This window comes from Mytilus edulis, chromosome 14, assembly GCF_963676685.1.
Source record: "Mytilus edulis chromosome 14, xbMytEdul2.2, whole genome shotgun sequence".
NCBI classification, from domain to species: domain Eukaryota; kingdom Metazoa; phylum Mollusca; class Bivalvia; order Mytilida; family Mytilidae; genus Mytilus; species Mytilus edulis.
This window is the reverse complement of record NC_092357.1, coordinates 28780675-28852763: the sequence shown is the minus strand read 5'-3', so window position 1 is coordinate 28852763 and position 72089 is coordinate 28780675. Positions and strand designations below refer to the sequence as shown.

Below are 72089 nucleotides of genomic sequence, written 5' to 3'. Positions count from 1 at the left end.
TAAATCACCAAAATGTAAATTGCGTGTGTATATGCACTAGGTATTTCTGTAACATGTGTAATCAGTAATTGTTCACCGAATTTCATATTTTTTCAGAGTTATTCGTTAAATTTGTTTGAACTCTTTTCTTTATTGTTTTGCTTATTTTTCTCTATCTTGATACTTTTTTTTAGAAAGTGTTGCTGTTATATGCACCTTGGAATAGTTGTTAGATATAGGTTGATACTCAACTGTCGTCATTGACAAAAAATACAAGCCCCCAAACAAATGTCCCACCACTTATATAACATTAAACAATCTCTGTATCGATATTTATAAATTCACGTGCCACCTTAGCTACGGGTTACTTCAGTTTTGCTTATTCAGCTAATTATTTGTCTATAATCTGTGTCAACCAGCATTTAGTTCAATGAACTTCCCTCTATGTTTCGCCGAATCCAGTTGAATACAAATAAATCCTATATTTAGTGCCAGATAAAATCATCGAAGTTAATAACATTCATGCGTGATTTAGTTTACAAACACATTACGAGCATGATAGACGTAATATTTAATTTATTATGAGAAAAGATACATGTCAAATGATCAGTAGATTTAAATTGATTTACTTTACTGAGTGCAAAATGTTTAGCCACACACATTTCAATTTAAATACAAGATTTTTTTAACTTACCACCGTTTTTGTGAAGAGTGTTAGAAGATAATTGCGGTTGTCAATTACTCTGTTCCTGATTAGTGTATGTGTTGTCATGTAGTTGCGTTATAAAATTCAGGGGCAGATCTACAATTTTTGAAAGGGGCAGTTAATGTTAAAAATATCACATTTACAAGTGATTGGAGAGAGGAAGAAAATAAATGATGATTATACGGAAAAACATTATTCATTTTCCAATCAAAGGATGTCAAACAATTTTCTTCAATGGCGGATCAATGGTAGTGAGTGGTGTTAGACCTCTTTTTAACGAGCACAACAACATTTAAATGCGGACAAGTGATTGGAATCAACCTCTTTATTTAGGGGGTTGGGAACCTCCTTTAAAAAAGGATTGAAACACCACCTCATCTGAATATTGAAAAAAAAAACAAATATGCTGTCATCAACGAAATCAGATTTTTACATGAACTACTACCAAAGACAAATTAACCATACTAATTAGATTACATTGATTTTTTTTATCAAGAATTGACTTCTACTATTATATCGAATATTACCTTTAGAATATCAAACAACGTTTATATACCTATATCATGTATATGGAGTTATTTTCTTTCAGAACGACAGATCATACTTTTTCAGAATCAACTCGGACGATAGTGTGTATTAATAAAATATGATACAAGGCATAACATAATGACCTATGTCAGGTCATTATTTTCCTTGATAAAAATGCAATCTAAAATTTACTTCAACATTTTATTCGTCTGATAGTTTTTTGTTGCCGATTTGGATATTATTTTTTTTAAAAGTTCACTCGATGATAGGTGTAAAAGAAACCGTCATTGCCCGAATTTTTTAATTTAAGAAACAAATACAACGTGAAGTTTTGTTAATTTACCGCTACAATGAACAGGATAAAAAATATTATCAAATATTATGTGAGATGAATTTTAATGTAGACTTCCATAAAATAAAGCCAGATTAAAAAAATCGTGTGTAAGATTTTGAAAATTGTATTGAGTCACACTGAATAGTTTGATTGATATTTGGTTGCTTGCTAATTGTCCAGTGGCAAACATTTCTTGCATGTTCAGGACGATACACACTGCTTATTAATAACATGTATTGCTTTTCAAAAGACAATCGCTCTGAAATTTTTATTCGATTCAATTAAAATTGTTAAAAAAAACAATTTTTTCGGGATCTTAATGACATTACAAATAGAAGAAAACACACCAGTCTCCCCCTTTTCCACAAACTAAGTGGTACAATAAATTACTTACAATGTGTCTTGTATTTGTCATACACCGTAATCGGATGGTAACAATACATTTGTGTCTTACTTCATGCAGTTACAGTAATATTGTTATTGTGTATGGATAATAATTTTTAAAAGGTTTATATCTACAGAAATTAGTGTGTTTTATTTCACATTCTAAATGAGCCGTAGGGCGTTTTAAACCTGAACGCATTAGAAAGGAATATCCCACTTTAGTGATGTCGGTAAAATAGGATACTCTTTTGGCAAATTTTTATAAAATATGATATGTTTGCGACGGTATATAAGTCAAATAATGCTTATCTTAAGTTTTTTTGTTGTCGTAGAACACATCTCGCTGTGTACTGTCGGTCTTTCATTTGATCAATGCTGACACCCCTCGGTATGTTCTACGACAAGAAAAACATTAAAACATGCATTATCTATTTATATTATATTATATTTAAGAAACAACATGTCTACTGTCTCATTTAGGACATTCATTCATTGTGCACAACTAAAGAAAGTTTCAAATAAAAACGGTTTCTACTTTGGGAAACTGGAAATTCCAGTCAATTTTTTAAAATATTCTACGTGGTTTCTTTTAAACAATGGCAGAGTTAATTTATCGTGTCCGTAATTTAGTTTAAAACTAAACCATGCGTTATTATCAATAACTTCAAATTTGATGATTTTATCAAGCACTGACCTTAATAATTTTTTTATATGGATTATTCGGCGAAACATAGGGGGAAGTTCAGCTGAAGTAAACGGTACGCATGACACAGATTATGGACCATAAATAACAGAATAAGTACAACTGGAATAACCCGTTACTAAGGTGGCACGTGGATTGATTATAAAATTGTTTCAGATATTTTAAGAAGTTTGAAAATTTGTAAAGGTGCTTGTCGTTTGTTGATGCGGTTCATAATTGTTTTTCATTTTTTTTTACCAAGCTTAGACCGGTGGTTTTCCAGTTTGAATGGTTTTACACTTAGTCATCTTTAGTGCTCTTTATAGCTAGCTGTTTTGTGTTGAAGGCCGTCTTTTGACATTTAATGGTTTACTTTTTACAAATTGCGACTTGGGTAGAGAGTATTTGCTTTGACACTCATACTACGAATGTTATCATAATATATATTATACCTTTATTGAAGAAAGTGGAATATCAACTCTACTTACAACTATTTTTTATGTGCATATCAGAAGTACACTTTCGGGAATAATGTGTCAAGAAAAAAGTAAAATAACAAAAATCCGTAGAAAATTTAAAACGGAAGGTCCATAATCAAAAGGCAAAATTATAAGCTTAAAAACTTCAAACGAATGGATAACAACTGTCATATTCCTAACTTTGTTGAGGCATTTTATTATGTAGGAAAATTGGATAAAATCTGGTTTTATAGCAAGCTAATTCTCTCATTTGACAGGTAAAAGTGTCAAAAATAGTGATAAAGCGGTCAACAATACGAAATAGTCTTAATCTCTACAATAACAAACAATTATGTAACAAAGAAACACTAAAAGGCACCAATATAAAGCACATTTAAAAAACTGAAAGACAAGGGTACAAAAAAGCACCATAGTACAACTACATAATGATGAGATATAGAAGTACTGAGCGACGTCATATGTAACAAATAAACACAACAAGGCATAAAGAAAATGAAAATGAGGAAAATTAAAGACAAGAAAACAAATATTTTCCCATAGAACAATAACAAAATGTCGGGATGCTTGAGTACAGAGCCTCTTCATATGTAACAAAAAAACACAACAAGACATAGACATAGACGAAGCACATTAACAAAAATGAGAGACAAGAATACTAAAATATTTATTGAGTTTTACTTTGCTTATTGCTTTGAATTTGTTTATTCTCATTGACCAGATATATAGATGGAAGGTTTGAGATCTCACTAAGATTATTAACCCTGCCGAAGTTTCGTCGATATCCAAAGTCAGGAGCCTCTAGCCAAAGTTTATTATAGTTCATTCATCCGTTTTGGAGATAAGTTTGACGTCCAATTTTTCAGAATAGTACACATTTGTGATGAAGGGCCATCTGAATCCCACCTCGGTATCGGGATTTTCTCACTGTTTAGTCCAGTCGATTTGTGCAGATTTTTGACAAAATTGCTCAGAATGTGGTAAAAGCATGAAATTTGGAATAGAGGAAGTATATGTCATGGACAACATTTTAAGCTATGGACCCACTCTGAAAGTCAAAATTTGTGGAAGAGGCGGCCATTTTAAAATGGCGGCCGTTTGATCTCTATAGATTAATAAACAAAATTCTAAAAAAAATATTAGAGAAGATATTGACATGAAACCTGGGTAATATAATAACAGTGCTGATACCAATTGTCTTGTTGAACAAAGTTTTTGAAAATATTACCCATATTGAATGGCGGCCATCTTGAAAAATCTTTGTTTTTTAAGCCAAAAAAAGTAGTCATTATTCGATGAAAATAAAAAAAAAAACAATGTCGAAGATATACAAATGTATTTGTTTGAGCTATATAAACAGGACGAAAAGCGAGCCTATAAACCCCCTCCCCGAGTTTTTCTTTTGTTTCGTAGAGGGTACAAATTACTTTATATTTTCCGACAATGTACATGTCTCTAATGTTCAAAAGTAATCGACATAGTTAAAACGCGACCACAAAGAAGATCATAAAATGAACTATAACATGTATAACTCTAAAAGCAATATTCCTGCCACCGCTTGTTCAACATAGAATAACAGGAGAATTTTATTTTACAAGTATAAATAAAGCAAAAAAATTATTTGTATACCTGTCATTTATAATAGTTGGCTGATTACATGAAAATTCGTTTTGTTGATATTGTTCATTTGAAACAACTTTCAAAAACCTTGATTGCAGACATAATGAATTTCATATCATACAAGTAATTAATGTTATAGGAAGACCAACTGCTCAAATGTTCTCAATTATATTTAACAAAAAATTAAATGTACATGATTTGTCAAACCTCATCACTCTGTCTATCATGTTCTATCACATTGTCCTCCAGATTTACATACGTAATACTGCCTTTACACATTTGCATTTCCTTAGTAACCGTGTTCACTTTGACTTATCAGTTAAGCGCTTGCTGCAAGAAGTTATTATAAAGTCATATGGTATATTCATCCCAGATGACAAGGACTGTCATCTGAGGACATCATATGTATTGATTTTTTGGTAGCCATTTTGAATGATGGCCATTTTGAAAACATGAATTTCCAATATAACATTATTCGCTAAATTAAATCTTATTTATTCACTGATTGCATTCACACTTTTTTCTACTAATATGCATTAGATATTTATAAAATGGTCAGATAAGGCATGCACATGTTTACACAATAAAGATATCAGTATCAGAATTTCTAACTGTTACCTACACGTTTGCCTAAGTAACTTTGTAAAACAGAAATTACGAATATAATATAATTTATGACTGAACGTTGTTGTTGGAAAATATCAAAATTATAGATTTCCAAAACACTGGAGCTAGATATCAGAAGAAAATAATGAGCGTTTAGAGTAGAAGGAATGTGTGAAACGGCAAGAGAGGACATGTGAGGGTTTGCATGCAATGGCAAGCAGATCCAAACAGAACAGACATAGACATTTGAGCTGGCAATCACTCTTTTTGATGCAGGCATACAACAATGTTGGGTCTTGAATTTGTTTTTCTTCCGCTCAATTTGAAACAGTTGAATGAGGGTTATGGAACTGCAGAAGCACTCAAGACGGCACAAATCCTGTCAAACAAATTTTCAGACCTCAAAATATTTCATCAGTAAAAGGGAAAACATACTTCTGATGTTGGAGATAAATTGCCAGTTGAAAGAAAACAAGAAGTAACTAGACACTGTTAAGTGATACTGAATCAACACAAACAATGACTGCAATGTATTTTTTCTGTGGTGATGTATCTGAAGATTTCCATGATACTTCGAAATTTAAAAATTGACAAAAATGGGACACGACTGTACAACTGTACTACAAGACATATTTCCTTAGCCAAAGTAAGAGCTGGAGATTTCAAATCACCAGTATCCTGCTTAATGATTGATGAAACTTGACACAGCAAATAGGCAGAATAAAAGACATAGAAAGAAAGCCAAGAATCTTTTATCCTTGGAGTTGTGCTTTTCAAAAATATAAAATAGATTGACGACACACGGTCTGGCAGAGGTATTGTACCAATCTCCAAGCTTGCAGATCACGCTAAATTGTACAATAAACGCCTGGAACAACTTGTAGTTATCATGGAAGGAAGGACTGATGCAACGCATCTAACAAAATAGGAATGTAACTAACAAAGGATGGCCAACCATCGAGACACAATCCAGTAATATCGATGAGTGGAAGACAACACTCGCCATTTCTCAGCTATAATAGTTCAATTGTGCAACTCGTCATCGAAGGGATGCAACTGCAACTGATCAGTCCTCCGATAGAGAGTAAGATGTCTCAAAGATTGAGGAACGGAATCATTTTGAAAGCCTACAATGAATGTCCCTGTAAACCTTTCTATAGTAGCAAGCCTAACCCTTCAAACTATTCTAGTTACTTTGACTATGAAGAGGCATTCCCCATCACGACTTAAACATTTTGTAAAAGACATGGCCTGTTTCAGATTTTCCCCGACATATTCATTGAGAATCCAGAGAAAGACGCAACCTTTCATGTGTGCTTGCATATCATCTATGGTAGCTAGTATTCAATTTTTCATAAATGTTGTATTAATCATTCCATCCATGACAACTAGTATTTACTAAGGACGTTTACTGTACCATTTTTCCATATCATCAATTTCAAATATTAAAACAATATCTGTTCCAGACTGTGAGCCATCACTGTTTTCTATTATTTTGGCAACCCCTATTGAAATGGATAACAGATTTTTGTCTTTCTTTCTGTGTCTCGAATTCTGTCTTATCGACTTGTTGTGCAGTTTTAACACACATTTAGCATGAGATCGGCTCCTGAAATATTAATCTTCAGCACTGTATCTGGCTCAAAGAACAATGGTTAGTAGTTCAAGTGACAGTCACATACTCTATTGTCAATCACAATTGTTGATGCTTCATGATGATAGTCAGATACCTCATCACAAAGAAATAAAGAAATATCTGCAATCATTGTTCTTGTTGATTCATCACAACTGTGGCTGGTTATTCTACTGGGTTTTTTAATCCTTGACTCATTTTGTTTTTTCTGACTATATATATTAAGATTTGCTTTGACAGGATTAGTACCTTTTGCCTTGTGATTCTCCCATTGTATGGCCTTCATCATCGTTGAACAGTTGTATGCTTACAAAAAATGACTGATTACAAGCTCAAATGTCTATGTCTGCTCTTTTTGTATTTGCTTGGCATTGTAAATCATCACGTGTCCTCTCTTCCCAATGCGGAATTCTTTATTCATTTATTAGATTTGTTCAACTCTAGTGATTTTGATACCTACGTATTTTTTCCTGTTCAACATACAGTGCTCATATTTTATATACGGATTTTTTTTAATGGTAAAAAATTACCTAAGCCCTACATACTAAACTGCAATTAAAAGAATTTACGTATTTATTCAAATACAGTTATTTGTTAACATAAGCATACCGTATTTGAGCACTTGGTGAATATATCTTATATGAAAAGCAACAGTCATTAATAAATGATTAGCAAAACTAGTTGTAAATGCATATAAAACTTAGTATTAAATTAAATTCAAAAAACAATTTAGGACAGCGAATAATAATATATTGCAAATTTACGTTTCCAAAATGGCCACCATTCAAGATGGCCACTAAATACTTCAATAGTCCTCAGTTTATATTCTTTGTCATAAGAAACACGAAAGTTTATCAAAATTAGTTAAGTAACAGATTTTTTATATTTTTTAAATAATTTTTATTGACTTTTTGGACATGATTTCAAAATGGCCGCCCAGAGCTGCATTTTAATTTTCTGAATTGGGTCCATAGCTATAAATGTTAGTTATGATCCCAACTAACACTCTGCAAAGTTTGATGCTTTTACCACCTTCTGAGCAATTGTTTCACATTTCGACTGGACTAGTTTAGAAGACCCATTTTCCAAACTTTGGTCGGTTTGTTTTCTTTATTACACTTTCCCCATTACTGTTTTCAATTTTATATATGTTCAACACACAAAAGAATTAAAATAAATATCAATACCCATCCTTAAATAGATTTACAAGACACTACATTTTCTAAAAAAATACATTTAATTAAACGCTGCGCCATGAGCGTATGATACGCCCCATGCTTTTTCAAAATAACAATATTCAATAACTTTCTAATGTCATATCAGATATTCATGAAATCTTCATTTATTAAAAAAAAATTGGCATCGCGTAGTAGAAATGGCAGGCATTCCAAAGTGAACAAAATGTATCAATGAACAAAACGTTTCTGATACGGTTAATAACGCTGGTATAAGTGTGAAAACAGCAACACGCATAATCAACGACCAGTTACTGAATTTAATCAAAACAAAACATTTCTGCAAATTTGAACAATGATAGAAACAATACGAATAGCAATAAATTAAGACCATACCGCTTACATAAGACGACGATAGACACCGAACACTACATTAAATGCCATCTTTCGCTAACTGATAGACGTACAGGTGCGGCACACTTCCGCTAGTTGTTGAGACCGCATGATATTCAAGACCGAAAATACCACTAAATGATAGCCGTTGTAAATTTTGTAAAACAAACTCTGTAGAACACGAAATACTTTTTATAATAGTTTGCCTTTTTTATACAGACATCAATACGAACTTTTTCCTAAATATTACATTTGGAACGATATTTAAATAATAATCATAAAGTCCTAGACTAGAAATAATTCATTTTTAGACATGGTATTCCCTATTTGCAATGGTATTCGCTTGGAAATACCCCGGCACATGGACTTCCCAAAAGACAAATACAACGACAGAGAAAAAAAACCCCTAAACACGTAGAATTTGTGAAAATTACCATGTTTCATGTCTAATCAAAATACAGCATTATTACATAAGGTGGAATTATATTGTAAATTTAGTGTCTCGTAAGTCTATATAGGCTGATTATTGATCTTTGTTTTAACTGTTTTGTGTATTGAACACATTTACTTCAATATTTGACACTTTAATAAAACAATCATTATCTTATCTTGTCTTATCATATTGTCGTGACCACGGAGATTTATATATAAATACTCGTACCTGAGAAGGAATTGAATTTTACATCTTGTGCAACAGAAATTAAACAGAAATACATTACCTTTTAGGACAGCATGACCATGATGACAATGTAAGTTAACAAAGTATTAATGAAATAGAATATTAAAAACGAGAAAAAAAAATTAAATTTTTAAAATAACCATATTATATAGATCTGGAAGAAATAATCGCTATCGATGTTTTAATCAAAATGATGTTAATTTTGATTAAATAATATTATAAATGTTAGTTACTTGGTAAGTATTGAAATTGAAAAAAAATAATCTTGTAGGCAAAAAAGAAAGATATTTTTAGTGGTATACTGTAACAATTTTTTGCAAATCTGAAATATATATTAAAAAAGAGACTCTCAAATACAAGTGAGATCATTTGGGTTTAAGATGTCTCACTCGTGACAATATATCTATGTTATAGTTATTGCGTAAATTTGATAAGAAATTGTTTTATTACAAAAGTATATTTATCTAGACACTGTAACAGTTACATGTAAATATTATGAACTATTATAACCCCGGAAATTTGGTTGTACAAAAAGATAGTTTTTATCTAAACAATAGGGCAAATATGTCTTCCTTTTTTAATTTTCTATATTTTCTATTATTCAAAAGAAACTTTCAACATTGTTCAACACTGGTTAAACAATAGTTCCAAGTCCTTAAGCTTTCATTTCAAACAAAAAAATTCCAAAATATTTTATTTATTGACAAACTTACAGCTATGCGTAGGAACTATTTTGTTTACAAGGTGCACATCATTCTTATACAACTATGTTCTTTCAAACAGGATCAAAATGAATGTTTCTCTACCTATCTATAAAAAAAATAATAATTAAAAACAAAGTCTTCAATGTACGAAACCGAAATTTCCATGCATCTTTATAAAGAATGATTCTTTTGCTTATTTAAAGAGACGATCATCATTAAGCAACGAAAGAAATAAAAAGATTTTAGTTTAGATTTTAAATACAATTATGTCTACCACACCATTGTTTTTAAGGACAAAATACTTCGTGGCCAGAATTAAAAACCATTGTTTATTTAAGAAGAAGTGTACTACGTTTAAATTCCCAATGTCAGATAGTCTGTAAGATTATTTTTATACACAGTGTACTAGTCAAATAATACGATATACATGGGGGTATTTAGTTATTGACCTTATAATACATCATACATCGTTTATATAAAAGTTTGGTCCAAATCACAATGTGACAAATCTATTCAAAGATATTTGAAGGCACAAACCCTCCCCTAAATCGGTACAGGCATATGTTTCTCACCATTGACATAATATTCGGGGAACACTTTTGAAACCTTTCACATGTTATTTTCATTGTTGACCATATATATTGGGCTATGAGTGCCACAGATTGCATCGGATTCAAAGAAAACATTATACGCAAAATCGCTTGTTTTAATTAAATTAAAGCTGTTACGCCACTAGACTATACGAAGACTGAGCGATGAACATAGGTAAGAAGTAAGAAGATATGGGTTTTTGATCCCCGCTTTGCCAAATTTAGTAGCTTTGAGAACGGAAAATTGACATTTTATATAGACAAGAATATCCATATTTTCATTTTTAAGGGTTTTGGTTTATCTATTATAGATAATAAACCGGCTGTGTGTGGTCATCAAGTCCAAGTAATAGAATGGATTTACAACAAATACCAGGTCAAAGTACTCTGAGTAATGACAAAAAGCACACAATTGGTCCAAGGACTGCATACCGATCCACACAAGATTATGATGACAGGTAATTCAAAATATGAATATATCCTATAGCTCATTGTAGCTTATCATTTTAAATTTGCAGAAAAATTCCTTTTTAGTTCACACAAGTTACTTACCTAATGTGTACAGCATACCAGGTTGTATCGATTGCGCGTCATAATAGGCAGTTTTTTCAGTCAGTTCAATAAAGGCAACAGTAGTATACCGCTGTTCAAAACATATAAATCCATGGACAAAAAACAAAATCGGGGTAACAAACTAATACCGAGGGAAACGCATTAAATATAAGAGGAGAACTACACGATCATTTAATCGTTCTTGAAGCTCACGATGGTCGTGTGCAATAAAGAATATATTGAATTCATTCTTAGTTTGCCAATTGGTTCTGTTGAAGTTAATAAACTTTAACAAGAATGTAAGTCACGTCACGATTTTGGAGGGATTTTTACCAAAGGACACTATCACGAAACGACTGTTAAATTTTCTCATCCTTTGATATTTCAAATGCCATGGTTACATTTGGCAAAATATGAAATAACAAGAAAGTCAAATGTCTGTATTGAATTAAGAGATAGAAGGTACCAAGGGGACATTCAAAAGTCATCAGACGAAATAAACTTATACCGTTATGTAAAAAAAGACCACGAAAAGACAAAACAAGTTCACAAAACACTGCATAAAAACCAAAGACATGTAGCAAAACGAACCCCACCAAAAACTGGGTGTAGATCGCATTTTCGTATAATCAATGTGTGCTGTGGTATACAACACCGTCTTTTAGTAACTTGTCAATGTTATTATTTTTTCTATTTCCTTAAAAAAAACCCCGCTAGTGACACCTGGATTTAGCTAGTGTAATCATTATTGTATATCAAGATATATTTTTTGAATGTTCGTAAAGCTAACTTGGCAAGCATCATCGTTTGAACCGTTGATAATTAATTGTCACTATCATTTATAAGTACTTATTCAAGTTATTAAGCTTCTTAACGTGTATCATATTTTTCGTATAATCGATATGTGCTGTCGATTAGTAAGACCATCTTTTATTTACTTTCAATGTTCTTATTTTTTTTCTTTTTCCTTAAAAAAACATATTTTGTGATTATTATAATGACTGTACTTTAATTTGAATATTTTTTTCATTTAACTGTCATCTCTTCAAAAAGACATTCATTTACTCAATATATTTCAGCAATGGTAACACAGATCATAATGCTTCTTCATGGTCTAAAGATAAATGTTTGACAACGGCTTTTGCCATTGTCCTGTTTATAATGGCACTTGGATGTGGCTACATTGCTAGAATCAGTCTCCACATAATGATATGGCATATTGGTCCGCCGATGGAATTGAAATACAACGTATCACGTCTTAGAACTCTGAATGGGTGGTTGAAACATAATTGTTCCACTTGCAACGATACAACGTTTCAATCTGATAGGGCCATAAATGGAACTTGGACTTTATATATATTTTTAGTCATTATAACACCTTATGTTTTTACAATTGTGAAATGTCTCTTCAAATCTGCTTTACAAGTAAAAAATTGCAGGCCAACAAAGAGAAGACAAACGAAGGAGAAAAGACAAATGAAAAAGGGAAGACAAATAATGAAGAGAAGACAAACGAAGAAGAGAAGACAAACGAAGAAGAGAAGACAAATGAAGAAGAGAAGACAAACGAAGAAGAAAAGACAGACGAAGAAGAGAAGAAGAATAATAAAGAGGACAAGACAGACGAAGAAGAGAAGAAGAATAATAAAGAGGACAACACAGACGAAGAAGAGAAGAAGAAGAATAATAAAGAGGACAACACAGACGAAGAAGTGAAGACAAACGAAGTGGAGAAGACAAAGAATGAGAAGAAGACAGACGAAAAAGAGAAGAAAAATAAAAAAGTGAGAAAAAATAAAAAAGAGAAGAAAAATAAAAAGGAGAAGTCAAACAAAAAGGCGAAATCAAATAAAGAGAAGAAAAACGAAGATGAGAATGCAAACGAAGATGAGAACACAAACGAAGCAGAGAAAAAAAACGTACAAGAGAAGATAAATGAAAAGGAGAATACAAATGAAGACGATATGGAAAACAAACAGAAGACAGACAAGGAAAAGACAACCGGAAAAAAGATCATCGAAGATCAAGCGTTTAATATAAAAACGTGTTTGTTGGTAAGGAAAAAATTTACAGATACAATGTTCAATTAATATCAGAATGTGTATTACACGAGAAAAGAAACAAAATTAACAATTTTTTTTAAAAATAGGTTTACCCGTGCCAGTCACGTGGCAACCAACATCAATGTTACAACTTTCGTCTTAGATGCATGATTTCTACATTGCGATGACCGTGTTTGCATGATTACGATAATAACACAATGTTGACTGCTGTACCTCTATTTTTGACCTTTTGATCTATTATGTCTGTTTGTTTTGTTAACAAATGTAAATTGTAATGTAATTTTATGCGACTTTCATCAAGTGAGAGGTTTAGCTAGCTTTAACCAGTTTTAACCACCATTTCCTTCAGAAGAAAATGTATATCTTAAGTCAGGAACATGCGAGCTGTTGTTCATTCCTTTGAGCTTTTGAATTTGCAATTTGATTATGGACTTTCCGTTTTAATTTTCTTGGAGTTCAGTAATTTTGTCATTTTAATTTTTATTTTTAATAAATTTTATTGAATTTTGATGTACTACAAATAGGAAATACAACACTACCAAATTAAGACTCACGCAATGTTTTATTTTACTATTTTTTAGATGACGTTTACAGAAGTTATTCATACAATTGGACTTTGTATTTTAGTTTTCTTTGTCCTACCGTTGTTTGATCCGATTTTAGCGTCCGTTGTTTACATGGCTAATTCTTTTCTAACACCATTCATTAATTTTGGAAGCATCATATATCGTGTATGTATAGGAAAAGATAGAGACTTGGAGCTTCTACTTGACATACGTGGCATTTTCGGGATGATACTTCAAATAGCTGGAATAACAATGCTAACAATAAATGACGGTTTAATGGTCAGCCTCGTTTTGATTGGCGTCACTATGGTGTCTGTAAAACACTGGGAAAATTTTGAAGTTGATGTTGATGAAGAAGATTCCTCTTGGATCTGGCACCTCCAGAATCCACGACCAAAGGAGACATGTTTAGCCTATGTTTTCAAGGTCATTTGTACATTCTTAACAGTTATTTTCATCTTCAATATAAGGAATACTGAAATAGCTATTTTTGAAAGACAAACAATAGACCTTACCTGTCAGTTTCACATTCCATTTATTCTATCTGCTATGATAATGATATGCGACTTTTTATGTTACACATCAACAAAAATTGCTTGCACAATAAATTGTCAAAAAGTATGTTTTGTAATTCCGTTGCCTTTATTGCCGCTGTTAACTACAGGTACACTTCCCGTAGCTATGATTTATCCAGATATGTTAAAGATTAGATCCTGTGATTTACTTTTTCATGACTGGTGTTTGAACGCTGGGTCCATGTACGACTTGTGGTTGTTACTTGCTGCTTTTTTGGCATTGTATTTCTCAATTATTTGCATCACGGTACCCATATGGACAGACAGTGGTAAAACAGGAAGAACAGGCGGGTGGGAATACTATTTTTTTTTATAAAATAGGTTGATAAACAGGTGAGAGATTTATTTGACAAATTTAGTAATATTTTGATTCACTAATTAACATTTGATATTTTTAATGCAATAGTTTTTAATTTCTGTTACGTTTTATAGCTGATAAAATATCAAAAACTTAAGCTGCAATATCTTGCTGCCGGAGTGACACATGCATTTATATTTTACATATTCATTACCGTCAGAAAAACATTAACGATTATACATTGTCATAGTTTACCTCAAAATGTCTCCAATGTTACGCTACAAGGACGTAACGTTATATATCGCAGGACATGGAAAGATTTGATATTATAAAACAAAAAACTAGTTTTGCAAATGGACCTATATTCCAGTGATCAGAACAAAACTTAAAAACCTTAACTTTGTATATTTATATGCCAAAAAATAAATCCTATTGTTTTATCGTTTATATTTTTAATTAGTTGATTGATTGTTAGCGTCGCCACTTTAATCACTATTAGTTATTCGTGGCGTAATCAGTGTTAATTGGTAGACGGGAGAGTGCCAGAAGAAAACCACCGACCTGTAGTTGAACTACCTATAACACATGGCCACCGAGGACCCCGTTTATTGTTGTTGAGATTGATACATTGTGTTTGTGGTATATTCATTTACCAACAAGTTTTAATGGTTTACTTTTTAAATTGTTATTTGGATGGAGAGTTGTCTCATTGGCACTCACACCACATCTTCCTATATTTGACACAAGAAATAAATTAGCGCATGAATTTGTTTTTGTAGTATATTTATTGCTCCTTTTTACTGTGGAATATTTCTGGAATTGTCACTTCTAAAAAATCGGAGACGAAGTTCCAAATATGTGGATAAATATGGTGAAACCATCAATAACATCAAAACGTATGATTTCCAGGTATGTAAGGATAATTATTTTTTTTATTAATCAATGCAAGCCATAGGTTAGTTTTAGATTTTCACATGACCTATCTTAAGCAATGCATTTGGAATGATAATGAGCGACAGTTTGGACGTAGTTATTTATCGTCACATCGATGCAATTGACTCTCTGAAATCTATCTATGTGTGAGTAATGCAATACAATAAAATGTAAATAATATAATGAATTGTAACAGTCGTAATTATATAAAAATGTATATCAATTTATGAGTTTTCGCTTTGTATAGCTATATCAGGAATGTTATCATGTTGTTTATAAATTGTAAATATTTAAACAGCTATAGAGCTATTTGAATTATGAAATAAATGAGCATAAGTTTAAATATTTAGTCTAGCAATGTTTTAACAATGTTTGAGAATCGCATATTTGCGTACATTTGTGTCTTGCTCAATAGATTTTTCCTCGTTAGCTTCATCAACTTTAGATCTGCAACATATTTATAAGCTTTTAGATTTTCTTATCATTCCATACATGTGTGATATTTATCTCCTTGAAAACATGTCAAACAAAACAAAACTAAACATAAAAGACAATTTTACAATGTTAAATGCACTGCGTAAATACTATTATCTTCCATTTTAAATGAAGAACCCTGAGAGCAAACCGATTTTGTGCGTATGCTGTGCAACAATGTGGCATGAAGAAGATTATGAGATGTTACAACTGTTAAAATCCATCATGAGGTAAATATTTGATGTCTAAATCTTTGAAATCAGTTGTGGGGTTAATGTGTACTACTATATATTTGTTTACGGGCCAGCTGATGGACGCCTCCAGTTGCGGGAATTTCACGCTACATTGAAGACCTGTTGGTGACCTTCTGCTGTTGTTGTTTTTTCTATGGTCGGGTTGTTGTCTCTTTGACACATTCCCCATTTCCATTTTCAATTTTATAGTATATAAAACGTATTTGTTATGGAGAAATTGAGTGTAACAAGCAGATATTTAAAACATTTTTTTTAATTCTACACTATTTTGGACACTTCATATTGGTCAAGAATATTTTATAAATATATCTAGTAATGTTTTATGCTTCTTTTTTTTAAAGGAAATATTTATTTTTTAAGTTTAGGCAAAAGGCAAAGCGAAAACAAAGACAATACTGACGAGACCAAAATAGCCAATATATTAACTCTTGAAGGTAAGCTGTTACAATTAGATGTTTAAACTTTGCAATTTGATACCCAACTAGATCAAACTATATACATATGCTACTAATATACAACTGAAGATCGTTTTAAGCAGATTTACCACTGGGTTTCGTGGATACTAAAAAACGATCAAAAGATATGATATGATGCATATAATATTCTTCTCCTGTCTTGTGAAATGGAGTAAAAACCTTTTAATTTACTATTCTTTACACTCGCAAGTGAGCTCGTGTCTAACTTATGCACATATTTAAAGATTTGGTCTTTTGTTTGAAAAAAAACGTTGATATAGCTTTTTGATCTTGTGTTTGACAATGACATGTCATGCTTAAACTGCTTTTTTGGGTGACGTCTCTGCTTCTACCAGGAGGTTCTCAATTAGACTTACAGTTTGTTGTTTAACGAACGTTTTATGGAAGTTTGAATAAGATCAATTGATATTCCGATAGAACTTAACTATGATTTTCTTCTTGACAACTGGCTTCCATTTTTAGTATTTGTGATTCAAAATAGGGATTGACAATATAATTCTCTTTGCTCAGTATATTCTCTAATTGGTCGACCCAAAGTTATTTAATAACTATTTGATTGGTTTGACAGACTATAAAAAAATCAATAACGTCTGCTTTAAAAATTTGCCTACATATCGAGCTCGAAATTGACACCAGATAGTTGTTTGATTATGTTCGCTACTCTCTTTCAAAATAACAAGCCTTTGTAAAAGAATTCTGAAATGAATGTATGTAAATAAAGGAAATACAAAAGCAGAATAAAATGAAGGATCTGTGTGCTGGTTTTCAAGATTTAAGTCATTGCAAATTTAGCGGTAAATAATTATAATAGATTTTTCATACTATTAACATTGTAAACTTGTCTCTTTCAAAATCTATGAAAAATATGGATTTTATAAGATTTTCAAATATGACTTTAGAAACTATATTTTATAAAACTATGAAAAGAAAAGTAGGGTTAGTAGATTTTTTTTAAATAGCAAAACATGGATAAAACCGGGGGATTTCGAAAATCTGGCATGAACTAAAAAACAAGAGGAACAAAAATCCTTAAGACATAAACCTTTCGAAATGTCGTATTGCAACTTTTCGGTAGCATCATTCAGGAGAAACGTATTTAAAGATCTAATTTTTATTAATTATTCTGTTTAGTTCATTCAGAGATGGGTATTATGTTTAAGCTGAATATACAGTATAGACAGTTGTAAAACACTCAAAATCTCTTTTCATTGAAAATACGGGGATGCTTATTACGTATCGTCATTTGTTTTATCAATATTTATGTTTTAGCTCACGTTTTCTTTGATGACGCTTTTATTGAGAAGGTCGATACCGAAGAGAATCCTAACATAAATCACTATGTGGAAACATTCATCCAAATGGTCAAAAAAGCTGCAGAGTATGTATACAAACTCAAACGTATTCATCCTCCATTCGCGAAATAGTATATTGGTTCACTTCTATGTTACAGGTTTCTTTATGACATATTTTTCCATTTGGTTTGATTTAGATATAATTTGAACAAATTAGTCAAGCTATAGTTATGATAAATTAAGTTTATAATCTCTGCAGTTAAGAGAATAAAACAAAATATATGATATCATTTTAATTTATGTATTATTATGAGTTATTTAGGAAAAAACATCATATCTATAAACGATATGCATGGTATCAATACTATATAGATCTAGTAATAATCAGATAGCGTAAAGTATCAATAATTCTTTTATGACGTTCTTCTGTCGCTTTGGAAACAAAGCCATGTTAGAAATCCAATAAAACATGAGCTGCACGTGATTGACGTCACAATTGAAATTAAAACTTCAACTGAGTTTTATGTAACTTCGGAAATCAAAATGGAATTTATATTAGTGTTGCTCTCTTGGAAACACAAATACAATACCATCTTAAAGTACAATGAAGTAAGTTGACATGTATCTGTCCATTTGATTGTTGTGAACGGTTAGTTTTTTAATAAAATTATTCATAAAATCAAAATTAATGCCTTTTGAACGCTTATTATAGGTCCATTATATGTAGAAGTAAAACAAAATAAATGTTTCTATTGGAATCGCAATAATTTTATCATGCCATGCTCTATGCTAATTTAAAAAAGAGTAGGCATTGTATTTGTCAAAATATTACGCATTACTAACTCTCGGTATAAAGATATAGACAAATACAAAGTCTACCTATGTCAAAACAAGCAAAGACCATTTGTTCTCAAAAGTAAAATATCAAATATGCAGAGATCCATGGAAATCCAAATGTCCCTTAACAAATAGTAAAATAAAAAGCTAAAACACATCAAACGAATGGAATACAACTGTAATACTTCTGACTTTGTACAGGTAGAAAACATGTAGAAATCGGAGGATTAGGTTCTGTGTTATAGCCTAGCTAAACCTCTCACTTGCATGATAGTCACATACCATTCCGATATATTCAATCAGATTTCAGAATCTGAGTGTTATATATATATTCCAGAGAATTAACTGGGAAGAACTACACAGAAGAGTATGTTAAAAAGCTGACGCCTTATGGGTCTAGATTAGAGTGGATTCTTCCATGTAATAACAAATTACATGTCCATCTGAAGGATACAAATAAAATCAGATACAAAAAGCGATGGAGTCAGGTAGTTTTAGGTTTTGATAATGAAAAAAAAATCAATATAATAGATCAAAAAATCAATATCTTTTTTTCTCTCAAAAATGTCGAAAGGAAAAATGCTTGAATAACTGAGTTAAAGGAAAGTCTGGTCTTAAATACTAACCATGACGATAAAGGATATGAATGTGATTATAAAATGAAAGTGATGGCCTGCAATACTGAACAACATGAACAATCTTTTTTCGTTAAAGATTTGTTTAAAACATTCCAAAATAATGTCTTGTTATTACAGGTTATGTACATGAGTTACATTTTGAAGTACCAATACAAACAACCGCATACAAAGTTTTCAGCCGAAAACTTATATATATTGGCTCTTGATGGAGATGTAAAATTTGAACCAGAGGCTGTCTTGAGTTTAATGCGGCGTCTGAAAAAATCTAAGAAAATTGGAGCAGCATGTGGTAGAATACATCCGATGGGAACAGGTATAAAATTCAAATAGCATTTTTTTTTACGACAGCAAATTTCCCCCGGTGTTATAATGTCGGTGTTGTCATCGTACAAAGATATAAGGTTTTCAAATATTAACTTGAGTATCAGTATTGGATCTCTATGAAGTTGTACACCAAGGTGTTATACCTGGAAAAGAAGGTTTAGATTGATTTTGGGGATAATTGATCTTACTGTTGAAAGTAACGGGACATACTTGGGGCATAAAACAAGCGCTTTATTTTGTTTTAGGGGAAAACGTTGTGAATAAGTGTAAGGGTTTCCATACATTTACATTATGTTTTTTTTGGCCCTGACAACAAGGAGATCTGCTTTAGAAGTGTTATAATAATGTATTGTACCAAAGTAATCAGGCTTATAAATAATCACCCCGGATTCATCCGCTGCGCTCGAATCAAAACCAATTAAAAGGCCTGAGCAAGTTGGAATACAAAGAACGATAAGATTAAAAATAACGATTATATTCATGCATGTTCAGGACAAAATCAAATTAACACCAATAACAATAGGTAGGTCATGTAATGGATGCCGTCTGGAATAAAGGTCCGACAATTTTTGACATTCACTGCAAAATTAGGGTATATTGAATATGGACAACAGGCATCCAACAGACCCCTCAAAGAGTTTTTGCAAGGGTTTGTAAAGTAAAGAGAGCGTCTAACTCTCTCTACACGAGTTTCGGATATACGTTAAAATTCAGACTGTACGTTGCTTCGCACTTGACTCATCCCGCACATCCAACCGGGCACCTCATTTTGTCAAGGGTTCTACTGAAGGTGGGAAGAAGACCTATAGTAACCATATATCGATTCCCAAGTCACCCTTGGGGGTAGATTGTTGATAAATTTACAACACCTATTTACCTGTATGCGAAATTAAATGAAGATCTAACGTCTGACGGAACTCCGACTCATACGAAAACAAGAAAAGGTCGGTCTAGAGATGAACATAGTCGGTCCGCATAACATTCCGACAACCCGCTGATAAATTCTTGTTCTTCGCTATATTAAATATGTTTTTTTAGGATCATTTTTTATAAAATATTTTGGATTATATCACCAAAATATATTTTTTTTAGCTTATGGCACAATTTTTATGGAGAAAGGCATTGCAGATTATTTCTTTTAGACAGCTCTTTTATTAGTCTCATGCATGGTATATCATCAAGGAATAGCAGTATCAGAAAAAAGTCTATTATACTCATTTATTCAGAGAGAGAGAAAATAGAAAATAATGAATAATTGTCACAATGTGTAATGACTGTTTGAATCGAATTACAAAATGTAATGCTTAACTTAAAAATATTTTATAGGTCCAATGGTGTGGTATCAACAGTTTGAGTATGCAATTGGTCATTGGTTACAAAAGGTTACTGAACATGTCACAGGTTGTGTACTTTGCACTCCCGGTTGTTTCAGTCTTTTCCGCGGAGCGTCAATTTTGAAGGTCTTAGATACTTATAGTGGAGTAGCAACAAAACCAAGACACTATTTACAATATGAACAAGGTACTTTTAATTTGAATTTAATTAGCCAATATTGATTTCATGTTTATGTTGTGGTATGTTTTCTTGATAATTAATTTTTATTTATCATTTTGTATCAGTGGTAAACTTCAAGGCTTTCCAAATTCAAAACAGAAAGCCCCTTAACAAATGTCAAAATCAAAAGCTCAATCATATCAAAGGAATGGAATATTCCTGCCAAGAAACATGCATTTCCTTAAACATGGTGCATGTCAAGATTCTATCAGACGGTGATTTAAGGGCAAACGATACAGTTTTGCTGACAATTTACATATAGGCTATTTTTTGCCTGATTAAATCAAATATGGTATAAAAAATATACCATTAAGTGCTACTTTTTGAGTAAAATGAGGTTAAAATTTTATATATTTGCTCAAATTTCGAATTTATGGACGTATCGTTCCTTTCGACGGAATTTTTTTTTTTTTATTTGAGATGAACACAATCTGTTTTTTGTAAGATTATTTGAAAATTCTGTTTTATATTCATGTCCTTTAAACTTGTGCATTTTTTTTTCTTCTAAAAACTCAAATTTATCAAATATTCTTGAATGTAAAATAACAAAAAGTTTTGCTGTATATTTATCAAATAAAATAAAATTGCACTATTCACGTTTTCATGAAAATTGAAACACATAATCTCCTTTCGTAATCAAATCAAATGGAATTAAAAAAAAAAGAGGGGTCCATGGACCCGTTATCACGTTTAATAAGTTTAAATGATAAAAAACAATTGAGAACTGATTATTTTTCGGATAGGTCATAGTTTGACGTCGCGTAAAGAAACAAATTACGTTATCAATGCGTTACTTCCCCCGTAACTGTATCGTATGCCCTTAATGTGCGATATATATTAAATCTTACTTTTGTCAACATTTAACTCTTTCTTTGGGCACTTTGTCTTTGAAAAAAAAAAGATTTGCAATTTGTTTTTGCTAGGTGAAGACAGATGGTTGTGTACTCTACTTCTTAAAAAAGGAATGAAAATCGAATATACTGCAGAATCAGACGCTTACACATTTGTTCCTGAAGGATTTTATAAATTTTACAATCAACGCCGCCGATGGACACCTTCAACCATAGCAAATATTGTAGATCTGCTTATATCTTGGCGGGAAATAACAAAGGAAAATAACAACATATCTGTCCTTTACATCTGTTACCATTTGTGTTTGTTTGTTTCAACTTTATTAACACCAGGAACTATATTCATGTTGATAGTTGGAGCTATCATTGTCAGCTTTCAATGGATTCACACCTTAATTATACTGATTTTGAATATAATACCAGTGTCAGTGTTTATGCTAATGTGCGTGTATGCATCGACACAGAAACAGGTTTGTTTTATTTTTGGTTTGTCATTTGCTTAGCTTTGAAAAAAGGAACGAAAGGTATTAGCGCGACAGTTTAAATCATAAATCCTAAATAAAATGACAACGCCATGGTTGAAAATGAAAAAGACAAACAATAGTACGCATAATACAACATAAAAAACTGAAGAATACGCAACACGAACCCCACCAACAACTAGGGGTTATCTCAGGTGACTCGGAAGAGTAAGCAGATCCCGCTCGACATGTGGCACTCGTCGTGTTGCTTATGTGATAAAAAAAATCGGTTAATAGTCTAATCGGTAGGTCATATTCATTAAAGGGAAGGGGATTGTAGTTACGACGTAAGAAACATATCCGATATCATTTGTGAAACGGTTATTCCATAACGGTCAACCAACTTGTGATGGCGTCCGTAAAATTTACGAAGGGATGATTTCAACTTCATCATTTGGAAATCTTTAAATAGTGGAGGGTATGTGATTTCCTGTTCGATGGTCCGACGTTACCCTCTTAATCCCTCCTTCCATTTGGTCAAATGAACCAAGCCCGAATTTACATTGGCGCCTTAAATGCTGACAGTTTTCAAAATGAAAAAAAACAACCGAATTGCATAATGAATTTATATACACCCTCATACGATGGATATTCAATCTCAAAAATCCAAAAAGAAGAGCAATTTACAATTACTTTACGAAAAAAGTTTTTGTTATTCAACAAACTCCAAGTTTGCAATAATTTACGTTATTTTTTAATCTCCGAAGGACATCGGTGGTCGAGTTGATTTAATTAGTCCAACTACTGTGTTAAATAGCCTGTCAACAATGATGTTGCGAGATCGAATCCCGCATATGGAGCATGTGAACTCGACTCCAATTTTAATTTTCTATTTTCCTACTGAAGTCGGTGGTTCAGTCTGAGCACTCCAGCTTCCTCCACCAATAAAAAATTAAACTTACCGCAATGAAATAGCAAAATAGTTGAAAGTGTGTTAAACATCAATCAATTAATCAATCATTGTAAGATTATGCCAGTAACAAAATTCCACAAGACTAAAATATATATAAAAACATTACGTTTTTTTTTTGTATATCCTTTCCAATATCTGATAGTAATGGTCACAATAAGCAGCTACTTCTTTGATAGTTAAAAATATATATTAATTGAATGTAAAATGTATATGTGTACATGTGTAGATGTTTCCGTTTAGTCGATGTTTTATAAATTTGATATTTATAAAAGCTGGTGTTATTTAGTTAGGGAAAAATAATACATTTGTGAATTGTAATTTTGGGTGTACTATAAGTATTACTGGCGAAATGGGAATACTTACATGCATTCGTGTTGTACAGTCCATGTAAGCGAAAATTTGTAATTGCTCTTTAATAGATTAACACAATATCCGGGGTAGCCTTTCATGACACGAAATCAGTACATGTACAGCAAAAAAAGAAAACAAAAAAAAAAAGCACTCCAGAATATTTAAAGTAAAGTATAATAAAGAATCTGAATACTCTTTTGTGGAAATTTTTGGGAATAAAAAAAATATCATCTGGATTTGAAATTCGTATCTGTCATATTTTTCAATGTAACTAATATCAGCATCAATGGATGACGGTAAGAAAAATCAAAAGTTATGAAAAAGATGTGAAGGATAAAAGAAGGGACATTCAAACTCACAAATGAAACAAAAAATGCCTTAATGACTTTTAAAGGTCATCAGTCGAAAAACTAACAATGCATAGGGTACACATGGTAAATGAAAGAGAAACACAAGTTTGGAAAAGTCAACAATACACATATAGAAAACTGAAAACATCATGGTGATCCCGATATGAAAATAGAATGATCACAAAAATGACCAGCGAACAATTTGAAACGAATTTGATTTATCCTTGTGCTTTGTTCCAAGACTAGGTTTATTGTCAGTTAATTATTGAAAGGACACAAAATCTTATAAAAAAAGTAACAAGTTCTGATGAATATTTTGTTTTAGCTAAAATTTGCAGCCATCTTATCCTGCATATATGGAATCATTATGCTGATTGGCTTGATTGGTGTTGTTAGAGATGCTGTCGACATTGGATTTTGCTCAATTGCCACAATTTTTATCTTATTTCAAGCCGGTGTTTTCATTATTTCAGCTATTCTTCACCCGAAGGTATATATATATTTCATCTGTTAATATCATTGTAAACACATACATCCGAACTCTGATCTCTAAACGACATTCATTCTCGAAATTTAATGTGTATTTCTACCTGCATTCAAAGTTTTAAATCTAAATACTCGACTTTGAAATGCTAAAAAAAAATATTGAAAAAAAAAATAATAAAAAAGACTAGACGGTTTGCCGTTCTTTTGACTTATTGTTCAAGGTAAAGAACCAATAACTTGTGCTTATTCAGAAAGACCATACATGAACGTAGTACTTTAAACAAAATGGTTACTTCGTTGCTGTAACATGTGTGACTGGGTCAAAAGTAAAATTGTTAGGTAATTATGTTCTCGATTGAGATCTTAAAAACTTGCAATCCTTGTAGACTTCTCAAAGGTTTTTTTTTGAAACATATTTAATTGATATTTAATTTGAATTGGGGAGCATATTTTTCCCGTTGCAAGGATCAGAAGTACCTGTTTGTGTATACTTTTAAACTTCTGGGAACCCGTGCGCTCTTAGATTCAATTTAAGCTATAATAATACGGAAATCCTTTATGTTTTGATTTTATGTTAATAGGTCACATAGTGAAGAAATGATATATACTTACAATATAATATACTTTTATCTAAATGATATACCTCGAATCAGACAGGACGCTTATTTTCAAATTAACCAGCTAAAATGAGTCTTCACGTTGAAACCAGTGCTCATACATATTGATGATATACTTGTAGGAATGTCTCTGTATAATTCCGGGGCTTATTTACTTCTTTGCAATACCTTCAATGTCCATGCTTATGTTCTTGTATGCGATTGGTAATTTACATGATGTTTCTTGGGGAACAAGAGATACAAAGTCAGAGGCAACGTCCTTCATTGGTAAAAGTCAAGAAGAAATGGAACAGGAAAATTTTGCACGTAAGTCAATAAAAGAGGGGCAAAAGATATCAGAGGGACATTCAAACACACAAATCGAAATCAAACTTAGAACGCCATGGCTAAAAAACAAAATGACAAACAGTCCAATAATAGTACACAAGACACAACATAGAAAACTAAAGACTGAGCAACACGAACCCGGTTAAAACTATTGCTGATATTAGGTGCTCCGGCAGGGTAAGCAGATACTGCATTAAATAACTTGTAAACCTTCTGTCAGAAACTTGATTCTTTGACCTTTACTTCAATTTTAATTTTATTGTGACTTTCACTTTTGATCAGGTTCAAAATTTTCCTTTTATACCCAAATACCTTATATCTCAGATACTTTTTGAAATATGTTTTTAATATTTGGTGTATGGAATGATTTTATAGTGCAAATATTCAACTGACAGGTGACCTCAGTATCATGGTTTATCCGTTGAAATTAAGTTTTTGTCTTTTGGTCTGTTTTCAAATCCAGAATGCAAAAGATCAACTGTATTTGGCCTAAGGAAATATTTTAAAATGGATATTTCAGTCTGGTAGGCATTATTTGACCTCGACTTCATTGTTCTGTTGATGTACAATGTAAACTCTTTGTGTTTTTGGTCTGTTTTTCGTAATCTAGAAGCAACGATCAACTACATATGGTGTATAAAATGATTGAAAGAATTGTATGTTTGTCTGGTACATTTGTAGGACTGGTCAGAGCAGTCCTATATTCGGTCACAGGTTAACTTTGACCAGTCCAAATGACTGGTTATCAAGTTAACTTGCTGTACAGGTTAGGAGTGCACCCATCTGTAGGTATCATTTTACCTTGGCCTCATTGTAAAGGTTCACTGATCATTGTTATGTTTAAACATGGATTCATCTTACATGTACGTAGACATCATATTCAAGTTGTTATGGTAAATAAAACAATTTTAAGAAGGTATGGTTTGTTTCTTATACTACAAGCAACAATCAAACCAACTAAATTCGGTGTACGGAATGATTGTAAGGTGTACCAGTATTTTTGGCTTGGTTTATCTGAACTTGACTTTATTTTCTTGGATGATATGGAATTAATGTGTACATGTAGTTCAACTTTATATTTAGGAAGGTCAACATAACATCAATGGTTACTAAAGAAGAAAAGGCATTTGATCGTGTGCACTATAATTCTTTTAATCTGTAATGTACAGATTGTTTAAAATTTCAGCTCGTACTTGTACTTGCTGTACATTTTATTACCGGCCTTGTCATAATAGGACAATTATAATTGGTGATTGTTTAATAAAAATGTACAGAAAACCACATACCAGTTGAGCTTTAATCCTATGTCAGTACTAGATTTATAAGTGTTTATTTTTGTGAGAAGTACCCAAAAAAACATCTTCCTTTAAACTGTTACTTTAAAGAAAACTCGGTGGACTAGTGCTCTAAGTAGCTCGTTGACTGTATCGCTAGCCTGTCAACACTAAGGTTGTGAGTTCGAACCCTAAACGTGGCAGGTACACTAGATTCGAAACTTAATTGACTAAGAATGTCAGTTGTCCTGTCGAACATTGTCGAAGGTCGTTTATTCTAATCGTGCATTGCTTTGTCCACTAAGAATGACTGACCGCCACGAAATAGCAAATAGCGCAGAAAGTTGCATAACACTCCAATTTATTAATCCATCAGCTTATCAAACTTTACCACAAAAAAAAACCAAGAAAAAAAATATTTCAGAAAATTAGATTTGATTGTCAAAAAATTAAGAGAATACCGAAGGTGACTATAGATATTTCTTGAAATACAGCTACCATTGTACAAATAAAGCTATCAGATTGAACGAAAAAGCATTGAAACATATTTTTCGCAATAATATTAAACGTCACAAAGTCTTGGCAATATGAAAAATGTTAATTATATTTGTGTGTGGTAAGACGCCATCATTGTTTCATAACGTTATGTACATAGTAATCATACTGAATTATTGTTAATGAGTAATATTTCTTTTTGGCTGCTCATTGATAAATGTATAGGTCTATCGAATATGTTGTTTGTGTTGTATGTAGACCCCTCCACTAAGACATTAGTTTTTGTATGCACACGTATAACAATGTGGTTTTTATATAACGTAGTCACAGGTTTGAACGATGTTTTCACTTTAGACTGGTTAATATATGTATAATTATATATATGATCATTTGATTACAGTTGTATGCTCTGTCCAACAAATACTTACACAAAGAGGGATTATATATTGAGTATTCTAAATAAATGGAAGTATCCGAAAGATGATCTGGATGGTAACCAAGGAAATACAGAGACAGGTATGTCAATATATAAAAAAAAACAAAGGTTTCATTGTTCAACAACCCCAAAATTATTTTAGTTCACAGTCATATTGTTTTTTGTACAACAACAATGACGGATCCATAAATTTTCATAAATGGGGGCACACTAATTGCCTAAGAGGGACCCACTCCATTCTTGCTTTAATGTTTCCTATATAATCAATCAACAAAAAGGTTGAGCCGGGCACCCTTGGTAACCTCTAACCACCTTTAAACAGATGTGCTACTAACAAATCATTTTAGAAAACGCCTGAAATAATACTTTTGCAACTTGAGATAGATGCAATTTCTCTAACATGTTAAATGATACAAGGTTTATAAAGAAGAAGATGTGGTATGATTGCCAATGAGACAACTATCCACAACAGACTAAAATGACACAAACATTAACAACTATAGGTCACCGTACGATCTCCAACAATGAGCAAAACCCATACCGCATAGTCAGCTATAAAAGGCCCCGATAATACAATGTAAAACAATTAAAACGAGAAAACTAACGGCCTTATTTATGTAAAAAAATGAACGAAAATCAAATATGTAACACATAAACAAACGACAACCACTGAATTACAGGCTCCTGACTAGTGACAGGCAAATACATAAATAATGTGGCGGGGTTTAACATGTTAGCGGGATCCCAACCCTCCCCAAACCTTGGACAGTGGTTTAACAGCACAACATAGGAACGAACAATAAAAATCAGTTGAAAAAGGCTTAACTCATCAGGTAGACAAATACTTGTTGATACAATCGGTGAATATGATACATTTATATGATACATAATTCAGTTGGTAATGTTAAAACAAAGAAAATAATGCTTTGAGATCACAGAAAGCAAAAGTCCGATTTTCATGAAGAACTGCAACATCCATATAAAATTACATAATTTTATCATCAAACTGAATATTAGAAAAGATAGGACATGAGTGCCAATAAAACAACTTTCCACTAGATCCCCACAAATTACATAGAAAATCAACTATATTATACCACTAGGCCTACATCTGTGAGCAAAACCTACACCGCATAGTCAACTATAAAAGCCCCGAAATGACAAATGTAAAATGATTTAAACGAGAAAACATACGGTCTGATTTCTGTACAAAATAATGAACGAAAACAAATGATATACAGCATCCAAAGACAACCACTGAATTACAGGCTCCTGGCTTGGGACAGGCACTTACAGAATGTGGCGGGCTTAAACATGTTTGGTGGGCGCCCATCCCTACCCTAACCTTGGACAGTGGTGCAATAAATTTAATGTGATGACTCATAAGCAGTGAGAGAAAAATTACTTTGTGCAATGCCACGATACAGGTATCGACAGATTATAGAGTAATGTATATAAAAATAATAGTTGTTTGATTTTGATTTACTGATAAATCAATACAATACCAATGAAACCAGTCTTAACAGAACTGAATATTTATTTGGTAACCTTTTAGAAAAGATAAAAATAGATTATCGGTGATCATCTTAACAAGATTGATTTTCTCGCTTGAGGCGGGACGGCGAAAGCGAGAAGGGCAATCGAATTGAGATGAACAATTTTACCTATGACGACGTCGTCAATTTCATTTCAACTTCTTTAGTAACGCCACGTGCAGGCTTAGTTTCTAGCGATAATTGTCCATCTCAAGCAAGTAGCATGATATGAAAATTATCACAAAAAAAGATCAAAGGAAAAATGCACAAAATAGCGATAATTTAAAGTATCGACAAGTTTATCTGGATCATATCTAACTTGTCGGGATTGTTAAACAACATCTCCGTAAATTAATTAGAATATGCTTTCCCGTTTGAAATAAGTCGTCCACAGAAACAGCCAAACTTCCAAACAAAATCTGTGTATGATGAGCTGTGTCTATGACAGAATTTTTAAAGTGATTTATGGTAACAAAATTCCTGACTAAATAATTTACCAATATTACATACATACATAGATAACGTTTATTAAAATCTAAAAAGGACCTGTTTGAAGAAGGTATTTTTGCAATGAGAAATAATACTCTGATTAATATACATGAACAAGTTGTAGATGGTAATACCATTGAGAATGAAAATGGGGGAAAATGTTCCTGGCTTAAGAAATGTTTCAAAAATGATGGTAGGATTCAGCTTTTTCGAGTTAATGTTCACCCCTTTTCTAGAATTTTTGTAGAAATAAAACAAAATAAGGTGTACTTAAAAAGTTGGAAAATGTTTCAGACCAGTTATAAGTTCAAACAACAACACAAAATACAAAACACACAAAGTAACAATCTAAGATGAGTTAAGGTAGTACAAAGACCAATTTGATCTTATGAATAACCGATTGTTTCTCAGACTATAAATCAGTTAACCTTTAATCAATTTACTCTGAAGACGTCACATGCAGTCTGAGAAAAAAACATGACCTTGGAAGTTAACCAGATACAGGTATTGCCCTGATGTAGGATCATAAACCAGAGAACACAACAATATGTATATCAGGTCATTAAGAAATACTTCTATTCAATTTGGAAGAGAAAAACATCAGCTTTACATAAAGCAAAAAACCCTTATTTCTAATTGTATACGTATATATTTAGTTATATATATATTTTTTTAAGGGTATCGAGTTGATATTGAAGATTTAGAATTCTGAGGTAAGTACATTTGAAAATAGAGAAGAAAACAATAAATCACAAATAAACTGAACTCCGAGGAATACTCAAAACGGAAATTCCCTCAAGGAATGGCAAAATTAAACGATAAAACACATCAAACGAATGGACAACAAATGTCATAATCCTGACTTGGTACAGTCATTTTTCGAATGTAGAAAATGGTGGATTAAATCTGGTTATACCAACATGACCAAGTCAGGAATATAACAGTTGTTTTCTATTCGTTTGATGTGTTTGACCTTTTAATTTTGTCAATTGTTTAGGGACTTTTCGTAAGTTTTAAGTTTTCCTTGAATGTGATTTTTTTTTTGCATCTATAAGTAGAGAAAAATATATCATACTGTAGCAGATTGGTACATGCATTTTGTCTTTCCCTATGATTTTACCCTATATAAAAGTCATCGGTATACGTACGTATAAAACATATTTGGCTCGTTTAATTTTTCATTAAGTTTGACAAAATATTTTACTTTGACCTGTTTGCAAAAATAATTAAATTTTAGAAATTGGAACCTCAAAATTTACAGGAATAAATTGGTTGACAACCACTAATTTTGATCTGTGAAAAACTCAATTTCTTCTTACTAATAGTATGTGATTAAAACGCTAAGCTGATGTTAAAGACTTAACCCCCTTACGTGTTCTGTAAGCCCTTAAAGAATTTATTCAATTGAAAGTATCCATAGATAGCATAAAAGTAAGACATTACCATGACCAAAAAAAGACATCGAAAAATTGACGTGCTTTACCAACCTTATAGGAAAGTAAAGAAAAAACCTATACGAAGAACCTTTACATCGTAACGCTAAGAAGAGATAATTCTGTTAAACCTTATTATGTGTCGCTACATGTAAAAAAGAGGGACAAAAGATACCAGAGGGACAGTCAAACTCATAAATCGAAAATAAACTGACAATGCCTGGCTAAAAAAGAAAAAGACAAACAGACAAACAATAGAACACATGACACATAGATATCACATATAATTTTATAAGAGCGCGGGAATATTTGTGTTTTTATCGAAACAAAACATGAACTTTATACAGATAAGTTGTTTAATAAGATAATATTTTCTTCACAGAATCGCCCAGAGAACAGGATCCAGAGGAAATTTCTTTCGTAGAAGTAAATGATTATGCAGACAGGTGGAGTGTCGAAATCGACGAACAGGAAAATAAGTGGTGGATAGAAACCACCAAAAGCAATCTAAAACCCTTTCACAGAGATCCGGCGAAAAAGAGAAAATACTTACAAGAAAAAAAAATTATTCAACAAAAATTAATTGATATGCGAAATCAAGTTTGCTTGTTTGTTTACATGCTGAATGCTTTTTTGATAACACTCATATACTCCTTGACACAGGTAGATGTATTCACAGGTTCTTTATCCATATTTGTGGACTGCAGGGGCAATCAAGTTGAGATTGTTCCTATAGCAGTACTCTTCATAGTAGTGTTTGGTTTTCTTCTGTTAATTCAATTTATCTGTATGATTGTTGATAGATTTACTACGCTTGTCAATATTGCTGCCAAAACACCAATATTTGTCAACAAAGTCACCCCAAAGACTAATGATTAATAATTGACATTGGATAAGAATAATTCAGTTGTGTTTAGTTTTTTACTTTTGATTCAATGTATCTGTATTATTAGTCATTGATTTTTTACGCTTGTACATATTTAAGCTAGTAAATTTATTAATAACAAAAAGTCACTCCTTCATAACCAATGATTGACAACAACGGATAATGTGTATACTGTAAGTTGTGGAATTATGTTATAGATAATGCATATTTTAAGGTTTTTCTTGTCGTAGAACACACCGAGGGGTGACAGGATTGATCAAATGAAAGACCGACCGGAGGGAGGTCTTTCTTTGAACAATCCTGACACCCCGAGGTGTGTTCTACGACAAGAAAAACCTTAAAATATGCATTATCTGACTTATATACCGTCAAAAAATATTAATTTTATAAAGATTTGTAAAATTAAGTATCCTTTTTTACCGACAACACTAAAGTGGGATATTCCTTTCTAATGCGTTCAGGTTAATACGTCCTGCGGCTCATTTAAAATGTGAAATAAAACTCACTAAATAATTTAGATATAAACCTTTTAAAAATTGTTATCCATACACAATAAAAATATTACTGTAACTGCATGAAGTAAGACACAAATGTATTGTTACCATCCGATAACGGTGTATGACAAATACAAGACACATTGTAAGTTATTTATTGTATCACTTAGCTTAGTGAAAAGGGGGAGGGGTATGTGTTTTTTTTCGTTTTGTTATGTTATTTCTATCGCGGAAAAGTTGTTATTTATTTAACCATTTTACTTGAATCGAATGAAAAATTCAGAAAGATTTTCTTTCGAACAGCAATACATTTTATTAAAAGATAATCAGGATAAAATTATATATTACCCTCCGCACCGACCCTTTCGTGTTATTCAATAGAATATAAGATTATTTTATTAGTTGATCATTTGATAGAGTAAAATGTATACATAAATTTTCGAACTGACACGAAGACGAATATAAATACATGTAGGTCACAGTATGATTTCCTATTAGTGTGTATCGTTCTGAACATGCATGAAATATTTGCCACTGGACGTTAAGCAATCAACCTATTCAGTTTGACTCAATAAGATTTTCAAAATCTTACACACGAATATGTTAAATCTGGATTTATTTTATGAAAGTCTACATTAAAACTCATCTGACGTATATGATAATGTTTCTTTATTATAGCGATAAATCAAAAAAACTTCACGTTATTTGTTTCTAAAATTAAATTGCGGGTCTACAATGACGGTTTCTTTTACATCTGTCATCGGTTGAACTTTAGAAAATAAATATCCAAATCGGCACCAAAAAACTATTAGACGAATAAAATTTTGAAGTAAATCATAGATTGCATGTTAATCAAGGAAAATAATGACCTTACACAAGTCATTATTTTATGCCTTAAAGCATATACCATTGAAACATGGTATCGTCCGGGTTGATTCTGAAAAAAGAATGACCTGATGTTCTGAAAGAAAATAACGCCATATAGGTATATAAATGCGACTTTAAAATAAGTGAAAGTTTTACCTAGTTATAAAAGCAGTTTGATCACCAGTTTCTAGACAAGGAAATACCTGTTCCAAGTTAGGATTATGACAGATGTTTTCTTTTCGTTTGATGTGTTTGGGCTTTGTTCCTGGGCCATTTGATAACGAACTTTTCGTTTTGCATTTTACTTCGTTATTTATGTTATCTTAATTTTTATCAACACCGAAAAATAATCAACTTTCATTCCTGTAATAGATTCATATCAGCGTCTTAGTTTCTCTGATGATATCGCAATATTTGTTTTTTCAATAACAAATGGCGCGATACATACAAAACATTTAATTTTTTTTTATATCCTATGCTTTATGAATAATGCTTTAATACATTAAGTAAAACGACTTACAAATGATGTAATCAATTGTCAACATTTTTTTATTATTGATTTTATATAGGAAATACTTTTGAAGTGCCAGACATATAACAAATCAATTACAAAGTGTATTTTAGGGTTGTAATGTAGAAGAATTTGAAATGTTTATATTGATTTAAAAAATTGTTTTCTTAATTAAAATTTCTAACATATGTTTGACTTTTTATTATTTGTTTGTGGACCACCTGAAGTGGACGTGGTTCCAGGTATATTCCATGGTGGTTACAAGAATATTTTTGATAAAGTAAACCGAAACTTTTGAAATGAAAGAACAGCGCTTGCAAATATTTTTTATTTCCAATTCACATGTTTTTATTCAATCAATTTTACACTAACTAAGATTGCAAGTCAATCGGGAAACCAATCTACGAACGGACGCAAAACGGGGACCTACCAATTTTCTATTATTTATTATTTTTTTAATTTTTTTTTTTTGGGGGGGGGGGGCATCTTTTCGCTTTCGTTGTTGTTGTTTGAGTTTTTTCTTGGTATGATTTAACATTTAAATTTTCTACACTTTACACAAGTATTCCCATCATTTATCTTGAACTACTTTTGCTTTTCGGTGCAAAATGAAAAACAATACAAGAAAGAGCACTCCGGTTTACTATGTTTTCATTATCACTGAACTAGTATATATTTGTTGAGGGGCCAGCTGAAGGACGCCTCCGGGTGCGGGAATTTCTCGCTACATTGAAGACCTGTTGGTGACCTTCTGCTGTTGTTTTTTTATTTGGTCGGGTTGTTGTCTCTTTGACACATTCCCCATTTCCATTCTCAATTTTATGAGAACTATCTCTGCAAGTCAATTGAAGGAGAAAAATGGCAAGACAAACTTTTAAAAATTCTTAATAATTTTTTTACTGTATGATTATAAGAATTATTAAAGGTAAAACAATCAAAACATTCCTTCAAATACAATGTTTATGTTGTTCTTACTTTCATTTTTAGTTTGCTTACATACTTATGCTTTTTATATTTTTGTATATGTCTGTATGTATTCGACTAAACGTTTTTATAATCTATGAGAAATATGCCGATTTCAATTTTGAAATGTTTCCTACCTTATAATAGTAGCAATATACCAACTTCACCTGCATATGAGATATACATTTTCTAACTCATTTGGTATTCAAGAGCTTAAAGCTGATACCCATTCTTTGTTAAACGTCACTAGTGTCTGAGCAGAAATTTGATGAACCGGAATCGGAAGATATTAGAAACTGGTTGATAAATATTCCGTATCAACTTCACAAACACTATACGATGGTCCTGAAGGAAAGATTATGGGTACTGAAGTTGTTATCATTTTAATAAGGTGATCCCTTCTTTTTGACATTTTTACGTATATTGTCTGTTTGCTTTGTTCATACATCGTGGTCAATATGTAGAGTTTTACGGCACTGTTATACAAGTGAGTGGTTCAGCTAGCTATAAAATCAGGTTTAACGCTTTCGTTTAATGTGTTTGAGCTTTTGATTTTATCATTTGCTTAAGGACTTTCCGTTTAGAATTTTCCTTTAATTTCAGTATTTTTGTTATTTTAATTTTTTTTTTAAATTTGTAGCTATACTGAATCTTATTTAATCTTTCATATCGCAGAAAGTAGTTGTTATACCAAAATGATTGAAAAGAGTAACGAAACTCATTTTAGGTCCATTTTTATTAACTCTTTATGTTATCAATTGACAATGTCATAAATATATGTGACATAGTTATGTAAATAAGAACAAAATTTTATAATGTTCGTGTGTTCGAATAACTGTTGTAGATTTCCCTCATCAGGAACGCTAAAATAAAACATATGTAAACCGGGTATGTATAAGTCAGGAATCTGATGTACAGTAGTTGTCGATTGTTTATGTTATTTATACGTGATTCTCGTTTCTCGTATTTTTTATATAGATTAAACTGTTGGTTTTCGCGTTTGAATGGTTTTACACTATGTGTATGACCCCTCTATAGCTTGTTGTTCGGTGAGAGCCAAGGTTCCGTGTTGAAGGCCGTGCATTGACCTATAATGGTTTACTTTTCTAAATTGTTATTTGGATGGAGAGTAGTCTCATTGACACTCATACCACATCTTCCTATATCTATGTATAAATACGAAGAAGTATCAGAAAGCACATGACTCAAACAGATCGACAAAGTTAAGCAAGCTCATCTACGGCCAACCTTGCCTGAGGGTGTTAATTTAGTTTAAACATATTTATTTATAGTGGATTGGGAAACAAGTTTTGCAACTTATATGTATCCCTTTCCACTTTGAGGGTGTTAGCACCTTGGACTCTTAATCATATATGAATTTAGCAATGGAAACTTCTACATAAAGGAGTTAAAATACATGTCGGTATCGACGTAATACTAATGACACCCTTAATGACTACCATTACACTAAAAATGGTATGGACCTAGTGCTGGTAAGAAAGGAAGCTAAAAAAAAAAGTATGAATGAAAATCGGGAATTTGTCAAACAGACAACAACCTGACCATAGATAAGACAACAGCCGAAGGAGAGAAGAGAAACTCCCGCACCCGGAGGGGTCCTTCAGCTGGCCCATAAACAAATATATATATACTAGTTCAGAGATAATGAACCCCATAAACTCCGATCCGTACACAAGAAACTAAGATAAAAATTCATACAAGACCAACCAAGGCCAGAGGCTCCTCGACTAGCTCACTTAGGACGTGCGTAGAAATGCGGCGGATTTAAACATGTTTTTTTTTAGATATCAACCCTCCCCTATGCCTCAAGCAAATGTAAAAAAACATACAACAATACGCATAGTGAAAGACAGTTAAGAGAAATAAGGTTAATGCTAGAATGTAATTACAAAAGTACTCATATAGTCATATACTATATTAATATGACAAAGCCTAAAAAAAAAGTGTTTGAAGTTGAAAGTTTAGTGAGGTAAAATATAATAACTCATTCAATTATTACAAGAAAAGGTATGAAAATGTCCAATGTTTAATATCTACAATTTATGGATGAAAGGTAATATATTGATAATCGCGACGTATTTATGTACATATTGTTTAAAGCTGTCTACACCAAGTGGCCTTATTTTTTGTCATTCATGCGTGAGAATTAGTCTGAGTAGTAACTCTGTGATGATTTAAAAAACTCTGAAACTTTAGTCTTGTAGCATATATATCATTTGCCATCCTATGGCTTATCGCATGAATCGAAAAAAATAACCAAGCCTTTTAAATTAGTTCAAAATATGTTATTCTGTTAAAATGACAATGATATAGTTACGATCTCAACATACCATTTGAACGAACAGGGTTAATCAAATCTATCATCTCAACTTCTTAGATCATGCCTGTACTTAGAAAGACATCTGTTATTTATTGGTTGTCATTGGTTGTTGCTTTTATGCCCCACCTACGATAGTAGAGGGGCATAATGTTTTCTGGTCTGTGCGTCCGTCTGGTCGTCCGTTCGTCTGTTTGTCCGTTCGTTCGTCCGTTTGTTATTCCAATTGTCTGTCCCGCCTCAGGTTCAAGTTTTTGGTCGAGATAGTTTTTGATAAAGTTGAAGTCTAATCTAGTCCAATCTACCTGCAACTTAGTACACATGTTCCGTTTTGATGCTAGATAAGGGATTTGGCCACATATTTACGGTCCATTGAACAAAGACAATGATAGTGCGGATGGGGTATCCGTGTACTTTGGACACATTCTTGATTATATCTGTTTTTCGTTGATTGATTGCTATTTTGCCGTGAATGGGCAATTTATAGGTGACTTAACTGTATGTGGTTATTTTTTTATTGTTGAATGCCATTAAGTGACCTCAAACTGCTTTAATTCACGTTATTAATACTTTGTTTGACAATACTGTGCTTCTGTTCCAACGATATATGTAACAGGCAACATTATAGTTTTTCGAATAAGTGTCAGCTTAAAGTTTGAATTGAACTACGTTTACTATTACGTTTTAAAACTAAAGTGTAGTCTCATAGATCTCAGGTCACTGATCATGTTAAGTTTATGGGCCAAGATATTTCCTCATGAAGTTTGAATCATATCGTCTGGAAACTATGTACACATGTTCATGTCCTTTACGATTTTAACTTAAATTATATGCTCATAAAGCGCTTTTTATTTTGCTGTATAGGAGTTCACTGAAATTATATTTGATGATAGTTTGAGCAAAACATTGTGACCTATTAACATACATTCAAGTTATTTTCAAAATCATTTTTTTAAAACCAGTTTATAATGAGTACCAGTGTTTCTTAAAACTAAGTGACAAAAAATCGAGACTAAGTGACAAAATTTCGTGAGCGTTGTTATACACCAGGAAAGAGAGCGAAACAAAACAGCTTGTGTCAAAGAATACATCTTATAAGTTTTAACTTGGTACCTATTATTTCATAAAGGACAAAGATAAGCTGTCTCATTTTCCTCTATTTTAAATTCTAAAGACATAATACAAATAAGCAACTGATACACTTTTCATATTGATTGTATTCCTTGTCTGTCATTCAAATCTATAGAATATACACATGTTTAATTTATCGGTAAAAACTTCTTAAATTTTGGTCGCACAGTTATTATCACATCTGCACGAGAACCAGTGCCCATGACTCCTAAAACTTCAAGTATGTCATCTTCAGATATAATCTGGTTGCATTGATCATGAAAGACCCCTTTTGTGTAGCAGAGATCATTTGTTGTTTCATTTCTAGATATCGACTCATACCAATCTTTGGTGTGATTTTTTACCCCTCTGCTTGTAATGCCAACTGCGAGGATATTAGGCGACGAAAAGAATGGTACGTTCCACATCACTATGACACGCCTTTTAAGATTACCTACCAACCAAGAGACAATTCCACTGGTTCCTCTTAAGGAAAAACCAACCTTGTGCCCGACCTAAAATGAAAAAGTCAAGTCTGAAATTGGTTCTAAGACTCACTTCATTGTAACTGTCAAATGCTAAATCTATATGCATATTATTCTTTATCGCGAAAGACATTGTAGCAGCTTCTGCATCACATGAAATAGCTTTCCGGACACGAATGCAGATTTTGATATGAAACGATCATTTAGAACTTTAAAGTTGTAACAACAAATATTTATGTCAATTTTAATTTTTTGGACACTTTCCGCAACATAGATGATTTCAGCTTTCCAATTGTGAATTTTACATTTCTAAGTATCAACATTCCAGCAGCACCTGCACACAGTGCATATGTTGTGTACAAATTATCATTTTTTACCAATTATAATTTGTACAAAAAAATCGTATACAATTCATAATATGTATTTTGACTTTGTACAAATTATTATTTGTACAAAAAGTGTTGGAACAAATTACAATTTGTACAAAATTTGACTAAAATTTACTTATAACTTCCACAATTATTTCTGCTTTGAATTTTGTTATATAAATATGCGTTGATAAACTTAATGTAATTTTTTTTTCAATGACCACACAAATAACCTTATTTACAAAATACAATGCTAGTTCTAAATCATTTGTTTGAGCATGTGATTGAATTATGGCAACATAATAGGTGTTGCACCCCCTCTGTATTTACAAGAAAGGAAACCCTTACCACCACTTTTAACGACCTTTTAACTGCTTTATGTAACAGAGTTTAAGCTGAGGAGATGTTGCTGCGAATTTAGATGTGTCGTCGTCAGCTTCAATTTGATTTCTCGACAAATGTCATGTTAAATTTTATACAGCTAGTCCAATGTTGTACCCAAATTTCAAGATTCAATAAGTTATCCTAAGATATTGTTTGCTCTGCGTTCCTGGCACGTATGATTGGTGTTTCAATGTCACTGAGGTCTTTGACTATCATACTATCATCCGGCCTCCGAGACTCCCCCTGGATCGGCCTATGCTATCGGAATTAACACTGAGACCAATTTATGTTAGACTATCAGAAATATTACTGAGGCCAATTTCTATCATGCCCTAAAAATTTTCACTGAGGCCAATTTTTCCTATACTAGTCTAACATAATTGTCACTGAGGCCCATTTCTATTATACAATCAGAATTATCTTTGATGCCAATTTCTATCATACTATGATAATTGTCCTTGAGGCCAATTTCTATCATACTGTCGGAATTATCACTGAGGCCAACTTTATTATATTCAGAATTGAAACTGAGGCCAATTTTTATTATTCTATCGGAGTTTCAACTGGGATAAATTTCTAGTAAACTATCAGAATATACTGGCATGCATGTATCAATTATATTTCCTATCTCTGTCTGGGTATTTTTGTAGTTTTTGTGGTTTATAGTGTGTATCAATGCATTTTAATAAAAAAATATCCATACTATAAATGATTGTACAAGTTATAAGTGAATTTTAGTCAAATTTTCTACACATTGTAAATAATAATTTGTACAAAGTCAAAAATACAAATTATTATTTGTACAAAGTCAAAATACAAATTATTATTTGTACCATTTGTTTTGGACAAATTATAATTTGTACAAAATTATAACTTGTACAAAACATATATATCTCCCAGTTGATACGATATACCCGTGCTTGCATTTCCTACCATGATTTTTTTTATAGCGAGTTGCTGCTCACAAGGAAGCTATTAAAAACAAGAGTTCCAAATGGTGAAGTTGAAATCATCCCTTCATAAATTTTACGGACACCATCACGAGTTGGTTGACCTTTATGAAATAACCGTTTCACAAATTATATCGGATATGTTCCTTGTGTCGTAAGTACAATCTCCTTCCCTTTCCCAAATGTGACCTACCGAATTAGACTTTTTACCGAATTTGTTATCTCAATAGAAACACGACGGTGCCACATGTGGAGCAGGATCTGCTCACCCTTTCGGAGCACCTGAGATCACCCCAAGTTTTTGGTAGGGTTCGTGTTGTTTACTTTTTAGTTTTCAATGTTGTGTCATGTGTACTATTGTTTGTCTGTTTGTCCTTGTCATTTTTAGCGATGGCGTTATCAGTTCATTTTCAATTGATGAGTTTGACTGTCCCTCTGGTAACTTTTGTACCTTTTTCCCAAACTTATATACTAGGGATAGTTCAGAACTATTATCATGATTATAGAAATTCAAGTGGAGCAAATTATGATTTTTTATACCGTTCAGAAGTCTGCAATTTGTTTATGAATGAAAATCCATTTTAAAAGTCCTATTCCTTACCATGACTTCTTTCATTTTTGTTCCCACATTCTGTGGTGGCGATGCTAGACATCCTGTATTTATAGTTGCGTTTGGTTTTGAGAGTTCCATAGTTGTCCAGTTTTGAATATAAATAGTGCAACCAAGAATGTAGTTTTTTTTACTGTACGCAATTGAACTTCTGAATGAATTTCCAGGTGATGTAACCGCTTTCAACTTCGGTTCTAACTGCTTCCAATCTACTCGCTCACTGTTTTTGCCATCTGACTGGTCTTCCATTTGGACATCTTCTTACAAAATAAATTTCAATAAACTTAATGGTATATCTTATTGATGTAATGTTTAATGAATCATCACTTTGTTTTGTTCTTTTCACAAATTGAATAATATTAAACATACCTGAAAGTTTTTCACGAGTAAAGATTATTTTTGCAATACTGTCAATGCAGATATGTTTGCAGATAATAAATGGACACTACGTTGGGTTGAATTATCATGAAGACCAGAAATAGTGAATACAAATCACGCATAAAAGATTCAAAATATTTATTTAGTTTGAATGTTTGTTAAACTTACTCTACATACTTAGTTCCAACAGTATTTATTAATTACAAATCGCACCAAGGAAGTAGTGCAATTTCACATGAAACTAGATATGGGACTCGGAATTAATTTCGTTTTATACATCCGTTTCCCTTACACACAATTCGTTCTCTTAATTATCAAGCATAGGTGGTATACTATGTCTTATGACATTATTCCTCTAAGTAATGAGTTTCCCTTTTGGAAGCTTGTAAGTATTTGCAATATTTTCTTTTTTCTTGGTTTAGTCATGAAAATTCTAAAACTGCAACTAAGATTGATCAAAATCATTTTAAATGGATTATTCCTTATAAATATTTGAGATAAGATTGTTCGAACAAGACCACACTACTTACTTGTGATGGCAATGACATACTCCGGCATGGTCACAGTGTCCTGGTGTTCCATTTGCAGAAATGCAAGATCCACGATCTGAGCATGTGTTGCTTTTTGATAGAATTGACTAGACTGTATTAATGAGGACTGTATAATTAGCAGCAACAATATGTCGCCTTGCTCGGATTTTTGTTACATGAATGTTTATAATATGTGAATAAGAATACCTTGTAGAAATGACAGGTTGGCGTTGTTGAACAAACAAAGAGCGATGTTGTATGTTTAGTAGCAATGAAAGACGAATTTGATAACCAACATTATCTGTATTATTAAACATGACTGCTCTCGAGGTTTTATTTTTAGCTTAAGTGTAACTGACGTATACGCCTGAATATGTGTACTCCATATTGATGATAATGTTTTATTAAGTTTAATTTATTGACCATTACCTGATTCCGCAAATCGAGTTTTCCTTCTTCTTGACATTGGCCCTGCCATCAATATTGTTTTCGGTTTTGCACTTTATCTATTCACTACAAATAACTTGATTTGTTCCCTACAATAAATAAATGTCAAAGTCGATATTCGTGTGAGTGTCATCAATATACAGTGAAATTGTAACGAATTTTCAAGTGTTAACTTGTTAATGTGAATATAAGGTCAAGTGTTACACACAACAACGCCGATAAGGAAATTGTGCAATGTCAATTTAATTGATGCTTGTTGATATAAAATACATGTTCATTTTATAAATACAAATATTTCATTTAGCTAACAACTCTATGCACATTTCGAATGAAATGAAATCTATGAAAAATTTAGCTTAGTAAGTTAATATATCGTTATTTTTATTTCAACCGATGTGATGACACATTCACAATCGTTTATAATTTCAACTTTCATTTCTTGTTGTTTCGGTTTTCCTTGATATAAAAATAGTACACACTTCTGCACATATAAGGTATAATGTTTATACATTGATTGGTGATTTATTTACATCACATCAGTTTAAAAAGACTACATTGCGGTAATAATATGAAAAAAAAACTAATGCCAATGCGTTTTATTAGTTAATGTTTCATGTAATAAACAGATATTATATTTAAAGAGTAGGCATTAATATAAAAAATTGAAGAGTATAATTTTGTGCCCTGTATGCAAATAAAAACGAGATAAGCTCATTATATTATTGTCACGAGTAAGGTGATAACGCATAAACCACTAGGTGGAGAACATGTCTAAATTTTACGTTTGGGAATTTTTACTTCTTGTCGGTGACTGCTCGAGTACAATTCATGAAAGTTGTGTTACATAATGCAGCAGAACCATATCACATTTAAAGGATGAATTCTGTTACACCACTAAATTATTGGCTTAAAAGTCGGATGATGATGTTGGAAACTCAGATCAGATACAAGACTAGAACCTGATGGTATTCGAAAAAAATGTGTGCATTGAAATACATGTACGTCACCGTGCAAGGTTCAGAAAAAGATCTTAATCTTTACGGTATTCATTGTAAGCGACAATATAAAAATCTGACAAACTGGTTCACGAAAATCAAACACTACAGACAACAACAACCAACAACGATCACTGAATTGCTCATATCTTAAGATTGGCACATGCATATACGTGTGGGGTTATTAATATAGGTTAATGAGTGATTAGTTCATCGAACAACCAGGGACAGTGCTAATAGCACAACATGAGTGATGCCCAAGGTTATGCTATTTCAAAGAAAGATCAAATAGTGAATCCAAACAAGGTCCTACTACCCGTCGATACTTATTATATAGCATCGCTCAAACTGTGGATCAAATTTTATATTACATTTACACCACCTACTGTGATATGATTGATATTTCAGTCTGGTATAACTTGGTATATATACTACTTAAACTTGGACATTTGTTTTAATTCAGTAAAGGGGAGTACTTTTAAATAGGTTGTTTTTGTATTCTGTATTTTGTCTTCTGGTATTGTTTATTATGCTCATTTCCGATCTGATGAGGCGGAGCCCCCTCAAACTGATTTTTGAAATGTGTTCGTAGCATTGTGCTGTTGCAATGTCAAAGTTTAAGGAACGAGTTGGTCGCGCATACATGCTTAACCCTGCAATAACCTTAAGAACCTTTTAAGAGCCAGTATTCTGTATATAACTGTTTTATCTGTTAATTGGTTTTTGTGCGTGGATGTATGAACCAAGTAGCTGGTTTTATATTTGAATTATTTAACATCTATCAAACCTCGTTTTTTTTATATTTTACTAAACGATGTTGGATTTGCTCATTGTAGAAGATTGTACGGTGGACCTGTTTAATAATGCCTTATTTGTAATCATAATATATCGCTTTATATATAATCAGTCGCATCAGCCAATATACCGCTGACATAAAAAAGGATAATAAACTAACCCATTGAAATAGTTTCCAAATACACCTTACTCTGACAAACTTTCAGGAAATTTACCAGAGTTAAAATCGGATCTTTTTTGAAGGTCAAGGGGAAAAAGTCTATTGATAACATATTTTTTTTTCACAACAGGTTTCTTTCCTAAAAAGACAAGGGCGACGAAGTTTCTTTAAAGTTTGTCATGTATACCTCTATACCGCAGATCTTCTGAAAATATGGAAATTTAGCTTCCACTCGTATATTCAGTTGCTTAGCTTAGATAAATTGGTTAATTATTAGATATTAATTGTATTTACAAAGCTTCTTTGATATTATTGTAATGTCATTGCATATCATGATAGCTGTTATAACTAGTGTTGAAAATTGAAACAAGTAGTTAGCTTGGTAGGCGACAAGAATGATATACAACAACGCCAAACATGGGAGCGCGGTTCTGGACATTTTTATTTTGTTTTATTTTAGTATTCATTATGCATTATGTCAAAGAAATTAACAAAACAAAACCTATTTACATTTATAGAATGTCGCTGTATTCTTTAAATAGGGTGTACACGGGTTGTACGCAAATAGACACAGGATGCGAACATTTGGAATGGGAACATGGAAGGAAGCAAACGTGAATTGAAGCTAACATGATTTTGGGCGAACTGACCTTGATTGGTTACTGTTTACCCTTGTCCATCTGTGCGTCCAGAAATTGGTTTTCGTTCTGTATCTTTACTTCTCTCACAATCACATGTTCTGAAACTTATACACAATCCTTGTATGCTGAGGTGTTAAAAAATGTTAAGTAAGAACAGAATTTATTTACAAGTAAAATTTGATATTCATAAAGTTTAAATTAGTTTTAAATATATTTTTTTTTTGTTATTAAAGCTGTTATTTTCATGACTCTGGAGTAATATCGCTTTTTTTATAAATCGAAAACTCTATATTTAACCTGCAATCAGGTAATTATTGTACTTATAACAAGTTAAAAAATAAATTGTTGCTGTATTTTTATAAATTAAGTGTCATGTCTCCCGCTTCCATGTTGAGGAATCAGTAATATGGATAAAACAATACATGAACATTGTCGGAAATATATCATGTATTTGCAAACGCTTCAAACCAGTCCTGTTTCTAAAGCTCGTACACATGAGTTTTAAATTTTCCGACAATGTGCATATATTATTTATTGCTAAGTTTAGATATGCGTTGAACCGGATTTCAGTAACTGCGAATTATCTAAAATATGACATACACTAAATCAAAATTAAGGTAGAGAGTTGAGCCCTCACAATCATGTTTATCACATCCCCATTTTCGTGTGCATGCCCCAGCACAAGAACCAGTGATGCAGTACCCATAAGTTCGATATTTTTGTTATATTTGTCGTTTTTAGATTCTAGCATAAATCAGGATGTCGGATGTCTATTTAGAATTATTAAGCATTGTGTCATGCCGGGGCCTGTTTGTTTTTTTAACTTAATACACATAAGGTTGTTTCTAAACGTTGGCAACAGGAAAGTAAACTATTGTTGTTCACATCCTCGTCTTTTTGACTTTGGAGGGATGGTTGTTTTGTTATAAATCATAACAATTTGCTTGAGTTTTCAAATCATTAGCTACCAAAATAAATTAGTTCAAAACTGAAATTTTTGGATGAAGTTTTTAAGAACTAAAAGACTTTCTAATGGAATTGATGCGAATTAACTTGATTTTCAATTTAGACATCTCGCTCAATTCATATCAACTTATATGATTTGAGGTATTAATTTTCTGAAAGAGTGACGATTGTGTGGACTTAAAACAATTTCGACAAGAATACTGCGTCAGAAAACTGTCTCTTAATAGTTAGTTTGTTAAAAAAGGAACGTAGGTTAATACACCGATTTATTTCTATATACTGTACCAGTGGTTTAGTCAAATACTTTTAAAACTATGTTGCGTTAGGTCTTTATATTGTATTTTCTTTACTATATATGATATGACATTTTCATTTTGTCGTCGATATACGAGTTTGAATATCCCTTTGCTATCTTCACATAAGCAACACGATGGGTGCCACAAGTGGAACAGGTTCTGCTTACCCTTCCGGAGCAACAGAGATGGTCCCTAGTTTGTAGTGGGGTTCGTGTTTCTTATTCTTTAGTTTTCTATGTTGTGTCATGTGTACTATTGTTTGTCTGTTGTGTTTTCCATTTTTAGCCATGACGTTGTCAGTTTATTTTCGATTTATTAGTTTGACTGTCCCGCTGGTATCTTTCGTCCCTCTTTTATCTTCTGTCAATTTTGATAATCAATAGTAAAAGGCAGGGTTGATTTCGCAACAAATCAACAGTATGCAAATACATATTCGAATGTGTTACTCTATTAAATCATGAGTAAAATAATAATGTTAGTTATGTTTTGAAGATCATCCAGGAAACATAAGCCAGGTTGAACTGGTTATTTTTTCATTTAACACAAAAACAATTCGCCACTGTAGATGGATACATGTCAGCTGATATTATTTATTATTATGTACTAAATATTTATCAGAAATATTTATATGCAATCATATATTCATTTTAAATGATTTAGTTGATATTTTTAATTAGTCATGTTAGTCAAATAAAAGTAGATTTAAAATTTCTCGTTACATTGAAGACCTGTTGGTGACCTTCCGCTGTTGTTTTTTCTATGGTCGGTTTGTTGTCTCTTTGATACATTCCCCATTTCCATTCTCAATGTTATTAAAAAAAAAACCAAGAAACAACACTTTCATACCGCACATCATGAATGAATGTCAACTTATCACTAGTGTTGGCCATCATTTTATCTTTTCTATTATCAAGATCATTCATATTTTGGAATGTTAAACATTAAAGAAAGTTAATTAGTATAATGAAGGAGTAATTTCTCCCATCAGACCACTGGACTGGACGCCCCTGTCTCGAAGTCCAATTGCAACCACGGCATGACCACTGATGTCGAGCTTGACGATACAATTGAGTAAACAATGGTCTTTTGACTGGCATACGGGCACGTAAATAAGCACCAATTCAGTCTGCAGTTAACAGTTCGTCGACTCACGTGATCATACATTCCCTATTGTCACGTAAACGGCGAGCAGTAGTGAAATTTACTGATAACACAATGAATATCAATTATAATACTAATAAAATCAATATTCAAAGATATTATACAGTGTTGAATTGGTACCTTTTTAGAATAAGTTTATTAAAGGATCGATAAATTTTTACCAGGATCATTTTCTTAACTTCCAGGCACGGTAAACAACATCTCAGTAAAATGAGGATGTGCTATACCGAAATAAGTTTTCAACATGTAAAATCAAACCCGAATTTGTATATCTATGGAAAAGGTTTTAGAAAAGGTTTTAAAAATTTACCAGTAATACATAGATTACGTCCGTTAAAAAAAAGACATGGGCATAGCGAACGAGCTGTGATATATAAAAACTGTAAGATGGTACCAAAGGAAATGATTTTGATTGATACGTTTGCAATAGGAAATATTATAACGCTGCCTTTATCCACTTTACTAAGAATATCAATAGAAGCTGTTAATATGTTCCTTGTCAAAGTATATTGTCATTTAGACCCAGGGGATAAGCGTTTCAAAGTCGTTTAATCAAAGACAGATCTATAAGTTACGGGAGACTTCAAATTGATTATGCGATTGCCCTTGTTGTTTCTGGATCGTATCGAGCGGTTGAAATGCTATTTATTTTATACTGTGGTTGTGTTGGTAAATTATACTTTTAAATTCCTTAGGTTTTCGAAAGCGGTATAGATGTTTCAAAACATGTGTTCGTTAAAAAAAATCCCGTCCTATTTGTCCTATGTATTATTTTGATAATTCTATGTTAAAAACCTGTTTAAATATTAATATAAAAAAGAAACAAGTTGTCATTCAGTTTATGGAGAGAAATGATTGTGAAATAATACATAAATTTAATCAAGTATTGCGATTGGATCGTGAAAGTTCTGATGCTACGAAGACGTCAAATCATTCTTCAATTATATGAATATTTATATTTGTTATTGGTAAAGGAAAAACTAGATTTACAGGATTAACATGGGTCTCTTTTATTGGTGAACAGGATTATAATCGTGCAATCCATTAGGATCTAAATATTTTATAATATCTTACAGAATTATAGCAATATTTTGTAGTAGTCTCATCATTATTAGTATTATTTTCTTACACAAATTTAAGATTGTACTTTTTTGTATCAATAATTTTCATTTCTCGTTTTTATGCCGATTATATTTTTAATGTGAGGACCCTTAATAAAATGACGCATTTCAAAGTATTTTGATATTTTTAGACCTCGACTGTGCCTTATTTCATGGATCAAGGTTTAGTTTTGTTGTCAAGTCTGTATCGCTGATTCGGTAATCTATAAGGGTACCTGTATTTGATGTAAGTTATAATTGTAAGGTGTGCGTTTTCGACTAAAAAGGTTTCACACTTTCTTTACCTCATTAGCACACATCACAAGGCAATGTTTCTTTTGTGGGATTTGGTCTTTTGCCGATATACCTGAATGATATCAGGTCACTGTATTAAGTGTATGCATGTGTACATGTCTGAATGTTTCATATATGACGTTGACCTCAAGTTCGGGGTTTATTGGTCTATGTTAAGTTTTCATGGTTTTGTCAGTTTATCAGAAACTAAAAGCTATTTGATATATTGAATGACAGTAAGATGTCTTTGTCTGGCTGTGTGTCAGGGTTCAAAGTTTTCCGACTCTATGTTCCGAATTCAATTGCCAAACATAATTGTTTAGATTTTTCAGTTGTGAAGGGACACTTAGCATGAGAACCACTGTATTTGGTGTACGGGATGTTTGTACTGATATTTCTAACATTGTCTATCTGACCTTGACATCTTTTGTTGTGGATTATTGATAATGTCAAGCGTAAATGACACTTCTAGTAAAACCCGCGTTTTGAAAAATCTCCGATTTTGTCGCATATTTATATTGAATTACATTCACGATCCGATAAATGATCTTTTACGATCCAGTTCTTTAGCATTCTTTCTATCGTCATTTAAAGTCCTTTTCTTATCTTTCTCTTTTATTTCTAGGATACACTTTTTCTGGCCAGCTAGTGACCAAAAGTTCCTCCAAACACATAAAATAGAAAAAATAACAAAGATACCGAACTTCGAGGAAAATTCAAAACGAAGACTCAATAATCAAATAGCAAAATCAAATAAAACGAACGGATAACAGCTGTCATATTCCTGACTTGGTTATTTGGTACAGGCATTTTCTTTTGTAGTAAAAATAGTGGATTAAACCTTGTAAATATCCTAAATATAGAAATAGTAAACACCGTGTTAACTAATTATTGTATGATTGACTTGCAAATTTAGTTTTAGCCAATGTCATTATTTAGCAATACAACGTTGATAATTTGCAACAGTTTTACTTTCATGACAACAGGTGATAAAAGTCAGATTACAAATAAGAAAGTGCTTTCAAATAAATTGCTTGTAATTTTGATTATTTAAGTAACAGCGTCTTCTATTCAATAAGAACGTTACCAAACTTCCTACGTTTACGTTTTTTCCCATTGCGTTGTCAGAATATATTCGCCAGATGAGTTTGAATGTCCCATTTGGTATCTTTCTGTTTCCTTCAGTTTCATCATCTTGCTTAATCGTTTAATGACAAGACTTCAAAACTCTCAAAACTGATTTCCTGCATCATAATAGTACAAGAATTACCATCTGTTTCCCACTATATAGAATGAATTTTTCCAAAATTCAAATCCTGGTATCTATGATGTCATTGAGTTTATTTGTCCGTTTTCATGTTACTTAATATTGATGATACCACATCTGTATCGCTATATCTGTTCTTATTATATCAATTACGGATTTAAACGTTCTGGCTTGTTATGAAATACTCTATGGGAACTAAAATGCGGATTTCTCTGATTGTGTATTAACCAAAGTATGTACTTAAACTAAAACCTGCGTCAACAGGGAGCTCTTTTAAGCTCAAAGGTACTTTTATTAAATCCATATAAAAATACTAAGCTTATTGCCATGGATTCTCCTGCAGTATGTATTAGATAAATATAGGAAGATGTGGTGTGAGTGCCAATGAGACAACTCTCCATCCAAATAACAATTTTTGAAAAGTAAACATTGTAGGTCAAAGTACGGCCTTCAAAACGGATCCTTGGCTCACACCGAACAACAAGCTATAAAGGGCCCAAAAATTACTAGTGTAAAACCATTAACCAAATAATGTACTAAAAACTATAGAATGAGTCAACAAGTTTGCTTTAACTCAAAAGTACATTTATTTAAACCATATTTATAAATTCTTAGCTGATAATTTTGTACCTCATATGTACGTTTATTTTTCTCAAAACTGTTACAACAACAAGTCAAGTCAAAAAGACTTTCAAGAGCATGGACAACTATAAAGTACAAGTTATTCTGTCTCGTTTAAGGCTATATATCACTCATCTATGTCCACGGAGGGACATACACACACATCAACTAATCAATTTGACAACATTTCATTGAGGGCTAAAATGTTGAAGTAGAATGGAGTAGTAAAAGGCCAATGGTATGTGGGTGACATGAAAAACTACATTTCAATGGTTAAAAGTAACAACATGATTTATACATCAACTGCAAATCAATCCGACCTTGTTTCAGTTAATTTAAATTATATGTAATTCCACGAAAAAAATCAGAAATGTTTAAATATGTGAAATCACCAATTCATTCTCGTCTTTAGATTTTGCTCAATTCCATAATTTTGTCTGGTATACATAAATATAACCTAGAGATGTAAAGTTTTCGATCATTACAAAACTTTCGTTTATCATATTATTAAAAGTCTTTTCAACTTTGTAAAAAACGTGAACCTTGAACATCAACCGCGAAAAATTTAAAAACAAAAAAAAAAGGTGTATGCTGTAGCTACATTCATAAAGGTTTAACCTCTTTGCATTCAAAAAGCATGTTAAATAGACAGAGTCGATCGGTTTTTACCTATATTAAAATAAGTATCTATATATGTCTTTCATTTCATATTGATCTTACTAAGCTTTTGTCTTGTTGTAATTTGTTTCTGAACAATGCATTATAGGTTTTGATATTTACTTGCAAACGACAGAATAGAAAGCCTTATTCGGGTTAAATAAAGGTGAATTACTGCACTGCTACAAAGGTAAATGAATGAAAAAAAACAGTATTGATTGTGATAACTTACAAAAGACCGTCGTTGTGAATAGTAAATTAAATTTATATAAAAAACAAGGCCGGATATTTTAAGCCGTTGAAATTATCGGACATAAGTTCTTAATTGGCTTATGACTATTCCAATTAACGAAAATATTCTCTTAAATAAATATTACATACTCAAACGCATGCTGATTTCTTCATTATAATTAGTTTCCGAAAAATTGATTTTAATTTAAAAATTAATGGTCAATCAATTTGAAAACAAAATGAATACCAATATATAATATAATAAAACTTTCTTCAGATACAATACAGCTTATAGAATATACATTTAACAATATTTTTTAAAGGCGTCGGTGTTATATAAATAACAATAATAAGTAATAGTAATACAGCTACATATTACGATTTTTTTCAATATTAAAATAATACATAAATTATTTAGTTCTTTGACATTATGAACTGTATAAGTTTAAAAGTGGATGGATATTGCCAATAATATTTCTTAATATATACATGTAAAAAAAATTACGTTGGATAAGAGTGTGTGCGTCAGAAGCATAATACATTTAATAATCAGTACGACATTATCATACATTTCTATTTTGGATGAAATACATCTTCTGATTGACTGAAAGTGTTTTGTGTATCATCTTATGATTATAGATTTGCCATGTGACCGTGATGTTGTCATTGGGTTTTTTTCTGATGTATTCCATAAAATGAAATTTTGAATTACATTATACGGAATGACTGTAATATCTTTTTCTGTCTTTTCAAAAGAAATTGTGGTGCACCGTTTTAACTAGCCGGTTGTGTGTGTGTTAATTAGTGCCCACGATATATCTTTTTAAACAGAAAATATATTACACTCATTCATAATATAAAATAGGAAAATAATACAATATTTCGTTATGGACAGAAAATATATTACAGTCATTTTTAAAATAGAAAAACAACACAATATTTGTTTATAGACAGAAATTATATTATTTATTTAGTACAGTTTTGGTGTTTTGACGCCACTTTTGAGAACCGCATTGATGCTATTTCGTGGCGGCTAGTTTACATCGGTGGAGAAAGCTTGGGGTACCCGGAATATATTTTACAGTAATTAATAAGATAAAAAAATAAAAAATGCATTATGACGTTTAATAATTGATCGCTATCCTACAATGCTATCTCAATCAAATTAATTACTAATAACACACTTGTACCGAAAAGTGAAAAAAAACCACAGAGCTATGTGGAAAATTTAAATAGACTTAAGTTCTTATTCAAATGACAAATAAAGGCAACAATAGTATACCGCTGTTCAAAACTCGTAAATCTATGGACAAAAACAAAATTGGGGTAACAAACTAAAACTGAGAGAAACGCATTAAATATAAAAGGAGAACCACGGCACAACATTAAAATGTAACACACACAGAAACGGACTAAGCATTAGACAAAATCCGATGAGAATAACAAATATAACATCAAACCCAAATACATGAATTTGGGATATAAAAGTACCGTTACACGTCTTATAGTCAAAATCGAAAAGTCAAATATATCAAACGAATGAATAACAACTGTAAAAATAATTTCTGCTTCTGAATAGAGCAACTAATTGTATAGTATCAACTGGTGGTGAAAGGCACACATTTAGTATACACCGGTACAATAACACGCGAATTTAAAAGAAATTTCATGTAAAATGTTAATCAAAGTACAGGGCTCTTTTATTTCTGTTTATGTTTGACCGGCCAGTTTTAATTAGGCTTTCTGAAAGGTTTTGAATATATCTCCACTGATGAATCGTGTACTAATGCCGCGTTCCTTTTCAGTACAATTTTTATTTGATGTTTTTGTTTTGATCTATTTCAATACTTGGAATAATAAATAAAACATTTGTAATGTTCTAGGGCAAATTGAGTTATTAATTGCGCTATTTATTTTAGTGCACAAATTACAAAAGTTGTTAGGTTCAAAGTAATAAACATCAACAGAAAAGCTACAATGACAGTGTTTTGTTATATCTGTTTTACTCCATGTTTTTGTACAGTCTGATAAATAATGCAATAAAAGGCAAAATAGTGTTTTTTGTGATAATAAACTCATCATAGTTACCAAGATTGAAATGCAATCATGACAGATTAAGACGAGATTATGTATGAATAAAATTAAAAACCAAATACATGTAAAAGAAAAATCACAAAAACACAGAACTGCGAGGGAAAAAACACTGAAAAATCCTCAATCAAATGGCAAAATCAAATGATAAATCACATCAAGCGAATGTACAACTGTCATATACTTAACCTGGTACAGACATTTTCAGATGTAGAAAATAATAGATTGAACCTGGTTTTATAGAGCATGTTGTGTAGAGCTTTTAAAACCTGTCAATTGTACTCTCAAATGTAATATTATAGATTATAGATTTGATTTTTCAATTTCATCACATTAATGAAATTTGTTAAAACATATGTGATCATCAATTTGAAGCACAATACACATCTCTTGATGTTCTTATTATGCAAATATCCGCTAAGTGTACTTGATGGTCTACTTGAAATGCAAAGCAGTCAAAATATCTGCTTAAAGTAAATATATCTTAAATATAAAGACTGATAGCTTTAGTAGTTTAATTCTTTAGTATAATTGGTTTTGTGTTCTAAATATTTGTTTAAATGTTTTATTACTAAATATTTAAAGTGTCCAATGGAGATTATATACATAGAAAATTTGAATTGTATATGAATTGATATATACTCAATAGTTAGTAATTGATTTTAAATGGATATATTCTTCTTGTTTTGTAACAAAATTCCAAAAAACAACCTACAGCATTCTATTTATATACATATATATATCAATAACTTGTTTTCTTCCAACCATTTGCAGTGCATTATGTTCTGTTATATTGTTGGATAACCCACTGATATCATGTTAACAATAACTATTATTATCATAAATTTGACCGGGATTGTCATGATATCTGGTAAATATGCTTTATTTTACTGATATTTTTTATATACATTTTCTTTTTTGTATTATATAATTCGTAAGGTAAGGAACCCTTGCGAAATATTCAGTTCAATTGTTTTTCAGTTCAATAATCAATCTTACGTAATGAACTATTTCAGTAATAAATCTTGTTTTTATAGTGATAAAGATTATAACACAATGTTGACTGTGTAGCCCTACTTTTGACACCTTAACATATTATATACAAAAAAGAAGATATGGCATGATCGTCAATGAGACGACTCTCCACAAGATAAAAATGACACAGAACATGCAGAAATTTACAACTATAGGTTACCAAACGGCCTTCAATAATGAGCAATGCTCAGACCTGTTGGCCAGCTATGAAAGTCCCCGAAATGAAAAATGTAAAAAATTTAAACCGAGAAAAAAAAACGACCTTATTTAAGTACAAAAAATTAACGAAGCTATAATACGCAACACATCTACAAAAAACAACTACTGAATTACAGGCTCCTGAATTGGGACAGGCACATACATATGGAATGTCTGTTTGCTTTGATAACACATCGTTGTCAATATAATTGAATTTGATGCCATAAAAGTGACAGGTTTAGTTATCTGTAAAATAAGGTTTAATCAACCATTTTCTATATAAGTTTGAGGTATTTGAGCTTCTGAGCTTGCTATTGATTGGGGAATCTGATATCGAATTACCAACGACGTTCAGTATCTTTACGATTTAACTTTTTTTGATATGATTGATTCATTTTTTGATCGAAGACAATGTCTGTATTGTCCAGTTTATGTATCTGCATTTTTTGTTTTGATTAAATATAAGGCAAACATCCTACGTTTTCTTCATATAAAATCCGTGTACAACGCTAGGACTAAGACAATTGTGATCAATTCGTTTGGGCTTGCGTTTTTGATTTTTCCATTTGATAATGAACTTTCATGTTTGAAATATTCTCGGAGTTCAGTATTTTTTGTCAAGAAGTTTGAAGCACGCATTAAGATACTTAAAACATGAATTGGAACCATTTACGCTTACAGATTCAGAAATTCTCAGATTCCGTCAAATTAATGTCTTATATTTTATAAATCTATAGCAAAACACATTCGTCATTTTGACTGAATTCAGTGTACAGATTTTCGATTTCCGCCGCTCGTTCGTTAACTCTAAAAAACAATTACACTCACTGCAATCTAGTTTGAAACATTCATTTTTTTCAAAACTATGTTACATTTGATAACTTGAATTCAATAATAAGTATTAACCCTTTTAAACATCTGGTTAAATGATTTTTATTATAAAAAGGTATATTTGATTGATATATTGTATTACGATACTTTAGGGTTTCGTCCAGACATGAAAATGCATGCAAAAGGAATTTTTGTTAACTGTATAGTATGTATTTCGTTATCTCACATATTTTTCTCTCTCAGAATGCATTGTTATACAAGAAACACTAATGACATGGGAGGACGCAAAATTATCATGTGAAGCAAACGGAATGGAATTAGTCACTTACAAAAGTTTTACAGACCTAAGTAATATATACAGCAGGTAAAATATTCATTCGACAAATTGAATAATAACACATCTTCCCCCGAACAAATACACATGTTGGTTTAGGGTTCAGCTAAAGCCCGCATCTATGATCATGGATTGCACGTTGTATTAAAGACCCATTGATGACCTTCCGCTATTTTCTGCTCTTTGGTCTGATTGTTGTTTCTTTGACATACCCCATTTCCATTATCTGTGGTATAATGATTAAATTTTACGTGTACGTTTAACCTTTCCAAAGTTCCATGTTTTTTTTTGTCAATTACCCCAAGTATATACATTTTTACGATTAGACAACTCATCACATCCAAATAAAGATAGCTATATGTACAGTCATGGTATAGTCTACTTTCGCTCACACTGAAATCAAACTGTTGTATTGTATACTTGGTCTGGCTCACATTAAACAAACACACACACACAAAATTTCCAAAAACAGGGTAGTCGCTGAAAAACACAGAAGGCAAATGTATGTCGCAAAGCAATGGAAATTCATTGATTTCCATTATTTATTATCGTTTATTCCTTGTCTATGACAATATTTAAATTTATATATTTAAATTTCTATAGACTTTCAGTATATTAAAAGCAAGTTAAATATTACTAGTATGTTATATACATATACACATTCATGGATCTACAATCTTTATACGGATAAATAATCAATTCTTAGATGCATGTTTTTTATTAGTTGTTCCAAGCTTTGAACTAGCTGTCAGTTAACAGCGAGTAGTCTCAGGTCTGTTACTTTTGTCTTTTTGTTGTTGTAATGTACAAGTTCCCGACCACGTCCATTTGTTCTTTTGTCAATCTGATAAATTAAGCCTCTTTTAACTGATTTGTATTTTTGTCAATCTGATTAATTAAGCCTCTTTTAACTGATTTGTATTTTTGTCAATCTGATAAATTAAGCCTCTTTTAACTGATTTGTATAGTTCATTCTTATGTTCTTCTGTTATACCATTGGCCCAGGTTAGGGGAGGATTGGGATCCCGGTAAAATAGTTTAACCCCGCCGAATTATGTATGAATATAGATATAGGAAGATGTGGTGTGAGTGCCTATGAGACAACTCTCCATCAAAATAACAATTAAAAAAAAAGTAAACCATTATAGGTCAATGTACGGCCTTCAACACGGAGCCTTGGCTCTCACCGAACAACAAGCTATAAAGGGCCCCAAAATTTCTAGTGTAAAACCATTCAAACGGGGAAACCAATGGTCTAATCTATATAAAAAAACGAGAAACGAAAAACACGTATATATTACATAAACAAACGACAACTTCTGTACATCAGATTCCTGACTTAGGATAGGTGCAAATATTTGCAGCGGGATTAAACGTTTAAATGGATCCAAACCTTCTCCCTTTTTCTGAAACAATAGCATAACATCCCAACATAGAAAAACACACGATAACATATTAATTGGCAGACTTATATGCCTGACCGAAGCCTTGAGCCTGTAATTCAGTGCTTGTTGTTTGTTTATGTGTTATAGTTTTGTTTTTCGTTCATTTTTTGTACATAAATAAGGCCGTTAGTTTTCTCGTATGAATGGTTTTACATTGTCATTTCGAGTCCTTTTATAGCTGACTATGCGATATGGGATTTGCTCATTGTTGAAGGCTGTTCAGTGACCTATAGCTGTATGTATGTGTGTCATTTTGGTCTCTTGTGGAGAGTTGTCTCATTGATAATCATACCACATCTTTTTTTTTATATCAAGAATCAATGATAAATAAAGGCAACAGTGGTATACTGCTGTTTAACAGTCATGAATCGATTAAGAGATATCGAATCCGGGTTACAAATAAAACCGAGGGAAATACATCAACTTGAAGAACTTGAAAAAACAACGGAAACACTGAAGTGCAACAAAAAAAAAACAACCGAAAATGCAACATACATAGAAACAAACTGTTAGATAACAACTGCCCTTATCCTGACTGGGTTCATTTTAGAACTTATGTTTCGATTATTCTGTTATCAATATTTTCTTTAACTATTTATGTGATATTTCATTTATGTAAAATTCTATTCAGAAAATGAACTAACAGTAATTTGTTTACATGCACGTTAATACATCTAAATTGAAATTAAAATGTAATCAAACATTTTCTTGGAACGATCACTTAAAACAAATTTTTATTTTCATTTATTTATTAGCGATCACTATTGGCTAGGCACTTCATGGAAACCAACACTTCAACAGTTTCAGTGGGTAGATGGAACCTTGTGGTCTATAAATGATGCTATATTTCCTTATAAGAGGACTACAGAACCAAATTGCTTAGAAGGACTCGACGAATCTTGTGGATGTTTATATCAGAATTGCATCTTTTTCCAATATACTAAAATTGGATCATGGAGATGTAGCGAAACATATAAATCTTTATGCCAAACTAGTACGTAGAATATTATGTATACCATTCAATTTGTAAGTTCATGTTATATGTAAAATCAAGTTGTACTTTGACAACCGATTTAGTTGTCTTCCTCTCCATAACTACTAATAAAATAAAAAGAGCACACCGGCAAGTTATGTTTAAAAGATATACGGTTATAATTTTCCACGAAAACCAATCGAATAATATTGATCTCCATAACAAAAAAATATTAAAAGAGTACAAAGGCATTTTTTTTTATAAGACATTGTAAGATACACAGTTATAATTTTCCAACTGATCGAATGAGCTTGATCTCTATAACAAACACGAGTATGCAGGCAATATTGGTCCAGTGAAATATGGTGACAATTTTCCACCCGATATTTATGTTAATATCACTTTCATCGACCATATACGTGAAATCAAGCTAAACAAAATTTCGTTGCGTACACTTTCTATTGTAAAATATAGTTTAAGGGATACCAAAGATTGTACGAGTTGTTAAAATGTGTCCTTTATAAGCTACATTTCGATATAAACATGCTTAAAATAAAGCTAATACTAACAAGGACCACTGCCCTTTCCTCGATCTTGATATCTATATCACTAACGGAAAGCTTAATACTAAAATTTATGATAAAAGAGATAATTTTTCATTTCCTATCGTTAATTATCCATTTTTAGATAGTGACGTTCCCTTGTCACCATCTTACGGTGTTTATATATCTCAACTTTTACGATTCGCTCGTGTATGTAACAATGTTTTAGATTTTAACGAGAGAAATTTATGTGATAAATTATTACACCAGGGTTTTCGATATCACAAACTAGTCAAAACATTTACTAAATTTTATCATCGGTATGAGGACATCATTCGTAAATATAGCTCAACATGCAGACTTCTTATACGTTTAGGTATTTCACATCATTTTTTTTATGGAAATATTCTTTATAAAGCACAAAAATGTCAGTATCACCGCAGAAACTAACAAAACCTTTAAATAGACTTATTAAGAAGGGATATAGTTACGATATTGTTGTCAGGTCATTCAAGATTGCATATTTTGGCGTTAATATTGATTCACTTATAGGGTATTTGCATCGGAACTAAACACATTTATTGAAAAACCAGTTGTTGGCATGACGCGGGTTATGTTCTTCTCATATATGTTATGATGATATGATACTAAACCCCTAACGGGAAGGATTGTGCCTGATATTCATATGATGAAATCATAATCTTTCCATCAGTTTAATTGAAGTCTGGAGCTGGCATGTCAGTTAACTGCTAGTAGTCTGTTGTTATTTATGTATAATTGTCATTTTGTTTATTTTCTTTGGTAACATCTTCTGACATCAGACTCGGACTTCTGTTGAATTGCATTTTAAATGTACGTATTGCTATGTGTTTACTTTTCTACATTGGCTAGAGGTGTAGGGGGAGGGTTGATATCTCATAAACATGTTTAACCCCGCCGCATTTTTGCGCCTGTCCCAAGTCAGTAGCCTCTGGTCTTTGTTAGTCTTGTATTATTTTAATTTTAGTTTCTTGTGTACAATTTGGATAATAGTATGGCGTTCATTATCACTGAACTAGTATATATTTGTTTAGGGGCCATCTGAAGGACGCCTCCGGGTGCGGGATTTTTCTCGTTACATTGAAGACCTGTTGGTGACCTTCTGCTGTTGTTTATTCTATGGTCGTGTTGTTGTCTCTTTGATACATTCCCCATTTCCATTCTCAATTTTATTAATTCAGATGTTATTTTGCAATAATTTATTTTTGGAAAAAAACATATCTTCTGGCTTAGATAATTTAGTTTATCAGCCCATAGATATAATTTTGCATGTGACCGTGACGACAGCGTCTATTTTTCATGATATACACATGTACCCCCTTAGAATGCAATATGCAATTACATTATAAGGTATAAATTTATTATTTTTCTGTCCATTTGAAATTTCATAGATAATGCGACGCACAGGATTAAATAACCCCCTTCGTGCGTTGTTCAGTGTACACCACATTTTTAAAGCTATTTCTTTGTAGACATAAAAATATTACAACCATTCAGAAAAATCCTCACATTCATATGATATTATTTTCAAGTCAAAAATAAACTACCTACGCCTTTAACGAGGGGTATTATCAGTTGCTATGGGAGGTCATTATTCGTTGCTTATGTTAGAAAAAAACCTGGTAATACGTCTTATTTGACAGGTCACATTCGTGAAAATGGAACGGGATTGCTATTTATTCTTATGAACATTTTTCGCAAATTATGTACTATATTGTCTGTCAATGTATCATTATCATGTAAACGTGCTTCGAAGGCCGTGCGGTGACCTATAGTTGTTAATGTCTGTGTCATTTTGGTCTTTTGTGGATAGTTGTCCCATTGGCAATCATACCACCTCTTCTTTTTTATATTCATTATAGCAGAAAGCAAAGGCAGTTTGTAAGGTGGTTTGATTATTTACTGGTCGAAGTTATCTATTTTATCAGCAATCAAAGACGGGTTTCAAAGTTATTGTGAAACTGCCTTTTCTAGAGGTGGCGTTAATCAGATATGGATACTTAAAAATTCCAAAGATCTTTTAGAATACATAAAATCTAACTCTCTTTCATCTTGTAACAGTATTAAAACATTTGACTTTTCTACTCTTTACACAAGTATTCCACATTCCAAACTAAAAGACAAATTGAAAGAGTTGGTATTACTTTGCTTCATAAAAAAGAATGACCAACGTAGATCCAAGTATCTTGTCTTAGGGAGGGATAAATCCTACTTTGAAAAGAATCACTCTGATTCAAACAAAAAATTATCTGAAACTGATATTATCAAGATGCTTGATTTCTTGATTGACAACATATTTGTTACGTTCGGAGGACGTGTTTTTCAACAGACTGTCGGCATTCCAATGGGAACAAACTGTGGCCCTCTACTTGCCGACTTGTTTCTTTATTATTATGAGGCTGACTTCATTCAGGAACTTCTTAGGAAGAAAGATAAGAAGTTAGCAGTATCCTTTAACTCTACTTTCCGCTATATAGATGATGTTCTTTCACTAAACAATTCAAAATTTGGTGACTACGTGGAACGCATCTATCCCATCGAACTGAAGATAAATGATACTACAGAAACAGTTAAGTCGGCTTCATATCTTGACTTACATCTAGAAATTGACAATGAGGGTCGGTTGAAAACAAAACTTTAGGGGGAGGGTTGGGATCCCCCTAACATGTTTAACCCCGCCACATTATTTATGTATGTGCCTGTCCCAAGTCAGGAGCCTGTAATTCAGTGGTTGTCGTTTGTTTATGTGTTACATATTTGTTTTTCGTTCATTTTTTTTTACATTAATAAGGCCGTTAGTTTTCTCGTTTGAATTGTTTTACATTGTCTTATCGGAGCCTTTTATAGCTGACTATGCGGTATGGGCTTTGCTCATTGTTGAAGGCCGTACGGTGACCTATAGTTGTTAATGTTTGTGTCATTTTGGTTTTTTTGTGGATAGTTGTCTCATTGGCAATCATACCACATCTTTTTTTTTTATATTTACGACAAGATGATTTCAGCTTTCCAATTGTGAACTTTCGATTTCTAAGTAGCAACATTCCAGCAGCACCTGCATACGGGGTATATATCTCCCAATTGATACAATATTCCCGTGCTTGCATTTCCTATCATGATTTTCTTGATAGAGGGTTACTGCTCACAAGGAAGCTATTAAACCAAGAGTTCCAAAAGGTGAAGTTGAAATCATCCCTTCGTAAATTTTACGGACGACTTCACGAGTTGGTTGACCGTTGTGGAATAACCGTTTCACAAATGATATCGGATATGTTCCTTACGTCGTAACTACAATCCCCTTCCCTTTCATGAATGTGACCTACCGAATTAGACTATTTACCGGATTTGTAATCACATAAGCAACACGACGGGTGACACATGTGAAGCAGGATCTGCTTACCCTTCCGGAGCACCTGAGATCACCCCTAGTTTTTGGTGGGGTTCGTGTTGTTTATTCTTTAGTTTTCTATGTTGCGTCATGTGTACTATTGTTTTTCTGTTTGTCTTTTTCATTTTTAGCCATGGCGTTGTCAGTTTGTTTTAGATTTATGAGTTTGACTGTCCCTTTGGTATCTTTCGTCCCTCTTTTATCGTTAGGTACGAGTTACTGTCCCATGTTTTACTGTAGTGAGGACGAAAGAATTGTTGGTTTGATAATAAAAGCATTATACAATTGTAAATTTACATGAAATATATATACTGTAGTAAATTAAAGAGGGCGGCCAATCCGTCCAAATTTTGCCACCATGTATAAAGTATTGAAAATAATATTCATTTTAGACTATACTATCGTTCTTTTCCGTTGATACCAATGATTAATAGATTGGACAAAAATGCATTATAACAGATCTTTGATATATTTTTTAACATTTTCTTCATATTATCTAATTAATATTAGGAATATGCTGAAACTTCAATTCATTGTTAACTAAAACATCCGAAATCAACGAAATTAAGCACCGAAAAATATATGTGATCCAAAATCAAATTGCAGAGCAGAAAGAATACCGGATGTCATTTAGTTTTTTTTAAACTGATGTACAAAGTTTATTCTTTAGTTGTACCGTAACATCACTCTTGTAAGTTTGGCATAGAGCTGGTACCATCTAACGTTAAACCTAACCATATTCATTGGTGCAAGTCCCAAGTCAGGAGCCTGCAATTTTGTGCTGTTTCTTGTTCCTGCTTATCCTTTTTGTTTTTCCGTAATTTTTTCTTTACATAAATCATGAAGGTATTATTCATGTTATTCTTGTATAAAAATATTAACAAATTTTATTTCATGACCTTTTATAGCTTACTATTACATGCTAATGGTCAAACGGTGACTTGGTAATTTCTGTAGCATTTGATATCTGGTGGAAAGAGTCTCACTAGCATTTATTCCAATTAAAACTAGTTATAACATAATAATTATTTTTCTGATCATAATTTAATGCAGTAACAACCTGTACCTCACCACCTACGATCATCAACGCAGTAACAGACACCACGGTTGTGAAATCTCCAGGAGAGATGATTACTTATACGTGTGACTTCGGTTATGAGTTATCAGGTGGACAGACGAGTTGGACCAGAGAGTGTGGAGTCGACGGAAATTGGAAAACAGATAGTAACGTTTGTGTTGGTGGGTTGATTAAAATATGAAGATGATGTATTATTAGACATCGGTTGATTTTGAAATGGTGTGATTTTACCTTATTCATTGATTTAATGTATATCTCCAGTCTTATATTTCTTTTAAAACTACATTATGAAAAATGACAGATACTGTAAATACACCTTATCGCTATTTGTCCGCCATGCTGGATATCACACAGGCTCCCGTAAAATTTTGACGTCATAAAACAAGACATCGGACGCCACAATGGAAAAGTGATTGTTGTTGACGTCAAAAGATCAAGCGGCCGGGTCAGCCGGGATTAGCGATAAGGTGTATGCAGAAAACATTGCGAAGCATTTTCTAATGCTAATGTTGATACGTACTTGGGGTATTTCAATAACACTCGCCTTCGGATACCGGATACATTTTTATTGAAATCATAAATATAATTATTACATGCTTGTCCATTTTTAACAACACATAACATTAATAAATGCACTCTATAATTTCTCAATTTCCGGTACTCGATTAGTATGTATATAACAGAATGTAGGACGAATGAGTTTTAATGAGATAATATCATTGCAAAAACATTAACACGACAGTTGGATGTGTTTGGACGAAAATAAACGGGTCATACTTTTGTTTACAACTCAAACTAGTAAATGCTTTGTGCAAAATAATATACAGGTTATTTTCACCTAAGCAAGACCTTTGCCTTATAAATAGATTGTCGATCATATTGTTGAACATGAAAAGAAAACACAGAATCGTGTATACTAAATGTAATATCAAATTAATAATATGCAGTCCAACATCTTAATTGCTGTCTTGTATTTTAGTATTTTAAAATTATCTCCACAAATTCATAAGCTAATGAAGAGGTAAAGTAACATACTAATGATAATTATAATGAATTTTATTCTATTAATGTGTAAGATACTGATTAAACAATATACAATGAAAAAATTAAACAAGGTAAATGATACCCCTATCAATATATTTCGGTAACAGGAATTTGTTAGGTGTTGAAATTGAAAACCCATCACACGGTAAAGCTGACTTATATATAAATCCTGAAACCAAATTTCAGAAATCCATGTCATGTAGTTTCTGAGAAAAATGCATGCGACGAAAATATTCATATTCTGACGAATGGACTGATGGATGGATAGACACAGATAAAACAGTACATCCCCTCTTTTGTAAAGCGGGGGTATAAATATACATTTAAAAAATTAATATCCAGCCATTGTGTTGGCTTATGAGACACATATTTATAAAACATCTTACATTCATACATAAAACATTTCCTTAAATTCAGCTCATAGATATAATTTTGCATGTGACCGTGGCGTCATCGTCTATTTTTCATGATAAACACATGTACCCCCTTATAATGCAGTATGCAATTACATTATAAGGTATGAATTTATCATTTTTCTGCACATTTGAAATTTCATAGATAATGCGACGCACACGATTAAATAACCCCCTTCGTGCGTTGTTCAGTTTGCACCACATTTTTAAAGCTATTTCTTTGTAGACATAAAAATATTACAACCATTCAGATAAATTCTCACATTTATATGATATTATTTTCAAGTAAAAAAAACACTACCTAGACGCCTTTAACGAGGGGTATTATCAGTTGCTATGGGAGGTCATTATTCGTTGCTTATGTTAGACAAAACCTGGTAATACGTCTTAGTAGAGGTTTCCCGGTTTGCTATCGTACCAACCGTAGTACGAAGTGGGAGCCGTCATTTAACTTTTGGAAATTATTAATGTATACACTTAATATCAACGAATGTTTTAGGAACTGTTTTGAGAATTTTTAGCTGTAATTTGGGACTAAAGTCATGTGGTTACTTCTTGTAATCATAGGAAAAAATATTGTGTGCACTCGATTATGCTTTCAAGTAACCGTTGCAAGTAACCGCCGGTACGAAAGGTTTATAGTTAAGGGTTATTTCCCCGTGAAACTACATAGACACAAAGGAGCTAAATTACAAGACAAATTTAAAACCTATATACATTTTGTTCATGATAACTTTATGTATCATTATAAAATGTTAAAGTTTTGCATTATTTTTGTAAGTTCTTAGAAAACATGAACAAATAAAATGTGTTTCAAAAAAATAAATTGACCTCAATGACAATCGATTAATGATAACATAAATTTAAAACACAATGCAGCCCATTCGTGCACGGATAGCAACTAGTCAAGGTCGTCCGGAATAAAGTTATAGATACCTAGGACAAGATTGTTTAAAACTTCAAGTGAGCACAGAGCAATGACTGATATCGTAATCACTTTCTTTATTGGACAATTGTCTTTACCCTCGGGCTAAAAGTTTTTCTTTAAAACAACCCTCCTAAAATCACTATGCTATTTAATTTTAGAAACAAGTTCTTTTTTAAAACACAACTGTTCATATATCTTTTTCGCAGTAAGCCGAAAGAAAAAACTAAGAAAAACGGGAGTTAAACTATTTTAATTAAGATCGTATTCATGATACTAGTACATATAAACCTGAACAAATTACATAGAAACACTAACCAACAGATGCAAATGATCCTTAATCTTAAGTCCAGAAATCAGTCGTAAATGGTGCAAACGGCATTATATAGCAACATAGTATTTTCCGTAGAACGTTACGAGGAGTAAGAAAGACATATTCATATTGCATTAGTGTAAATATAGCGTCAAATTATTGCCGTTTTCTGTGAACGAAATACGCTGTGATGTAAGAAGTTTTTCTAGCATTGCTGTACGACAAAAGATTTAATGGCTGGATATTGGTTAACATTATCCCTCGTAAATTATATATACTACTCGCAGACACGTGCAATACACAAATTAACTCGCGACAATATTTACCAATATTAATGTAATAACAATTTTTAGTGACATACTAATAATTAAAAACGAACAAGATGAAATAACATCGTGATGACAAATATTTCGACTGAAGAAATGGTTTTCGTGAGTGTCATAAAATTTATATTTATTCTCTAAGTAATATAATCAACAACTTTATTAAAAAGTTCAGTGACAAAATATTAGGAAAAAGATAGATTGATATTTTTACAATGATCGAAAAGATAAAAAAAAAATGATTTTAATGAGAATTCAACACAATTTTGAACACATTTTTGCCATTAGCACGTGTACTAGTTCTGTGGCGGATCCAGAACTTTTCATAATTGGAGGGGGGAAGGGGCGGCGCTGACTGACCTAACAGGAGGGGCGCTGACTGACCTAACAGGGGGGGGGGGGGCGCTCCAGCCATGCTTTAGTGATTCCCTATTTAATCAACCATTTTTTCCTCGAAAGAGGAGGTCGCCCCCCTTCCCTGGATCCGTCTATGTAGTTATAAAGACACCAGTAAGATACAAGTAAGATATTTTTAATAAATAATTTCTAATTATTCCAATTTATATTAAAGTATAAGAAAACATTCTTTATTATAACCTTTTTCTAAATATACAGAAAACATAAAAACATAGCCATACAGAAACGCAAATCTATATTTTATATTTAGAATATAAAGGTCGAGGTAACTCAGTTCCAGTAAGGACTGTTTGATTCATTCTCTTGTGCACAAAATAAATTTTGTCGTTTAAAATCACGAGTAAGGTTTTCTAGAAGCTGTGAAATTGTAATAAAATAAAAGATTAAGATTTTTATCGCTGATATGCAATTCGATTTCTTTATTTTTATCATGATAAATACAATTATCTCATGCATTAAATGCTACATCCAAAACAGCACTAACGGTTGTCTTACGTACCAACCGTACCTGATACGTTGCAAATCGGGAAACCTCTAGTTGACAGGTCACATTCGTGAAAATGGGACGGGATTGCTATTTATTCTCATGAACATTTTCGCAAATTATGTACTATATTGTCTGTCAATGTATCATTATCATGTAAACGTGCTCCTAAGGCCGTACGGTGACCTATAGTTGTTAATGTCTGTGTCATTTTGGTCTTTTGTGGATAGTTGTCCCATTGGCAATCATACCACCTCTTCTTTTTTATATTCATTATAGCAGAAAGCAAAGGTATTTTGTGAGGTGGTTTGATTATTTACTGGTCGAAGTTATCGTTAGGTTACTGTCACCTGTTTTACTCAATAACATAATTGTTAAAAGCAACAGACTGCTGAACATTTATTTCATAGTTTATTTGTAAAACCACTATTTATATCTACAAAATCTTCTGAAATGAGGACCCCGTATCCGTATTTATAATGAACCAATCACGATTGGGTATTACGTATTCAGGAGTAAATGCAAACTTATGTCCTATTTAACCTATTGTCATTTCAATTTGTATGGTTTGCTTCTACAGATCCACAGATAGTGAGGACGAAAGAATTGGTTTGATAATAAAAGCAATATACAATTGTAAATTTACATGATATATGTATTGTAGTAAATTAAAGAGGGCGGCCAATCAGTCCAAATTTTGCCACCATGTATAAAGTATTTCAAACAATATTCATTTTAGACTATACTAGCGTTCTTTTCTGTTGATACAATGATTAATAGATTGGACAAAAATATATTATAACAGATATTTGATATATTTTTGAACATTTTCTTCATAACATCTAATCAAAATTAGGAATATGCTGAAACTTCAATTCATTGTTAACTAAAACATCCGAAATCAACGAAATTAAGCACCGAAAAATATATGTGATCCAAAATCAAATTGCAGAGCAGAAAGAATACCGGATGTCATTCAGTTCTTTTTCAACTTATGTACAAATTTTATTCTTTAGTTGTACCGTAACATCACTCTTATAAGTTTGGCATAGAGTTGGTAATATCTAACGTTAAACCTAACCATATTCAGGGGTGCAAGTCCCAAGTCAGAATCCTGCAATTTTGTGCTGTTTCTTGTTTCTGCTTAACCTTTTAGTTTTTCCTTAATTACATAAATCATGACGGTATTATTCTTGTTTAAAATCATTAACAAATTTTATTTCACGGCCTTTTATAGCTTACTATTATAGCTAATGGTCAAACGGTGCCTTGGTAATTTCTGTAGCATTTGATATCTGGTGGAAAGAGTCTCACTAGCATTTATTCCAATTAAAACTAGTTATAACATAATAATTATTTTTTCTGATCATAATTTAATGCAGTTATAACCTGTACCTCACCACCTTCCATCATCAACGCAGTAACAGACGCTACAGTAGTTAAGTCTCCAGGAGAGATGATTACTTATACGTGTGACTTCGGTTACGAGTTATCAGGTGGACAGACGAGTTGGACCAGAGAGTGTGGAGTCGACGGAAATTGGACAACGGATAGTAACGTTTGTGTTGGTGGGTTGATTAAAAGATGATGTATTATTAGATATCAGTTGATTTTGAAATGGTGTGATTTTACCTTATTCATTGATCGTATGTGTATCTTCAGTCTTTAATTTCTTTTAAACTTACAATATGAAAAATGACAGATACTGTAAATGCAGAAAACATTGCGAAGCATTTTTTAAATGCTAATGTTGATACGTACTTGGGGTATTTCAATAACACTCGCCTTCGGATACCGAATACATTTTTATTGAAATCATAAATATTATTATTACATGCTTGTCCATTCTTAACAACACATAACATCAATAAATGCACTCTATAATTTCTCAATTTCCGGAACTCGATTAGTATTTATATAACAGAATGTAGGACGAATGAGTTTTAATGAGATAATATCATTGCAAAAACATTAACACGACAGTTGGATGTGTTTGGACGAAAATAAACGGGTCATACTTTTGTTTACAACTCAAACATTTGTCAAACTAGTAAATGCTTTGTGCAAAATTATATACAGGTTATTGTCATCTAAGCAAGACCTTTGCCTTATTAATAGATTGTCGATCATATTGTTGAACATGAAAAGAAAACACAGAATCGTGTAAACTAAATGTAATATCAAATTGATAATATGCAGTCCGACATCTTAATTGCTGTCTTGTATTTTAGTCTATTAAAATTATCTCCAAGAATTAATAAACAAATGAAGAGGTAAAGTAACATACTAAAAATGATGATAATGAATTTTATTCTATTAATTTATAACATACTGATTAAACAATATACAATGAAAAAATTAAACAAGTTAAATGATACCCCTAACAATATATTTCGATAACAGGAAATTGTTAAGTGATGAAATTGAAAACCCATCACACGGTAAAGCTGACTTATATATAAATCCTGAAACCAAATTTCAGAAATCCTTGTCAAGTAGTTTCTGAGAAAAATGTATGTGACGAAAATATTCATATTCTGACAAATGGACTGATGAATTTAAATAAACAGATAAAACAGTATACCTCCTCTTTTGTAAAGGGGGATATAAATATACATTTAAACAATTTTTATCCAACCATTGTGTTGGCTTATGAGACACATATTTATAAAACATTTTACATTCATACATAAAACATTTCCTTAAAATCTTTTTTTTGTACAATTTCAAAAAGATTTATCATTTAAATCAATGTAATTAAGTCAATTTACTCTACATTTAAGTTAAACAGTGTATGTCACCACCTGCTGTCAGTAACTCCAATCGCAACACCGTTGCTGTTATTTATCCCGGAGAAAAGATAACATACACCTGTGGCTCGGGCCATTATATGTCAAATGGACAAACAGTTTGGACCCGATTTTGTGAATGGGGAGGAACATGGGCAATGGATACGAATTCGTGTTCAGGTAACGAACTGTTTGCTACTTGTAAATCATTGTAAAGGATGGCAATAATTTGCCGTTTTTATAATGATATTATTTCTAGGTTATATTGGCAAAAGCAGTTACCAAAACTTTGCGATTGGCTAACAATGTCCAGAACAATATGAATTAAACCAATGGCGTGACGTTATTTATTTTTTTGGGAACGGACAATGCTTTCACCTACAATTCTTTAGATCATGTAATTGCAAATTACACTGTGAGCTGTATCGTTCTATTTTATAATACCTTACAGAATTTTTCTAAAGGTGTGTTGAAACATTCAATTATGTCGAAGCACATAAAAATATATGTGATTCAAAATCAAATTGCAGAGCAGATAGAATCCCAGATGTCATTCAGTTCTTTTAAAACTGATGTACAAAGTTTTTTATTTAGTTGTACCGTAACATCACTCTTATAAGTTTGACATAGAGTTGGTACCATCTAACGTCAAACCTAACCGTATTCAGTGGTGCAAGTCCCAAGTCAGGAGCCTGCAATTTGGTGCTGTTTCTTGTTCCTGCTTATCCTTTTTGTTTTTCCTTTTTGTTTTTTACATAAATCATGGCGGTATTATTCTTGTTTAAAATTAGTAACAAATTTTATTTCACGGCCTTTTATATCTTACTATTACATGCTAATGGTCAAACGGTGACTTGGTAATTTCTGTAGCATTTGATATATGTTGGAAAGAGTCTCACTAGCTTTAATTCCAATTAAAACTAGTTATAACATAATAATTATTTTTCTGATCATAATTTAATGCAGTTATAACCTGTACCTCACCACCTACGATCATCAACGCAGTAACAGACACCACGGTTGTTAAATCTCCAGGAGAGATGATTACTTATACGTGTGACTTCGGTTACGAGTTATCAGGTGGACAGACGAGTTGGACCAGAGAGTGTGGAATCGATGGTAATTGGACAACGGATAGTAACGTTTGTGTTGGTGGGTTGATTAAAATATGAAGATGATGTATTATTAGACATCGGTTAATTTTGAAATGGTGTGATTTTACCTTCTTCATTGATCTAATGTGTATCTTCAGTCTTATATTTCTTTTAAACTTACAATATGAAAAATGACAGATACTGTAAATGCAGAAAACATTGCGAAGCATTTTTTAATGCTAATGTTGATACGTACTTGGGATATTTCAATAAAACTCGCCCTCTGATACCGGATACATTTTTATTTTAAAATCATAAATATTATTAGTACATGCTTGTCCATTTTTAACAACAAATAACATCAATAAATGTACTCTATAATATTTCAATTTCCGGTACTCGATTGGTATGAATATCACAGAATGTAG

At 32.0% G+C, this 72089-nt stretch overlaps 2 protein-coding genes across 2 annotated transcripts; one reads left to right on the top strand and one right to left on the bottom strand.

Moving 5' to 3' along the window:
- Positions 1 to 16127: 16127 nt before the first annotated feature.
- LOC139503251 (chitin synthase chs-2-like) lies at positions 16128 to 32282 on the top strand. The gene is made up of 12 exons (XM_071293012.1): positions 16128 to 16180; positions 16565 to 16638; positions 17950 to 18058; positions 19147 to 19297; positions 19565 to 19760; positions 21098 to 21292; positions 22249 to 22646; positions 25537 to 25720; positions 26262 to 26265; positions 27911 to 28026; positions 31786 to 31849; positions 32207 to 32282. Exons 1-12 carry the CDS (start codon positions 16128 to 16130, stop codon positions 32280 to 32282), a joined length of 1620 nt encoding a protein of 539 aa, XP_071149113.1.
- Positions 32283 to 38381: 6099 nt separating this feature from the next.
- LOC139502928 (conoporin-Cn1-like) lies at positions 38382 to 42922 on the bottom strand. The gene is made up of 3 exons (XM_071292597.1): positions 42707 to 42922; positions 41361 to 41629; positions 38382 to 39087 (listed from the first exon to the last, which is right to left on the bottom strand). Exons 1-3 carry the CDS (start codon positions 42753 to 42755, stop codon positions 38722 to 38724), a joined length of 684 nt encoding a protein of 227 aa, XP_071148698.1. The 5' UTR covers positions 42756 to 42922; the 3' UTR covers positions 38382 to 38721.
- Between the last annotated feature and the right edge of the window lie 29167 nt (positions 42923 to 72089).

Excerpts from the sequence above, each read along its gene's own strand:
- LOC139502928 (XM_071292597.1), bottom strand. The coding sequence starts at position 42,755 with ATGGCAGGGCCAATGTCAAGAAGAAGGAAAACTCGATTTGCGGAATCA. Across the intron at positions 41,630-42,706 it reads AACTCGATTTGCGGAATCAG|AAGATGTCCAAATGGAAGAC; the intron begins GTAATGGTCAAT and ends TTATTTTGTAAG. Across the intron at positions 39,088-41,360 it reads CAAAAATGAAAGAAGTCATG|GTCGGGCACAAGGTTGGTTT; the intron begins GTAAGGAATAGG and ends TTTTCATTTTAG.
- LOC139503251 (XM_071293012.1), top strand. The coding sequence starts at position 16,128 with ATGTGGCATGAAGAAGATTATGAGATGTTACAACTGTTAAAATCCATC. Across the intron at positions 28,027-31,785 it reads CCAAGGAAATACAGAGACAG|AATCGCCCAGAGAACAGGAT; the intron begins GTATGTCAATAT and ends TTTTCTTCACAG. Across the intron at positions 31,850-32,206 it reads GTAAATGATTATGCAGACAG|ATTTACTACGCTTGTCAATA; the intron begins GTGGAGTGTCGA and ends GATTGTTGATAG.